The sequence below is a fragment of the Colossoma macropomum genome, unplaced genomic scaffold (assembly GCF_904425465.1).
Source record: "Colossoma macropomum unplaced genomic scaffold, Colossoma_macropomum, whole genome shotgun sequence".
In the NCBI taxonomy this organism is placed as follows: Eukaryota; Metazoa; Chordata; class Actinopteri; order Characiformes; family Serrasalmidae; genus Colossoma; species Colossoma macropomum.
In genome coordinates, this window is record NW_023494786.1 from 5,377,922 (window position 1) to 5,446,005 (window position 68,084).

At 38.2% G+C, this 68,084-nt stretch overlaps 2 protein-coding genes across 2 annotated transcripts; one reads left to right on the forward strand and one right to left on the reverse strand.

Annotated features, from left to right (window-relative positions):
- Positions 1 to 1,449: 1,449 nt before the first annotated feature.
- On the reverse strand, positions 1,450 to 12,420 carry rhbdd1 (rhomboid domain containing 1). Its single transcript, XM_036558513.1, has 8 exons — positions 12,149 to 12,420; positions 7,078 to 7,230; positions 6,474 to 6,753; positions 4,898 to 5,030; positions 4,388 to 4,476; positions 3,268 to 3,324; positions 2,931 to 3,137; positions 1,450 to 2,299 (listed from the first exon to the last, which is right to left on the reverse strand). The coding sequence occupies exons 2-8, from the start codon at positions 7,228 to 7,230 to the stop codon at positions 2,199 to 2,201; spliced, it is 1,020 nt and encodes a 339-aa protein (XP_036414406.1). The 5' UTR covers positions 12,149 to 12,420; the 3' UTR covers positions 1,450 to 2,198.
- Positions 12,421 to 23,464: 11,044 nt separating this feature from the next.
- On the forward strand, positions 23,465 to 45,228 carry irs1 (insulin receptor substrate 1). The gene is made up of 2 exons (XM_036558524.1): positions 23,465 to 27,482; positions 42,646 to 45,228. The coding sequence occupies exons 1-2, from the start codon at positions 24,188 to 24,190 to the stop codon at positions 42,648 to 42,650; spliced, it is 3,300 nt and encodes a 1,099-aa protein (XP_036414417.1). The 5' UTR covers positions 23,465 to 24,187; the 3' UTR covers positions 42,651 to 45,228.
- The last annotated feature ends 22,856 nt before the right edge of the window (positions 45,229 to 68,084 follow it).

The following is a 68,084-nucleotide window of genomic DNA, read 5'->3' on the forward strand; positions in this document are numbered from 1 at the left end:
AATAAATTATAAACCGCATGCTTCCAAAACCTAAAGTTAATGATATAAAAATTATTAAAAGATATAGAGGAAAAGGGATTCAGCTGTACAAGCAAGACCAGTGTGACCACTGTGATAAGACAACGCAGCACTATGGGTCTATGGGAAAGGATGTGTAGCTGTCAAGAAGCCCCCACTGAGAAAAGGAAATGAGCAAAATATGCAGATCAAACAAAGAAGCTTCTGGTGTTGGAAGACTCAACATATTCAGCCAGTAGTGCTGGTGTATCAACACATTCAGTGATGATGATGGACTCTGGGGTGGTGTTGAATGTGAGACCTCAACATGAAATGAAATAACATTTATTGTCACATCACATTTACACAGGTGCAAGGTGAGTGAAAATCTTAGGTGCGTAGCTCCTTGTAGAATTCAAATCCAAAATATATATATATATATATATATATGAAGAAAAAAGAAATATATAAACAGACTCTAAATATATACAGAATACACACTACTATTGCACTATTTCCAATGTTCAGTTGTACACAGTAAAAAGTTATGAAATAAAACTTATTGAATAAAACTGATATGTACTGTTGTACACATCTCTATGTGCAGTTAGTGAGTCTGAGGCAGATAATAAACGAGATGCACGGTACACAGGGGATAGGATATAGATGTAGACATCTTCACCACCCGTGTGGTGTGTTCTATCCATGTCAGATCCTCTGTGATGTGAACACCGAGGAACTTGAAGCTGCTGACCCTCTCTGCCGTGGCTCCATTGATGGTGAAGGGGGTGTGCACTTTCTTTTGCTTCCTGAAGTCCACTATGAGCTCCTTGGTCTTGTCAACATTGAGAGAGAGGTTGTTCTGGAACTAGTGCGTCAGGAAGCTGACCTCCTCTCTGTAGGCCTCCTTCGTCATTAAATGTGTTTGGGATTACTTCGATCATGAGAAGCAGAAAATGCAACCAACTTTTAAGACTAAACATATGGTATGTAAAATATCCTTGCAGATTCAGAAAAAACTAAAAGCAAGTCTCCTGAAAAGAACTGAAGCTGCAATGAAGGTAAAAGGTGGACACATTTAATACTGAAAAAATTACATTTAGTTGTTGAGGCTTTTGTGTAATTTTCTGTTAAATACAAACATTCTCCTTTTTTATCTTGTTGAAAAATGAACTTGTACTCACACAAATGTTAAACTGTAGAGCTTAATTTAGGCTTTCTGTAGCGTAAATTACCACAGATAATTTGGACATTTTTCCCTGTACTAAGAAAATGGAAGCCTGTTAAAACACAATTTTAATAGAAGGCATTTTTGTCCATGACAATGTAACACATGATATAGAGATCAGGTTGTTAAATGTTCAAGTTTTCCATTACAAAGAGTTCTTGCAGTTATGTGAGGACTAATCCTGGAAATTAAGCATGCAAAAAAACAACACTCACTCTCAACACTACAGAATGTATGATTTATTTTCTGTTTACAAAAATAAACTTTCATAATACCAAAAATAACTTAAGAGCGATGCTGTTTGTGAAATGCTAAGCAAAGTCACATTGACCCCTGCATCTCTCAGTGCAAACTGTTTAAGACCCCAAAAACTGCATAGTAAAAGTATTAAGTTTAAAAATATGCACATCATGGCATTACCAGAATAGCTTCACTTAAAATGGTTAAGTAAGCATAAGTTCATTACATTCGTTTACATTCATTTGACACCCCAATATACAAAAACTTAAATCTTAAATCCACAAATCAGCGAAGTGCACAGCATTAGAGACACTGAATACGTTTCCTGCATACAAAAGATCTTAAAAGTAGAATTCCCAGTGACAGGACAAGTTAGCCTAAGGCATTTTAAATAGTATTCCAGGAAAGGAAGTCTACATTCCAGGAAAGCTTGTTCAGAGTAATTTAACCTGCCATAATGATGTTACTTATGACTATATGACTAGTTAGCTGTAAATACCACTACATACATACATACAAATGCAATGTTGTTGATAAGTGGTCTAGCAAATGGTAGATGGATACTGTGAAGAGTTTTTCGTGAAGAGCGGCCAGTGATGACATCACAGTGTTGATGAATTCTTCTGCCACCTTGAGCCACAGAATCATCCTTTTATCCTTTGGATTGGTTGTTTCAAGCGCTCCTTTGTAACTTGTAAACATTTCAATATCATTCTCTTCATATTTTAAGACTTCAACTGTCAAACCTCTGAAGTCGGCGTCGGCGCATTTCTTCAATGGGTGGGTCAGAGTTGACATTAAATCCATATGATGGTCTGGTTTGAGTGGAGCCCCCTACAAAACACACATAAAACCTAGTCAGAAAAAACAGTGGTTTGACCAGAGCTCTGTAAGTGTCTGTAAGAAATTCTGCTGCTGGGCCTGTAGGTGACAGCAGAAACAAACTTCTAGCAATGTTCAAACACATAAATGGTGCTTAAAGAAAGAAATTATACATGAAACAGAGTTTTTATCCTAAACATGAATGAATGCATTATCTTTCCATTGAACCTTTTATTTTATTTTTATGGCCATTATTTACCTTTTTTCTATTTCCTTCTATTTTTTAAACTTACTGTTTAGTTGAAATGTACATTGAAGTACAGTACTGCTACAGAATTAAAAGTTATCTACAAATAAAGGTCTTCTTTTTTTTCCTCTTCTTCTTCTTCTTCTTCTTCTTCTTATTATTATTATTATTATTATTATTATCATACAAAATTAAGGTTATAGGACAGCTACCCATTGTTAACGTCTTTTGTGTTAAAAAACTTAGAATTGATGTTGAAAGTGCAAAACATTTTCAAAATAACAAATTCAGAATTTATACACTGTTCAGGTAGAATTAGCAAGTTATTAAAAATAGCAAATAATTTGGGTTTCCTGGCCGTTTCTGCTGCCTTTTACCCATAATCATCATTCCCACCTTGGTCACGAAGGCTGGCCCTAATGGCTGCCTCATACTGCTCTTCTTCTGATAGCCCAGCTGAGTATGGATGCTGAGGTGGTGCAGACGGCCCATTTGTGTTATACTGCTCGCTGTAGGAGGTGTTAGAGTTGTAGGAGCCATATGGGCCCTGTCCATAATATGACGAACTGTGTGGAGGGTCTGGCATTCCATATCCACTGTAACCTGTAGGAAATAAATAAATAAAACATTTCAAAGAGGACATGACGACAAAAGTCATACTGCAATATGCTACTAGAAATTATATGATCTCAACAGCTTTCTGTTATGCTGAGTATTTCTGGAGACTACTTACCTGAAGAATTATAGTATGTGTAAGGCCCGCCATAGTTTCCATTAGAGCTTACAAAACCTGAGGGACAAAAGAAGTGTTTGTTAATCGTTTACTGTTAATCCTTTAACTGTTTATTCTGGTGACAGTGATGTATAAATAATTCTGATATGTAAATATGCATGGAGGAACAAAAAAGAAAAACAGAAACAAACAGTATTTTGCCAGCAACTAAACAGCTTAAAACATAATCATCCTTAACTGTTCTGGAACAGAAGTGCTTATTTATCACAAACTCTCAAAATCACATCGTTTTACTCAAAGTATCATTTTACAAGATTTATGGGGCAGGTACATTTTGTGCTATGACTATATATTATATATTCGTAATCACTACCTATAAGTAGACTCTGAATGTCCCTTGTGCTTTTCCGAATACTCTCACACGACCTGTTGGTATTACATGTCATGATGTAAGAAATTAATGAGCCAGCTAGCATGTCTATGCATTGTAAGCATCTTAAGAACAGCAACACTACTGACAACGTACCACTGAACTTGAACTTCTGATCATAGCAAGCTACAGTAAATTTTTATGGCTATTTCATAGCTATATGTTGCTTACTGATTCCCATGTTAAATCTTTTTTTTTTAATCCATATCACAATATTCAAGTCACTTAATTTGGCTATATGGCCAATTATAAAACACCCACAGCTCAAAAACTCATCCATTCTGAACTTATATACTGTAGAAAAATGTTTAAACCATGATGACTATTCTGTATAGACTATATGGCAAAATGTATGTCAGTGATGTCGACTGTCACAACAAATCTGTATCATCATAAGGACAATAGTCATAATTAATGACACTATTATACATCGCAAAGTAAGAAGTATGAAGCTACACCAACATTGTAAATAGCGGTGTTATTTTTAAATTGTGTTACACTTTTACAATTTAATGCTCAATATTTTATCTGTCGTGGGGCCGGGTCTCTTTGCGGTAGGATTTTTTTGTAAATGGATCACGGCATCCATAATATGGACGAATTCATATCATGAGGCAATGTATTAATTTTTATACCGATAAGACCTTTTATGTCTAAAACTTACATGTTTACACCTGAACATCTACTCACCTGCAAACGTCTTCATGAGTGTCTTGAGTGGCCCAGTAGTGTAGAGAAGCCCAACCAGGATACCAGCCAGGTGGCCCACAAATGAGGTCCTGCAGAGAGAGAGAGAGAGAGAGAGATTAAGCATTGTACAGCAGGCCTACACACTCACCAGCCAATTAGTTAAGTATACCAGCCTTGTATCTATTTTTTATTCTATTTTTCATTTATTTTTATCTGGTGTATATATATACTAAACTACATAAAACTCCAGTAACACCCTGCTGTTTCTGATCAACTTGTATAAGTGCAGCACACACTAACTTGCTACTGCCATGTCAGTGTCACTGCAGTGAGAATGAACAACCATTGATAAACAGGGTAGATAAAGGCTAATAAATGTGTGTGTGTGTGTGTGTGTGTGTGTGTGTGTGTGTGTGTGTGTATATATATATATATATATATATATATATATATATAGATATAGATATATATATATATATATATATATATATATATCACCCTCAGTCTTACCCTGGGTTCATAATGTGAATGAGGATAAGCTCCACCCAGCAGGTATAGCGATTGGCCACAGGCACTCCCATGATGTATTTCATTCCACCCGGATTATAATGATTATTCACCACTTTTAACCCAAACAGTACACCTGCAATGGACAGTAATAAACAGTTTTCTCACAGAAACATTAAGTCTAACAGCTGGACTTGGACTAAAGCACAGTGTCACTGGAGGTGGCCCCTGAAATATGGACGAATATTCATATTAAAAGAACATCCATGTTAAAAAGAACAGTTTGGCCAAAAAACCAATTTACTGTTGGTTATCAGACACATTTCAGAGAAAAAAAAATTAATTAAGATATTATCCATACAATTAGCACTGTGCAAACTGCAGGCCTAAGTCATCATTCACTGGTCTCAAACCATTTCGAGTTGTTAAGTAATCTCAAATAAACTTGCTTATCGTTTCTGTCAGAACAAAACTTTTTTTTGTTTTCTATATGGAATGATTTTAACATGCCAGGACATGGACATGAGGACATGAGAAAACAACCAACAGAAATGGCTTTTCCTGTTACATTAATCTACCGTAAAATTTAAGAATGTTTTCTTCTTCTCCTGAAAGGTTACCATTTCAGACATACAAAGTTTTATTCCAACAGTGACGTTATGCAGTTTCTCACCCTGTACAACACGCTGTATTGCTAAAACAGTAGTAGCAGCAATCTTGAACCCAGAACTTCCTTTCTCAGCAAACAGTTTTGTTTTGATTTGATCTGCATATTTAATTTTACCACAATCTATTTGCTATGTGATGAAACTGAAGAAGTACAAATGGTATTACTTAGCAAAACAATGTCTTTAGAAGTGTGTAATGACTTAGCCATGCACGATACACAATGCTAAACTAGTGATGATAAGCTTCCTTTACTTAGCAACATCAGCCTTAAGTGCAAAAATAAAGATACAAACTTTGGACTATGGACACGTCTTGGCTGGTCAGCTACATTTAAGTAAGCGGAAAACTGTGTAAATTTCATATTTCACCAAACTGTTTCCTTACAAAAACAATGCCACAAACCAGAGACGTAGGAAGTGGGGAAGCTGAAGGGGCTAGAGATAGAGGCCAGTTCTGAATGCCAAGGCAGCCTAATACGGTTTTTAAGCTTAAATAAATCATCTAACATAATAATAACGTTTTATCAGTCATATATCTCCCGCTCAGTGTGAGTGTTAAACCACCATGAGACTGGGCACGACACAATCGATTACCATGCCACATAGCAGCAATCTGATTGGTCACCACTTAGTAAATTTGCATGAAGTTAATCCAGAATGAGAGAGCAGAGTAAGGATGTGTATCAGCTGTCTGAGGTGTCAGTTATATGTATTTATTACTGTCTCTCGCCTCATTAGAGTGCAGTATGACACATATTGTTTGATGTAAAGTATCAAAAATTCTAACGAAAAAAAGGCAAATAATTTAGAATGACGTCATCGTTCACATCACATATATGCTGCTTAAAATTTCAGCACCCCCAACTTAAAACACGTTCCCACATCCCTGCGACAAACAGACACTCATTTACCTGAAAAACCCACAGCACACTGCATGGTATAGGACGGATCCTCGGTTAGCTGTGCGAGTCCTGCCTCCAGGAGCAAGTAGACCAATCCAGTGAGCAGAGAGAAGACAGACAGCAAGTAAGCAAACCAGGCTCCGCCCAACCTGGTCTCCAGTTTAATTCCTTTCCACAGCAAGGACACCATGTTGAAATAGAGATGCCAGTCATCAACATGATGGAATGGGGACAAAAGGAGACGATACCAGTCTCCACTCCAATAAGCCTGCTGCACGCTCACACATGTCTGGAGATACACACACATACACATACGCCATGTCAGCAGAAGCCTACAAGTCCTTCCATATCACACCTGGTCACAAAATTAATGGCATCTTTCAACATGTAATTGACCTGTGCTCCACACACAAATGCTTTCTTTTACAGCTACAGTTGCAAGGTTGGACAAGCTTTACAGAATGTTGCAAAATACCATCCCATCTAAAAAGAAATTGTAGTGCACAGCTCAGACTCTGTAGAAACTGTCCAAGTGTGCAACAATTGCTACAAACATTCTCATGTGGGCAAAGCATGGGTAAACTGTGACTTAAAATAAATAACTTGTCATTACCTGAAGGAGGGGCTTAACGGGAAAAAGAAAGAGGTAGACATTGAGGCCCAGTGTTGCTAATGTGACAGGGGGAATGTTGTCTATGCCCAGCTGGAACACCTGAGAAGCCAGCAACAGAAGTCCAAGACTAACACCTCGCTGTCTGTTACGCATCTGTAAGACACATGAAAACACACATGCACAAACTGACATTACAACATAATTAACAAACAGATCTGAACACTGCTGTCCGTCACTATTTCAAAACACACACACACACACGTGCAAAAGTCAGAGACCTTCTTTTATTCATTTAATTTCTATTGAAAACAGCCATTAAGTATAAGTTTTTAATAGAAGCCTCAACACCTGAATATAATCCAAATCATCAATGTGAACTGTGTCCATGCTTTGCCTTTAATATGGCTTCCATACTTTTCTGGAGTCTTGCTTTCAGTTTCAGTCTTGTTTTCATTTTTCCACACCTCCAAAGTTCAGTCTTAGAAGTTGGTTGCATTTTCTGCTTCTCACATTCCATGCAATCTCAAACACATTCAAAGATGGGGTAGCCAGTCTACTGTTCTGACAATATCAGCAGTGTCCTTGTTAGTGTTGGGCTGTCTTCTCACAGTGGAAGGAAGGTCAAAAACACAACACAACAGATCTGAAACAGGTGTGGAGTTTTATTTTCTCCTCTGTGTCAAAATGAAAGCTTAAATAACTTTATCTGACAGTGACAGTTTTGGTGGTCTACAAGGTCTTGCATATGGGAGGTTTCTAAAGGCTTTATGGTGCATGACTGATAGTAATCTAATTTTATCTAGTTTGAAAACTCATGTTTTTCTTTCACATCCTTTAATTTTCTTCTTCCTTATGCAAGTGGATTTGATTATTTTACATCTAATTTCCTCAAAATCATCTCCTGAAAACTTAAGAACCTGTACTTAATGGCCATTCTGACTGGAAATTAAATTAATAAGAGGTGGTCTTTTGCACAGTACATTGTATGTTTACATGCAGACCAATAATTAGCCTGTCTAACACAATATCATGTAAACAGTAAAGTTAGATTATCACGGTCAACCCAAGCTTACCGTGACTAAAAGGTGACAAACCCCAACAGGGAGCGTTTTTTATGTCTCAGCTGATGTGGTATATAAGGAATATAAGTGGTATAAATGAACTAGTCTTTTATATGACAACGTGTTGGTCTGGACCAGTCTAAGGCCAAATGAAAACTTAGTTGGGCTTTTGTCTGCATGTAAACATTAATAACCAGAAAGAATCTGGAGGCTGTTGCTATGGGTTTCGCTATGTGCTTGACCAGCTGGCATGTGCCAAGCATCTTCCAACCCCTGCAGGTCACACACACAAACTATTCAGTCACAATACTCAAGCCCACAGGACAGGGGAAAAAAGTTGCAGAACAGAGATCACAGTACAGAGACACACACAGACACAGCTGGATATGAGGGTTTGAGAATGTGAAGAATGCACTGACAGTGCAACGCTCAAACCACAGAATGCTAAGTGGGTCTAAATGAGGGTCAGGCCTAATAACCTACTCACACATAGTACTGAGTGCTTGGGCCAGGACACCATATAACATTAGAATAAAAACAAATCAATATAAATACAGTTAAACGTAACAAGAATTTACTCGTTTCAAAAAGGAAGTTGACATTGAGCTAGTCAGAAGAACAAACATCTGGTTCCAGATCACTCCTTAACATCCCCAGCTATCGTATGTAAATTCTATCACCAGCAAACCTGATGTAATTTAATGAAGTGCTGATTAGCTATACCAGGTATTGGAGGCTAACTATTAGTACTGGACCTCCTTGAGGACAGGATTAGAGGGACAGATGGTTCTATGGCATCTAACCATTTAGAAGCATCATTAACATCACCATGTTCACTCCATGATCTAACAATTCAACTCTTTATCTAATTCTTGGCACAAAGGTTTTAAAAACATACTTAAAAATTAATAAAGGATTCAATAGATGTGTTCAGTCATATGTGTATACTGAACGTTTTCCCAATCAACCAATCAGATTTTAGGACCAGAATATGATTTTATAATCTAACTGTTACAATGGCAGTACAGCCTACTACAGGAGTCCAATCGTTTCTCTGGAGATTTAGGCTCCCCTTCTATTCCAATATTCTAATGTGATCTAATATAAGACCTTGTATATGCATGTTAGTTTGGGGTTAAAACTAAGCTCTGACCTACCTGCTCGCCTATAACCAAGTGATTTTATCTTTTATTTCAAAAACTGTGGAAAATCATCTTAGAATTGTAGAAGGTCAAAAGGGTCAAATGTCTTACACTACAGAAAGTCAAAAACAGGTCACTGCAAATCTTGTATCTCTGATATGGTAACTTTATAGGTCAAGAAGAAAGTTAACATAAATTAATTTATAATTGATTGATTTTAATATGATATAATAATTGATAATGGATTTTCCCCCTATTGGTCCATTCATTCACCAGATAAGAAAGGAAAGAATTTTCAAAATGCAAGGTTTTGTTATGACAGTGACGATATGCTACAGTTACTGTATGATTATGAAGACAAGAGCTTCATAGAACAAGTACAAGACACAAGATATTAGGTCAATATTGCTGCTGTTCCTGAAAAACCTTGAAGTTTACAGCACAGCACAGTTTAGACAAATCATTTTAAAGTATTAGAGCAAGATTAATATGTTTTTATAACAACAACTTACACATCTCTGCTACAAATAAAAAATGTTTACAGCATCTGCAATATATGAACAAATGGAAAGTGACACAAGTGCCAATGTTACTACGTACCCTAGGAGTTGGGAAAAAAAAGTGATACAGCATCTTATCGCAATATTTTGCATGGCAACATTGTATCGATACACAATGCCAAGTATCGATACAAAGACACTAAGTATAGATATTTTATTATATAAATTGCAAATACAAAAAATTCTTTTTTGGCACTAGAATAACAGAATCAATTGCTTTTTCAGTCCACTAGATGGTGCTGAGTTTATTCTGGTGAGGTCAGCAAAACTATACATAAACTATAACTATAAAATATGCAGAAAAAAAAAATTAATGGTAATTGGACTGGTTGAAACCAGAGTCTAATTTCACTGGACCGATGGCCGAGACTGAGACAAGTCCAAGTACAATTACTACCGAGTGTAAGTATGAGAAAAAAGTCCGAGACCAGACTCTAGTACCACTAGAATGACTAGTGGCATCTTTACATGACATCCATAGTATTTGGATATACAAATTTTTATAAAATTTCCAGAAAATGAACTGTACTGAACTGTATTCACTGGGAGGCTTAGCTGTGGGTTTCACCTAACCCTGCCTACAGAGGCCGCATTTTAGCCTGGCTTGCTCTCATTGTACATGCTCATTTACATACATCCAAACAGTCGCCAAAAGGGTGATTAGAATAATTCAGCTGTGAATTATTCTGTGATTTATACGGTAAGTCAGTAGGTCAGTAATCAAAAAACCCTTGCAGTGGCATGGTACAAAAAAACGGTCTTCAGTATAAATCTTGAGAAATATTTGTCCGATTGTTGTCAAATATCATTGATGATGGCACATACATACAAGAAAGCATGCTCTACATTAACCTGTTGAGGTACATTAAAAAATCTGCGTTATATTTTACCCCATGTTAGTTTGTCACTACTCAGGAGAACAGAAAAGAGCATTTGCATTTGACAGCATTGAATCTATTACTAATAAATGGAACTTTTTTTTTCAGACCATACAGGTTGTAAAGCCCCTGGATCAGATGCATCAAGGCCAACAGATGGCTACGTTTGGCCACAAATGTTTAGGATATATCACAATAGTACAATATTCAAAATGAATTTCATCATAGCGCTCGGTCCTAGCAACAGACCATGTACATGTTACTGACCATGGGCTGCCAATAGGGTTTCTCTCAACTGGTTGTAGCTTGGGGTCTTTCCAGGCCTTACCTGTTACCAGAATTACTAACTAAAGCTGATTTAATCTCCTAAACATGATGTTTCCAAGTGAGGTCTCAGTCCGAATTCAAGAACCACCAGCACCTTTAGAATGACATGACTTGGCAAGAAACACTAATCAAATCATGTTGTCCTTTCAGCAAGCTAGTAAGCTTCATTTAAGTCATTCAAAGAGGAATTCCACCAACTTTTTAAAATTATAAAATTATATAATTACTGAATAATTCAGTCCTTGAGATGTAAACAGATTCATTCACAGTGGATTGATGTGAAATGGTTCATTTGCAGACTCTGATTTCTTTACAGTGGTGATAGGAACCAGGGGTCACAAGGTCTACAATACAAACCTTGCCATTTTATTTAGTATCCAAAACTATACTTGTGTTAGTTTTTATATCTTGATAATGGAAAAATAGTCATAAATTTGAAAAAATATGTTTTCTTTGGGGACTACGGTGTCTTACAATTTCCTGCATGTAGCCCTCCACCATGAATGGATTAAAATAAATGGATTCAAATACATTTTAAGCCAAAACTTTATCACAAAACCATCATAAAACAGTGTCTTCGGCATCAGCCACCATAATCATAACAATTTATGCAAAAACTTTCTGTGAGGGAGCTTTTAGAGGTGGACGTCTGGTTCATGTCACCACCACTGTAACAATTCAGACTCAGTAAGTTTGAATGGCTTTGTTTACATCTTAAACATTTAATTATGCAGATATTTTGAAAAACTGGTGGAGTTCCCTTTAAGTTATCCTTTTACAAAGCTCTATAAAATTGAGTTACTTGAATTTGCCTAATCATTTTGACGAATAAAGCTCCAGAAATTTAACCGCACATGTATTATTTGTTTATTTACTTGGCTCTTTTTTACTATATTTACTTATTTCACTTACTCTACTTTTAAGTCAAGCTTGACTGATGTAGGAAGCTGACATGGGTCTTCTTTTCAGCTCTCGCAACCAGACAGTTACTAGCTAACCTAGTTGATTCATTACAGGCGCATAGTCAAGTCGAAATAACATTGTAGTACAATTTCTATCTGTCTTTCTTTCAAAAACACTACTGGGGAAGAGCAGAAACCCACCTCTGAGCGTAGCGAAAAGCCCTAATGAAGTTGCACCGCCTCGGCTGGCTGGCACTGTCCTTTTGTGCCTGGGTGTTGTGTTTTCCTGATGTAGCTGTTTAAATAATCGGCCTGAAGCTCTACTGTCTTTAGCCAAAACTCGCAATGACAAGAAACGTTTCCGACAGCACTGTCAGCCTCACAGAAAAGCCACGTCAGATTATTCAGATTACAAACTTACTTCGTTTTCACATGATTTCATCACCTACTTACAAGCCGGAAGAAAACAAAATGACGATGTGAGTCACATGACATTGAGCGGAAGTTCTCTTTTTCAACCTTTTGGGACTTTACTACTGTAAAAAATATATATATATATATATATATATATATATATATATATATATATATATATATATATATATATTTACAAACATGTATTTACAATATAATAGTACAGTTTCTTTAGAAAAAAAGTAAAAAAAAATGTGTGTTTAAAATACTGGAACTGAAGTAACTTTCTATAATAACTTGAAGGAGAATCTGACCTATTTTTCAAAATTTCTGCATAATTAAATGATTCATATGTAAACAAAGTCATTCAGACTGGTTTTGTGTGAAATGCTTCATTCTAGAGGAACTTACTGAGTCAGCATTGCTCACAGTGGCGGTGATAGGAATCAGACGTCCACCGCTAAACGCTCCCACACAGAAAATTACTATATGAAAAGTTTATGAATACTCCAGCTGGTGTTTTATGGTAGTTTTGTGATAAAGTTTTGGTCTAACACATGGCAGAGGGATACATGAAGGGTGCAGGGTGTACCATCTGTAAGATTTTCACTACAAATCATTTCACATCGAACCACTCTGAAACACTTTGTTTATATCTCAACCACTGAATTATGCAGACATTTTGAAAAATTGGTCAAATTCCCTTTTAAGGTCCCTGATCTCAACATGCATAAAACAGCTTTTAGTAGAAAATAATTGAAAATCTTCCAATAATTGATAGTTACATACATATACATATAATTTGAAATGTGAATATATGTGCCTGACCCTTTATAATATATGCATATATTGCCGTATATTAGACTTCTGTATTTTATTTCTGTATTTTTTTGCTGTTTAGATATATACTGAGGTTTCTTAGTGGAAGCAATCAATATCATCATGAAAAGTTTAAAAGTTTTGAGCTGTAGTTTTGACCGACCAATATTTTATTTGTTGGATGATATGTAAGCACCAGAACTATTCTTTCTGGGCTTCCCTTTTTTCAGTAAGGACAGCAAAGGTAATGGCATGTCATCTGTGATATGTTTGGGAAATCCAGTCATTAAAATGTTCACACATCTCTTTCCTATTAGATAGGAAGCTGTTTTCAATACAAATGTGTTGTAATTTCACTTAAATAGCAGTGAGTAACAGACATTTTGTCAGCTTCTCTGTTACTCTTGTATTAATCATTGAGCCTATTCTGCTGTATTCTTCAATTTGGTTTTTCTCTGTGTTAAAAGTGGTGAATATTAACAAATTTGCATGCGTCACTCATACTCATAAGCCTACACACACATAACCGGAGCAGACAATAATAAGGCTATTTTAAGAAGGGCTATTGTAATAATTCAATACCCTCAATCACCCACTACACTCATCTTTCACTCTACATCCATCTGGATGGAGATACAGAACACTTACCTTAAAAAGAAAAAAATCTGATTTGCCAAAGGACAGGGGAGGGGTGCCCCTGGTCAAATTACATGTTTTGTTGATTTTCTAAGTGAAAATATGTACACACACTTCTGCACATTTTAATACACAATCAAAGTCTATTTGCTGAACATTTTGGAAAAAACATAAAATGTGGCACTGTAAAATGGTTTATTAGTTCAACCTATAAACTAATATCTCATGTAGTAACAAGCAAATTAACTAGTTTTAGTCAGCTCAAGAAAACACTATGAATGAGACATGAGCCAGCCAGTTCAATTACTTTTTACCACATAAAATATTTTTGTAGGTTACTATTTTTACTTTTGTAACTTTAAACGTGGCACTGCCATAGGATGCCATTTTTACCACAAGTCAGGTTGTGAGCTTTCCACCCTGCTAGATCTGCCCTGGTCAACCGCAAGCGCTATTACTGTGAAATGGAAGCATCTAGTATAGTCAGGTGTCCACATATTTTTGTGTATTTCTGATGAGCAAACATGTATGCATGGCACAGACTGTGAAAACAAAACAAAATCAGAGGACGCTAAAGAATCTCATCTACCAGGTCTGTTAGATTGTTAGTAGTACCATTGTCTCTATATATTTTAATATTTTTAACTCTATTTTTGGAAACTCATGTTTTTTTATTTATTTTCCTTTGAGCTTGCTTACACAAGCTGATTATGAAACATCTGAAAATTAAATAATGAATTGAATACTTAATGGCTGTTTAAAGGAAGGGTGGTCCCCGACTTTTGCACAGTAGTGTACAGTATATTACAGTGCCCTGAAATTGTAATCCTGATAAATTTCTTAACATGAATGCATGTGTGGGTGTGTGTGAGAGAGAGAGAGTGGGAGGGAGTCTGAGTAAATGTTTGAGCAGACAGGGTAAAATAGAGGTTTAAGTAGAGCTTAGGGAGTAAAGTAGCACGTGAAAAATGGGGCACAAATGATGTAAGCAGACCAGGCAGTGTCTGTGTTGTGTTGCGTTGCCACGACAACCGTTGGGCCAGCAGAAGTGCAGATGATGTGGGAATGAGCATGCTCTGTGTGTGTGTGTGTGTGTGTGTGTGTGTGTGTGTGTGTACTGGAATGAAGGTGCTCCAAGTGCTACTGTGCAGACAGTCTGAACAGATTTGATTTAAAATCCTGTTGTGTCTGCATTCTGCCAACATTTGTAAATATGTCTCCGTATAGGATGGTCACATCTTTATGTGAGATAGAGGACGAGCAAGCACCAGAGTTTTTAAAGAAAAAAGAAACTGTATGTGTGTATGTTTGTGTGCGTGCACACGAGCCTGTACTCTGTGAACCCAGTTGTGCTATGATGTAAGATAGTCGCCTTTCTCTCTGTCTCTCTCTAGCTCCCTCTCTCTCTCTCTCTTTGTCAGACTGGATTACATCTGCAGCTGTCCCTAGAGAAAACTGTGACAGGGACAGAGGAGTGGAGGGGCCAGTGAGTGCACACTATGCAGGGATTTAAATCAAATCCCTCGACAGCAGTGAACGCTATTTTGCTGTATATTCCAGTTTGTGACATGAGTGACTAAAATGAACATCGTTTCTGGTATTATCAAAATATTGTTAAATATGTCAAAAAAGTAAACAGAAGTAAACCTCTCGAATCTCTTTCTAACACCAATAAAAATACACTAAGATTTAAAGGGCCAATATCATGGAAAACCTAATTTACCTTGCTCACTTCTGTGGAATAAAAGACTTTGATGTAGTATGTAAACTTTGTTAGTTTAAAAAAAAACAACAACCAATCACTCCCCAGTTCATACAGTCCATGTAGGGAAAATAAGCTAAAAAAACAGCCCATGTTAAAAATTTTTTGTGATGTGATAAAAAAACAGCACATTTACATATATCCACCCTTTAAGCCTACATCCGTTTAACCCTGCCCATTCATGCTGAAGTTATAAGAAGTATTTCAGGGTAGCCAATCAAAATAGACATTATTTACATATATTAATCTTAAAGGTGCAATAACAAAAACAGCGTGTTTCATTCTAAGGGATAGATAGAGAGAGAAAAATGGCCATGGAAAAACAAATTATGACTGTAATGATTGTTTTCGGTACATAAACAATATACACGTCATAAGTGGACCTCATGGATAACAGAACAATACAAGAAACTGAAGGATATGGGCCTTTTAAAGAAATTTAAAATTATTGGCATCTCGTAAGCAAACTTTTAGGGGCCCCTGGTCACATGACATGTTTTGTTGCTTTTTTAAGTGAAAATAAGTTTACACATCCTCTACAGAGAACGCACTTTTGTACATTTGACTGCATAATTATAAAATATAACAAAATAAAAACATGGCCTGTACAAAAGTTTTGACACATTTTCTATTTTGATTTTTTCCCCCAATACATTCACCTCAGCAAGTAAACAGAAATCAAAATTTGCAGAAAATTGTCATGTTGTGTTCCCTTTAGAGAATGAGTTAAATTATTTTCACTTATTAAATCAACAAAGCATTGACCTCAAACCTCTCCTGCATGAACTGACCCTCCTGATGATGCTGCTGCTGCACAGACACCAACTATTTTATCACAGACATTGCTTCAACCCCCTGCGATGGACTGGCGACCTGTCCAGGGTGTATCCTGCCTTCCGCCCCATGACAGCTGGGATAGGCTCCAGCACCCCACCACGACCCAGAAGGATAAGCGGTTTAGATGATGGATGGATGGATGGACATTGCTTCAACCCTTTTCTGTATTTTAATATTTTATACTATTGGTAAAACCTTATGCTCTGTATGCTCTTCTGTTATTGTTTTGCTATTGGTGTCGACCAGAGAAGGATGGGCTCTCTGTTTTGAGTTTTGAGTTTTCTTTCCTCTCAAGGTTTCTTCCTCTTGCTCTTAGGGAGTTTTTCCTTGCAATTGTTGCCATTGGCTTGCTCCTAGGGGTTTGGACCTGGAAGCTGCTATATAAATAAACTTTGACTTGACTTGGCTTGACCAAGGGTGTTCAAACAGTTATTTAAGATGAAATAGAGCTAATAGAACGGGATGCCCAAACTTTTCATCTTGGGGGACCAAAGTGCAAAGTTTGTGGTTGGCTGAGGGCCAAAAAGTCACAAATAAAGATAAAAATATGAGTAAAATTCTTAAATAAATAAGGTAGAAAGCTATTAAAATGTACTTTATAACACTGCTGTTGTTGAAAACTGTTCATATTTTTTATAACACTACAGTTGTTGAAAACTGTTCATATTTTCCCTTTGAAAATACAAAGGGAAAATATGAATTGAATAAGTTACATATAATATGAAAATTAGTTCGTTCTCTCATAGGGTGGAGGTGGGCTATAGGGGTTGTGGGTAACTTTCTGGCAGTCCAAATAAAACGTCCTCAAGGGCCAACTTTGGCCAGCAAGCCACACTTTGCAGTTTTTAGAGAGCTTAAAGAACTATTACATTACATTTCAACAATACAATACAATGTAACATATACATCACTTCTATAACAACAGCAGTCAAATATCAGAAACACTGACATTTTTACAAGTATGTCCTATTATATAAATATTTTGTCATTATTTTAAAATTCAATGTAGACATTACATTTTGTACATTTTCAAAATTTAATTCATCTTTATTAAAGACACATCAAAATATGCCATGACAGCATAGTATTTTTTATAATCTTTATAATTTCATATTTTGCTTTTATTTTAACTACACATTGTTTGATAACTTGTTTAGAAGAAATAAGATAACATTTTCTCTGGACATTTTAGCTCTAGTTAGTCATATTTGGTATATTATTATGCAAATACATAACCAAAACAGAATTATTTTATTAAAAGTGTATTCAAATAAAAAAACACCATATATAATATTTCTCCTGGTACACTCTATTTACAAACCGTGTCTCTGAAACTGTTCCCATATTTCTGTTGTTCTACAGAATCAACAATCAAGTGAGCAATAGTATCTTTCTCAAAATATTCTGGCTTTGTTTTTTAAAAACAGTCAGTAGTTTTTGCAAAACAAGACAGTAGTTTTTAAAAATCATTGCCTTTTTTATTACAATCACCAAACTGTATAAATATGATCAGTTATGTTCCTATAAAATGACTTATTTGACCGCATTGTCCAATTCATATTTGAAACTTTATACTTTTCTGAAAAATCAACAAATAAAAGCTTATAATGAGGAACATTTTTTTTTCTTTTAATATCTTGGTAACACTATAATAAGGGTACATGAACTGGCAATAAATAAGGCATTTACTAATGAATAACTAATCAGAAAGTAATGAGTCATTAATCAGGAACAAATGAATAAGTCATATATTAACAACCACAAGACTAAATTACTAACACATGTACTAATGAATGAAGATGAAGGTAATAAAGGCTTTATTCAGTGCCTGAATTTATTAGGAATTCATGTATTAATGTTCTCACAAGATCCCCTGAGACACAGTGCTCTGGAATATTATGCCTATTAAAGTCAACTGTTTTTTTTTTTTATAGCTCCATCCTCTCATCATCTAGTCATTCTTCTTCATCATGTTGTGTAAGCAGCCCTTGTATTTGCCTGTTTCTATCTGTCAGGTCTTGAGTTTATTGTTTTTGATTTCTTATGTTACCTCGTCTGTTTCTACCCACCTAGTGACTGTTTAGTAAAATTAAAAGCTTACACTACTAGTCCTCATTTGTGACAGTTGCCATAGTTTTAATTCATGTTTCATGTTAATAATATGACATGTTTTAACTCCTGTATTGATACACAGTGCCTCATGAGGGAAGTTTAGCCTACAGTTACCACTGAACTCAGAAATGAGTTAATTATTGGAGTATATTTCTCCTGGGGTCATAAGAATCCTTAACTCTATGCACATTTTTGTGCTTTCCCAGATCTAGTACACCTGATTGAACTCAACTGCTAATTTACAAGCTCCTGTTGTGCTGGTTGAGGTGTGTCAGAGTGAGAAAAATACAAAACTATACAGTCTCAATTCTCAATTAACTATAAAGAAAGCAGTGATTACTGATAACTCATGATGAATTCATAATGTTTGTGCCCCCTAAAGTAAAGTGATGAACCAGTCACACCTTATTACTCATTAAATACTGATTCTTCATAATGAATTCATGTTGGTGCCCCTGAAAGTGATGAGCGAATCACACTTCATTACTGATTATAAGTTATACTAATTCTTCATGATGAGTTCATGAGCTAATAAAATAGCAGGGGTTAATCATTTTACTTACCAAAATGTCATTCAGTCATTCTTTTGCCCTCTCAAGAACAGAGATGAAGGATAAGTAACTACAATATGGCTCATATGAAAACATGACATTGACGAAATTCACAGGAATAAAAAAACATATTTTATTATCATCTTATGACTTCTACACAATACACAGAACCAGAGCACGTGAATCTGTCACTGTATCACGGAAAATGAAGAGAAACCAATACATACTGGTTCTGTAGTTCCACAAACATCTGTAAAATGGACAGAACTGCTAGCTAATTAAAGTCACGGAGATATTCATACTGCAGCGGTGTTTCCAAATAACTCACACAAGCTGAAGATTGAGTCTGTGACTCAGCTTTACTGAAAAACTCTCGCTGTCTCGGCTCAGTCTGTTTACTACTAGGCCCTGTGAAGCACTGCCACCTCACACATAGCCCTTCACAATAAGAGTCGCTGTCAAAGGAGGAATAACAAACCAAGCAGCATACAATTATCATGTGATTTCAACCAGACAGAATAGACGCGCCTGACGCCACATATTACTACTACAATCACACGACGCTCATGAGAAATACAAACACCTTACTATCAAAACCAAAAAGGTTTGTTGCAAATAACTAAGCACCAAACCAAATATTTAAGCTACTTTATAACGAATTTAGAAACAATAGTTCCTGCAAATCCGTTCTGTTTCACCACAGATAACAGCTGCATGTTTTACACCTTAGTCTAAAAAGAGGTGACAACAATACACGTGTAAATATTATATCTGCGATGTAAATTACATATATAATACAGTATGCATATGCATAACTCATAACTAAAAGTAAGAAAAATGTGAAATATTGCAAAAAGGCAAAAAGAGAAATATTGATTTTTTTTATTATTTCAATTCTTTTCATTCACTTCTCTTAAACGTTGTACTAGAGATATTCACTCAAGACTCTATGGCCGCTTGACATTTAGCATTTAATGCAATTACTGCCATTTACTGGCGAAGAAATATAGCAGTAATTTCCAGTGTTGAAGTGTTACATTGCAAAATGCTGTTTCCATTAATAAAACATTTAGATATAGCAATTTTTTTAAAAAGAAAAATAGATGTATAATGGGAAATACATTTTCATTTTCTGAAGGTGGTATTTCTCAGAATAACTGTGGCATATATTAAGATAATTCACAGTTTTAAGTAAATCAAATGCCTATTTTCAGTAAATAAACTAGTTTACAGTTTATTAAACATACAACATTTTATGTTTCTGTTGTAACAGTATGACATTGCAGTATGACATAGGTAATCATAAATTACATGAATAGAATGAAACTAACAGAGCTTCTGGCAGTTCGCCAACGTGGACTAACATTCTTTTTGTATGCTTAATTAACACATGAATTCCTAATTAATTCAGGCACTGAATAAAGCCTTTATTACCTTCATCTTCATTCATTAGTACATGAGTTAGTAATTTAGTCTTGTGGTTGTTAATATATGACTTATTCATTTGTTACTGATTAATGACTCATTACTTTCTGATTAGTTATTCATTAGTAAATGCCTTAATTATTGCCAGTTCATGTACCCTTATTATAAAGTGTTACCAATATCTTAAATATTGCCAATCTATCCTGCTTTTCTATCCATACAAGCACTGACACATCTACAAAAACTTATTTTCAGTTTGCTCCCACTTTAAACAGCGCCGAGACCATCATTTCCCTTACTTCTATATAAATATTCTCCCCTAGTCAGCTCTCTATTATTTCCCCATATTGTTTTAACACAGTTTGTTCAGTCTCAATATTATAGCATCAGTTGGTGCAAAAACAATTGACAAAACCATTAGTTTAGATAAAACAAAGGTTTTGATAAGTTTCACTCTTGAATCATAACAAATATTCCAGTGAGTCCACTTCTCACACTCTTTCATTTTTTCTCCCAACTCTTTTTAACTGAACATTCATCACTGATATAAATACCAAGAACCTTTATTTCGTCTTTGACATCGATATTCATCACGTCCCTTTCATTTCGACCTCCAATCCAAAATGTTTATAAACTCTTTCTTATTCACTCTGATTTTTTAACACTTTTATATCATCTACATATGCAGCTACAACACATCTTTTCAAATCGTTATTAACCTTTAATCCAGTCAGCATCAGCAACAGAACACTGAACATATATGAACATTAAAAGTGCAGCACAACCATATGTAAACAAATCATATTAGAGGAACCATATTTAATAAAGCAAATAACGTTTATATAAGAATCTTAAAAACTTTATTTTGTTTTATTACTGTTATTGAACTTTACTACTTGTCTCTAAAGCACTTTGAGCTGCTACCAGTATGAACTGTTGTACAAAGAAAGTTATTATTTTTATTATTATTATTATTATTATTATTATTATTAATAAAGAGAACAAAAGCCTGGATCATGATGGATAGCTGAGCAGACTTGAATCTGTACTTTCAAATATATTTGTGAGGGGGTTAGTGGGCATGCATTCTAACAGCACATGCTTAAAAGGGAATTCCACCAATATTTCAAAATTTCTGAATAATTCGGTCCTTGTGATGTAAACAGTGTCATTCAGAGTAATTTGATGTGAAATGATTCATTTGCTGAGAAAGACTCTGATTTCTTTACAGTGGTGGTGATAGGTACCAGGGGTCACAATGTCTACAATACAAACATAGCAATTTTATTTACTCTTCAAAACCACCAGTGAACCTACATGTGAAGGTAGTGAATGGTAAAACAGCCATAAATCTGAAAATAGTGAGTTTTCTTTGGGGACTATTTTGCCTTGTAATGCCCTGCATGCACCCCTCCGCCATGAATGGAGTAAAATTAATAGATTAAAATGGATTTTAAGCCAAAACATTATCACACAACTGTTATGAAACAATATGTCAGACATCAGCCAGCATATATCTAACCATAACTTTCTGTAGGGAAGATTTCACCATTCACCTCTTCACATGTCTGGTTCCTATCACCAACACTATCACGATAATTCAGTTTCTCTAGAACGGAACATTTCACATCAAACCACTCTGCAAGGCTTTGTTTAAATTTCAATCATTTAATTATGTAGAAATGTGTAAAAATCGGTGGAGTTCCCCTTTAAATACGCGCACAAGACTGTAGGCGGCAGCGTTGGTCACAAAACTGAGGGTGTCAAAGTGATCCCACCCAGACCCCTCAATTCTGAATGAAGGACTGTGCTCAAGCAAACAAAATTAAAATTACCCTAAACAAAGCCACCATCTACTTATGACTTTATTACCGTATTACTTTTAATTTTAAAAGAGAAAAGAAACGCACAGGCTAAAAATCCCACCCAGCACAAGCTCGCTCTCTGTGCGCCTGTCTACTTTCCCATTTCGCTGAGAGATCATAGTGGCTCAGTGTATCGTCTGGTCTGTGATTTGTGAGGTGAGCGAGGTGAATCCGTCGCTTCTTGGAATTGGACTAGCAGTAATCTCTTCCCTTGATTACCTAAGAGAGAAGTGTAATCACTCTAGGAGAGGCACTGCACTTCTTGGCCACACCTCCAGAACCGAAACCGCTAAGACCTCCAGCCGTGCGATTACAAATAACACCCGCTGTTTTTCTATGTGAGAGACGAATGTTTTTTGCATGCATTTTTTTTTACTAAAGGGGGCTACAGAATCCACTGAACATTTATTTTTCTGTTGTATATTTTCTTACTCTTTTTGGGCTGATGTCTCTCTAGACTGGAAAAGAAAGACTGGTTAAAAAATTCCCCTTAAAAGCTTACTTTTTGATGATCATTAATTTAACCCTGACGAGCGCTGTATATACATCATTTGAAAAATGCCACACATATGACCTTTGTCCACACGGATCCATGTCATTGCACATCTACATATGTTAATTTACTGCCTGCAGCAAAACAAGAAATTTTGTAAATTGTGTTAAAGCTCTTCAGTTTTATTGAAATCCCAACTGGTACTGTTTTTTTTTTATTTGTTTTTTTTTTCTTCTTCTTTTCTTTTTTCGTTTGTTGTTATTTTACAAAGAAATTCGGTTTTATATGCTATATTGAGCTTTAATGTGTATTACTGCAATTCTGCTATTGTATGAATGGTTATAAGTAATTATTTATTATAAAAATAAATAAATAAAAGCCGCTTTTTTCTACGCTTATTTATTTATTAATTTTACTACGCCTACGGCTACGGCAAACTTCGAAAGTTTTTTTGTTTTTCTCTCCTTTGGACGTCCAGGATGATTGACGTGGCTTCTGTCCAATGAAAACGCGCAGAGGCCTTGCTCCGCGCTCGAATGGGTGGGTCTTTGGTTTGTAGTGTAACAGGCTAGGCTGCAGCTCCCCTTTGAACTGGCCACGCATCGAAACGTCACGTGTTCCGCAGCCTCCTCTGTGGAGCTGGACTCGGCTCGGGGAGATTGCTAACGCCTCCCCATACAAACACACACACGCGCGCTGTGTAGGGACCTCGGGTTTTGGTGTGTGTTGATTTGCTGAACGAAGTAAGGGAACTAACTTGAACTGTAACTGGGCTGAGACTTTTTGGTACAATTTGGACGCGTCGAACTCATGGAAGCCTTACTTTTAACGTTAATTCCGTTCCTCCGGTTTGCACTTTAGGATTTGCAGTGAGTGAATCGTACGTTGCTCGCTAGGCTAAATGGGGTCGTACGCTGACTGTGCTTGTTTTGATAGCGCATTTGGGACTCCGGACTGAAAAGGGGAGTTTTTTTCTTTTTCTCCACACCAGCTACCTTTCGGTACTGTTCAGTACTTAGCTTAGACATGTTAGAAAGTTATGTAATGGATTATTTAAAGTTATTTTGGATGAAAAATGCACCATGCTGCGAAAAACAGACCTGTAACATTACTAAGGTATCTATTGACTCCAACTGGTCTTGTTTTGGTATGGGCTGCTAGCTAGCTAGCTAATTGAAGAGCTTGCTTTAGCAAAAAATAACTAATAAAATAAAATAGCTGACGAGCGCAAGTACATTTTCTCAATGGAAAGAGTGTTATTTTTGTTAAACTAGTTCTTCTTTTTCGTTTTGGATAAAGTATTCGTGCTAAACCTTTATTTTTACAATGGCAAGTCCTTCTTCTGCGGAGCAGGGATGTTTTTCGGACGTGAGAAAGGTGGGTTATTTAAGGAAACCCAAAAGCATGCACAAAAGGTTTTTTGTCCTGCGGGCTGCGAGCGCTGCTGGACCTTCCAGGCTGGAGTACTACGAGAACGAGAAAAAATGGAGACACAAGTCTGGGGCTCCTAAAAGGTCAATTCCACTCGAGAGCTGCTTCAACATAAACAAAAGAGCGGATTCCAAAAACAAATACCTCGTCGCCCTTTACACCAAGGACGAGTACTTTGCAATTGCTGCAGACAACGAGCTGGAGCAGGACACATGGTATCAAGCCCTGGTAGACCTTCATAACAGAGGTAAGGTCCATGAAAACGCCGGGAGCAATGGAATTGGGGAGGACAATTATGGCGAAACTACACCGGGTCCTGCCTTCAAAGAGGTGTGGCAAGTTATACTGAAACCAAAGGGACTTGGGCAGACGAAAAACTTAACTGGGGTTTACAGGCTGTGTCTGACCAATAAGACTTTAGGCTTTGTGAAACTGAATTCTGATGCAGCAGCAGTAGTGTTGCAGTTAATGAATATTCGAAGATGTGGGCACTCTGAAAATTTCTTCTTCATAGAAGTTGGGAGGTCTGCAGTGACCGGGCCAGGTGAATTCTGGATGCAGGTGGATGATTCTGTTGTGGCTCAAAACATGCACGAAACAATTTTAGAAGCCATGAAAGCTATGAGTGAAGAGTTTCGACCCCGTAGCAAAAGCCAGTCCTCCTCCAACTGCTCCAACCCCATTTCAGTGCCAGTTAGGACAAGGCATCATCACAACAACCCTCCCCCAAGCCAGGTTGGGTTGGGAAGGCGCTCTAGGGCTGAAAGTGTGACAGCCACATCTCCTGCAGGCATGGGCAAACATAGCCATTCGTTCAGAGTGAGAGCATCCAGTGATGGGGAGGGAACCATGTCAAGGCCTGCATCTGTAGACGGGAGCCCTGGAAGCCCTAGCACTGTGCGACCTCAGTCTCAAAGGCACAGAGGAGGGTCCAGGCTGCATCCTCCGTTGAACCATAGCAGGTCCATCCCCATGCCCTCATCACGATGCTCCCCGTCAGCCATCAGCCCAGTCAGCCTCTCCTCCAGCAGCACCAGTGGACATGGATCTACGTCCGACTGCCTCTTCCCTCGACGCTCCAGTGCCTCAATCTCAGGTTCACCTAGTGATGGGGGCTTCATCTCCTCTGACGAATATGGATCTAGTCCATGTGATTTCCGGAGCTCTTTTCGCAGTGTAACCCCCGACTCACTTGGACATACACCTCCAGCCAAAGAGGAGGAGCTGAATAACTACATTTGCATGGCCAAACACGGCTCACTAACTAGTACCGGGAGCCAGTCACAGAGTCAGTCCAGAGGTACGCCATCTCGCCTGGATGAGCCAGAGTTGGAAAAATGTTTCAGGAAAAGAACTCATTCTTCTGGCACATCTCCCCCTACCTTGTGCCACCAGAAAACACCTTCGCAGTCACCTGCTGCTTCATTGGATGAATACACGGTCATGACACCAGCATTTTCTAATAGTCGATCAGCATCATCATCTTCATCTACGTATAGAAACTTGTTCATGCCCACCCGCTTGTATCCAGAAGAAGGTTTGGAAATGCCACCAGCAGAGGGCAGCAATAGGTCGAGTCACAAGGATGACGGCTACATGCCAATGTCGCCAGGTGTAGCTCCCTCTGTGGTAACAGGAAGGAGTGGTGATTACATGCCTATGAGCCCAAAAAGTGTCTCAGCCCCGCAACAGATTATCAACCCACGACAGCACTCAAGAGTAGACTCCAATGGCTACATGATGATGTCACCAAGTGGTAGCTGCTCACCAGATGTTTCGACAAACTATGGCAAGATTTGGACCAATGGCGTCAACCCGAAGCTTTCAGTTGAGAGCACAGAGGGGAAAGTATCATCATGTGGAGACTATATAAACATGTCTCCCGCTAGCTGCTCAACCACCGGAACTCCACCAGACTGCTACTTCAACCCTGTAGATGAGCCATCCAGGCCTGCATATGCGTACTTCTCCCTGCCCCGCTCTTTCAAACACGCCAACAGGAAGCAGGACCAGAGTCCTTTACGGATGTCACTGGGCACTAGTCGCCTGGTTTGCGCAGACTCATCCTCATCCTCAGCTAGCAGTGACAGCCTAGGTGGTCAGTGCAGCTCTCATCCACCTGCTGTCAGGCCCAAAAGATCAGAAGTCAGCTCTAGAGTGGCACGACCAACAAGGCTATCACTGGATGCTAACAAAGCCAGTACTCTTCCTCGAATGCGGGAAAGCCCATTCCCACCTGAGCCCAAAAGCCCTGGAGAGTATGTCAACATTGAGTTTAATGACAAGGCATTTTCAGCAAGCTTGGCTTCCCTGTTTTCACCTGTATTTACTGGCAATGGAGCTGATGTCCTGTCAGAACCGCCATCCTCCGACTACATGAACATGCAGCTGGGTTCACAAAGTTTGCTCTCAGATTCTCGAATACCGATGGCCTCTTCCTCTTCTGACTACGCAATCATTACTCCATCAGAGACCTCTGCCTCCTCCCACCTTCTGCCTTGTGAAAGCATTTGTGAACATGACTACATCAGCATGCAGTTAGGTGCCTCTTGTACAGCCTATCCTAATTCCCAAATGATGCTCATGAATGCGTCCTTACCAGACCCTGAAGCCCCTCCTTGCCCCGATTCACCCAATGATGACATTGCAACGCTGCGTGGTGGCCCAGGTAGGCCTGTTCTTATTGGTCCTCTGACGGGTCTCAGTGCATTCACCCGGGTGAATTCTACTCCTGTGCGAGACCAGGGTGCCAAAGTGATCCGGGCCGACCCTCAAGGCAGGAGACGGCATAGCTCTGAGACGTTCTCCTCCACGCCGACCAGAGGAGCTGTAGGCTCAGCAGCGGGCTTTCAATCGGAAGACGTCAAGCGCCACAGCTCTGCCTCCTTTGAGAATGTTTGGCTGAAGCCTGTTGAGGCTGCTGCTGCTTCTTCTCCAGCTGCCAGCACATCCATTGGACGGAGAGAAACACCGACAGCTGCCAGCTTGGCCCATCAGAACCAGAATGGGCTAAACTACATTGATCTGGATCTGGCGCGAAACCGAGAGCAGCCTGTTCCGGACTGGAGCTTGTTCCAGGCCCGGCAGGCGGAGCTGGAAGCAACAGGAGGGGCAGAGGAACTCAGCGCCTATGCTAGTATAAGCTTTCAAAAAGCTGATGAGACCAGAGGAAACCTCACTCATAGAGAAGGTAAGCTTCAGCTAGTGTCTGTTTGCTGTGTATGACTGTAGATGTCTTGTAATATCTTTTAAAATATTTTGTTTTTCATATGCACACATTTTGTGAGAGCATATGAAACCATTGTTGGGTAGTGAGTAAGTCAGCAGAGTGATGGGTAGTGAGTAAGTCAGCAGATCTTCTCACAGAATTCACTGAAGAACATGCATGTTATGTTATTGTTTATAAGTCAGCCCCAAGTCATGTGTGAAGTTTGAGCTTTCAGTGGAAAATCCCTGTTCTAAAGCTCCAGCAGAGAGCTGAGGGTAGGGTAGGGTAGGGTGGGGAAGGGGTTATTTTATGCAGCCCTCAGTCCCCTCACCCTGACACTACAGGCTGATAAATGAACATATATGTGAATGGGGTACAGTAGGGCTGGCGTGCCTACACTTGTTCATACCACAGCAAAGAATACAAGCACATTTAAGCACTTCTGAGTCACCAAGCAGCTCAAGTACAACTTGTTATTCTTTGTGCAGGACTTTTGCTCTTGAAAGGCATAGAGTGAGCGGTTTAGTTACTGAATGACTCAACCGTGAATGCTGACTTGGTTGTGTTTATACAGCAGTTGATTAATATCTGTGTTTTTTATGAATGAGTTGAGATGAGAGAGCGCTGTTGAAGTCAAGACCCTCATGTGTGATCTCTTCCTGGAAGTATTCTCACTAAGTAGCTGCACATCGCTTAATGTGTCATCAGCACTTTCATATACTAATTTCTCTCTTTGGATCTGTTTATGTAAGTTTGAATTGTCAGGGTTAGGGGTTTTCTACAGTGCACCATAGCCATGAATTTTAGCTCTTAATTTTAACACTGGTCCCAGAAAACCAGGGCACTAGGCAGTATAGTGTTTTCCTTTCTCTTATACATTTGTTTAATCTAGCAAAGAGCTAGATACTTACCCTGTTAGTCAAAGCAGATGTGCTGAACAGGGCTAATCCTTGGAAAAAGTCCAGTGCTGCTAATGTACAGTGAAGTCCTGCTTGTCCATTTATTAGGATGTGAAAAGTCTGAACTGATACTCTGTCATCATTCTTGCTGGTGGCTTTGATGTGTGTGTATATTTATATCAGTTCAGACTTTCCACATAGTACTGTTACCTTAGTGATACAAGTGGAATTATTAATAAAATTAGATACTAGATACTTACCCTCTTAGTCAAAGCTGATGATGAGATGATTTACAATATATTTCTTCCTGCTTCTTTAGCTGGAACCAAACAGTCAATGATTTATCACCTGCTTACTGGACCCAAACATTTGTCGTAACCATAACAAGAGAAATGGCAACACTTCTCAGATTAAGGGACCACTTCACTGACCTGGAAATGACCTTGCTGTTTACACAGAAAAGATTAACTTGATTAAATAGAAGTAATAGGCCAAAGGCAGAGTGAGTTATATTTAGCATGTTATTAATTAGTAATAGCTGTAATACAGGATATTTTTCCAGGTTTTTATTATTGCCTTGTATGTACACTAATCTGGAAGCATGTTCTTTGTTCATTGGAAGCACACTGTAGTTCAGATGCAGGCATGGCCCTGGCAGCTCCTGTTTTAGCTAGAGGAACCAGTAATCAAGAAGTCTTCTCTAATGTGTGTATTCATGTGTGCATACATTGACTTGTGTATTGGCATTGAACTTTAAGGAAAATGGGGGCACAAGGGCTTCAGTGTTGTGTAACCTAATTTTGTGCGTGTGTGTGTGTGTGTGTGTGTGTGCACGTGTGCGTGCGCGTGTGCGTGCACGCCTCTGAAGACCTCCCTCCCCTCATGAGGCTGTGAAGTGAAGAGCTGAGAGGTGTTTGTTACATGGATGCAGTGAACATTATGTGCTCCTCATACAGCTGACCTCTAACTAGCTTGTTATCTTTCCCTCATGTGTGCAAAGGCCTAGATGAGGTGAAAGAGTTTATTGGTGGGTGGGGTCAGAGTGTGACGAGACAAAACCCTCTCCATTTCAAGTGAAGAAGTTACAATATCAAGCATCATTTTTCCCTTCTCTCTCACATAGATACTCATATATGCCTCATATTTGTAAATGGCTTTCTTTGCATTATATTACATCCTGCAATGCAGTAACCATCAAATGCATAAAAATTAATTTTGAAAAGTCCTACAAAAATGTCCTAAAGGCAGCACCATGTCTTGTTCTAAGTGGTATAAGCAGTTGCTTTATGCCCTCAAGCTGTCAGGTGCCCCGCATATGTTGTTTTGTTTTTTGTTTGTTTTTCTCAATTTTTCTCATTGACGTTCGTGCCAACCATAATACAGCGTGTCTCAAAAAAATTGACATCATTTGAGATGTGAATATCTGAGTAACTATGTCCTAGGCAAACGAAATTAAATAGGCTTCATGTTGAACAATACAAGATTTATCAAAATTCGAACAAGAAATTCAGAGGGATGTAGATTTTATAACCGATTTCACAAAGCTTCACAAATGTAATATCTTCCGATACTGGTGGTCATCCAGATCCCTTTGCCCTGCACAGACAGCCTTCCTCTTTGAATTTTTTGTGCCATGTCCAAATCTGCTTTCCAGTTGGTGCATTTTTATTGAATTTTCCCAAAAATGCACGCTGCACACTCTTGTTTGACTGTGTTTGAGCATATTCTAACATACAAAATGCCTTTTCATTTCTAGTGAACGCCATTCTTCATCCTGAAAAAAAACATTAAAAATTAAACTTGAATAGTTTTTACACCTTTTCTTAAAATTTGATATCATTTGAGGGAGAATTGGCTATGTTATTAGACTACGAAATGATGTCATTTTTTTGGGACACCCTGTAGTAACAGAAAAATAATGTATGACAGCATCTCTAATGACTTTTTTACACAAATGTCAATAAAGCAGAAGTGATACACATGTTCCTTAAACGTAAATTGTTTTGTTCAATTAGATATTTTGACCATTTTGTTCTTTTCGCATCTGTGTGGAGTTGTAGTTCTATTGTGTTTACCTAAGCATTCATTAAACTTTTTTCCTGATTGCATTCAATAGTTTATTTATTTTTCATTTATTTTTATAAAATGACATGAATAGGAGCCCAAGATCAATAAACAGCCCTGCATGAAGGCATAGCTCTTATTAAATCCACTTTGCAAAATGATGAATTTCGTGACTGTCTGAAAGTTAAAATAACACTCATTATTGAGTAATACTCCTATTGAAACAAAAGCTTAGCCCAGCATTAACCTATAGACATGTGTAGGTGGTTTATTTTTAGCGTCTCTTTGCTCTGTGAGTACGGGTAATTGGATAATTAGGCTAATTCAGTTGTTTGTATACATCAATTCAGTATGCTTAAAGACTAGGCAGCAATAGTAGTTCTGTGTTGTGTTGACACACTAATCACACTATCTGTTGAAGTTTATTACTTTCTCTGTATGTGAGTGAGAATATTTTAAGTCTTTATCTGCAACAGGCTGTGCTTCCAGTTTCGTTGGCTGCCTTTGTATGTGTGTGTGTGTATGTGTGTGTATGTGTGTGTGTGTGTGTGTGTGTGTGTGTGTGTGTGTGTGTGTGTGTTCAGTTTAATTGCTGCAGGATGCAGTCCCCTGTGTTCAGTGTCATTGGCTGTGTTTGGCGCCTGGCCCGTGCATGGCATGCTCCCGTGTGGCCGGTTGCCTGCGCCGCCGGTCTCCATGGTTACCCTGTCGCCGCGGCGCTTTCTTCTCATGTCACAGTGGATTAAGGGGCCACGGTCTGAGGCGCCGGGAGCGACAGAGATCCGTACTCCGATTGGTTGGCTGTGGGGTGGGGCGGGGTGAGAGAGTTCTTTGGTGGGCCGTGTCAGTGTGAGACGACGGCTGGCCCTGCCCACTTTAGCCCACCGTGCTGGGGTCTCATTGTTGAGCGCGCTCCTCCTGTTTTCTCCTGTTTTTCTTTTCTTCTTCTCGCCATCTCCCTTTTAAGTCATGTGAAAGGAGTCAGAGTATTGAATAAGTGGACTGAAGTGAACTTTGTCTTAGCTAGAAATATAACAAGGTGAACGGTTTCATTGGTTTGAGACTTACAGGGGTTTGTTATAAGGGTGTAAAAATACATTGATCTGCATAAATTTTCAGATGAAAAGCTGAATTTTGTTTTTGTTTTTGTTTTGTTTTTTTTTCCCCCTTAATGGAATTCTTGGGCCATTTTCAAATGTAGATATCCAGAAAAATGGTTAAATCTGAGATTGCAGTGAATTGTTTCCTAGTACTATTTTGGTACTAGAGGCAAATTGTGGTGATTTGGTTCTTTTTATGTTTCCACAAGTGTGGGGTGCGCTTGAGTATATGTGTGCAGTAGGGCTGGATGATAACACGATAACGATAAGTATCGCGATATAACTTTTCCTCGATAGAGCGATAAGACATGTTCGATAAATGTTCGATATAATACACCATTCTCACACTTCCACGTTTTAGCGAAAGCCCTGGTGGCGCTTTCTACTGCAGGGAAAGCAACACTACTCTGCTGTCGCCAGGAGAGGGCGCACTTCCGAATCGTTCAACTTGATTAGAGAGGGAGGGGCCACGAGTAAAAAAAGGGTCGCCAAATACTTTAGCAACGGCTGAAACGGAGTTATACAGTCCCTGTCTGAGTGGATGTTATCGGCGATCTATTCTCCTGTGACCGAGTGTGAGTGACGAGGTCAGTGGTGTAACTGTACTGTCCTACGGCGAACTCACCTCTTTACTAACATCCTAACAACTTTAGCGGTGTTAAATCACGTCTGCAGCGCCGTGTTACAGCGCCAAACCGTCATATTTTAGTATTAGTGCATTCTCGAGCAACGAAAGTGAAAGAAAGAAGTGGATTCATGTTCGAAAGTAAACTGAGGAAGCTGTGAGGCATTGGAGAGTGGGAGAGCGCTATCTTTCCAGGCTAGCTGTTTTTAGCTGTTGGCTAACTTGAAGCAGCGCTTCGGCGCAACACAGTGAATTGATGATACGGTAGATCAAACAAGACGCAAAATCACCGCTTTCAGTTTAAACATACCTAAAAGGAGGACTCTGTGACTGGTGCGAGAGATTCACACTGCAGATAATGCTTTTACACAGTGAACGTCAGATACTGCGGTTCACCCCTTAAACTACTACGATAGCATAGAGAAACCCAGTCGTCGCTAGCTGGTGTCTGAATACTCTGATATGCTCTGACATGGATGTGGTAGGAGTGACAGCAGTGACCTACCGAACCGAGCTGACGATGTTGAGAAACTAAAGAGTTTAGCACTGTTGTTGGCCACTTGTTTAGCATTTGTAACGAGGTAGCCGAGCGCTCGTCACCAGACAGCTAAAATAATCTGTTTTCTTTCTTAAATCATGACTATTACAAAAATTGCAGCTGTGCTTTTCCAGCTGATAAAAACAGCTCAGAAACTTTGTCCCACTCTTCCATGACAGATTTGTGAAATGTTCCACTGTTTGCCGAGTGTTTGTCATGATCGGACCATAAGTGATAGTTTAAAACCAAAATCAACCACCCAGGAGCATAATCAGCCATCAAACATGAAAGAAATCATGATTTGACATTTATCGCGATATGTATCGATATCGAACGATATGAATTTTGTTTATCGTGATAATGTTTTTGGCCATATTGCCCAGCTCTAGTGTGCAGGTATATGAGATGGTGTGCATATTTGATTTCTCAGCATTAGGACTGAAGGCAAGTACCTCTGTTGAGTTCTTTCATGGTCTGGAATGTGTGTGAATCGAGAAGGCCAGGCATGTAACAGGTCTTTGTGCCTGTTTTACAGCAGCTTGTTAAAGCACAGGGAGTGACTGGTCAAATCTGTGCTCAGTTTGTACACAAACTTTACACTGTTGTGGGCTGTACTTTGCGAGTAGTTTTCTAAAATGGTCACGTTGTTGGGCTTGAGAGGACTTTGATATACTTCAGCAGAGATGGAGTAATAAAAGGGGTCTAATTAAGCATAACTACAAAGTACAGCAATTGTACGTTGCATCAAAGTCTTTAGATTAAAAGTAATTCAGTAATGGCTCCTCCTTTCTTCCCCTTCTTTATCACTTCAGATAGTTATGACTTCACCCAGGGGCTCATGCAGATTTGACCCACATTTCACTTTGGTAAGTTTTAAAGGCCCTGTATCATGGAAAAACTTTATTTTATTTATTTTTTTAATAATGAAGTTTGTCATTTGCTATAAGAACCAATACACTGACATGCTGTATGTCTGCCTATTCAGCCTACAGCAGTTTAGCGCCATGTGCATTAAAAAAAGCCTGTTTAATTGTAAATGATGGAGAGGTCAGAAAATTGACATGTAAAAGTGAATTACTTATATACATTGGGGTATGTGTGTGTGGTGTGTATGTGTGTGTGTATATCATTCTATTTTTCTCTGTATGTGTGTGTATATGTGTATATATATATATATATATATATATATATATATATATACACACAAGACATACAAAAATGCAAGATATGTGCACTGTAAAGTGGTTACAAGATCAACGTGAAAGAACACAAGCATTTCAGGAGTATTTGTTTAACAGAATGTTCTGGCACTATCAAGACATAACAGAAAGAAATTTAAGCGACAGTTGTTACAATACCACCACATGTGGTAGATCATGAAGGAGAGGTGGATGAGAGGCAGTAGAATATTTTGCAGTGTTGCTGAGTCAATTGGTGCACAGGTATGTGTCAATGCTCACTGAGAAAGGAACAGTGTGACAGGATAGAGTTATGAAAAGAGGAATGGAACATTTCTATCAATAGAGTTAGACAGCTGTTGTCTTCTGCCCTTGAAGGCAAATGATGTGGCCCCACTAACTAAAGATTGCTTTGGGAGGTTTTTTGTGAGTATATTGAGTGTTTCTGTGCAGATGTATTTGCTTTTGATCTCTGGGCACTTGGGTGTTTGTTTGATCTCTGTGCATTCGTTTGATTTGTGTGTGTCTGTGTGTGTGTGTGTGTCTAAAGAGCATGTTGTGTGTGTCTGTGTGTGTGAGAGAGAGAGAGAGAGAGCGCAGCACTGTGTTTCCACTCCGCCCTGCTCCGCTGGTCTGGATGAGTTCCTCACGGCCCACTTGGATCTCTCATCACTGTGTCCTCGTTTCACCCCTCTCTCTCTCTCTCTCTCTCTCTCTCTCTCTCTCTCTCTCTCTCTCTCTCTCTCTCTCTCTCTCTCCTCTCTCTCCCTCCCTCTCCCACTCTCTCTCTTTATTGCTCACTTTGTTTCTCTTGCTGACTTTCTCTCTCTCTCTCTCTCTCTCTCTCTCTCTCTCTCTCTCTCTCTCTCTCTCTCTCTCTCTCTCTTACTCACTCTCTCATGGAGAAGTTCCAGATGAAGCCACAGTAAACTAGCTTGGTGCTTTGCGAATGCCTTGTTTGCGTTTGTGTGTGTTTTCTTTTTAAACTGTAAATAGTATTCTAGACAGCCGCTTGCATCGATTTAAAATTTGTGTGACGGCAAGAAGCAATGAAAGAAGACGCCACAATGCTGTGTGTGTGCGTGTGTGCGCATGTGTGCCTTCATCACTGAGGTCACAGCAGCGGCAGTGGAAACTTTCTTTCGAGTGTGTCCGCTCAGGCATGTCTGCACCGTTTCTCTCTCTCCGTTTTCTCCCAGTAATTTGCAGCAGCGTGGCGCGTTGCGTTCCAGCACTTTGTCCTTTTGCGTTCTGTGTTAAAACATATATACACCTGTGAGAGCTTCATTGTGATCTTTCATGTCACTTTATGAAATCTGTCCAGCATGTGGCACAGCTTGGGCTAGAGCATCAGCAAGCATTATTGAGTTTTTACTATGGCTGAATGATACAAGGAGGAAGAGGTGACATTGCAATATTTGTGCAATAATATGCAATATTTAATATTGTAATCATGCATTTCCCTGGATAAACCGTCACCAAATTAAGTTGAGTATCACTCAAGCAATGCATTTAGAAGAGGATTTAAGAGAGAAATTATTGTGCAGTTAGGGCTGCACAATATGGAGAAAGTACCATATTGCAATTATATTGCTACATATTGCTGTTGCAGTATAACATTCTGTATTTAAAACACATTAGTGAACCTTTTATATTTCATTTAAGCCATAAAAAGTGACAAAAAGAGGGAGTGTGTTATCATAAATAATGAATGAGATGATTATAAATAGATGATAATTTATGTTGTGTTAGTTAGCTGTTTGCTGTAAAGATAGACATAAAACTGTCACAATGTCAGGTTCAGCTTATCTTTTTCAGTGCTTGCCAGATTAACCTGAATGTCAATGTGTTCCAGCCATTCTGTAAAGCATTTTGCATGCCATCTTATTTGCCCAACTGTATTCTGTTTTCTGAGTTTCTGGTTATCTCCAGTTTCAGTTTAGTTGTTCTGTTACAGCTACTGACCAAAAGGTTTGCTTAGGGTTTTGGAATTTGATATAGACCTGCTGTTACTTTCTTCTTCAGACTGGTACAAAAGGGCTGCAGGTCAAATATTCTAGAAGTTATCTAATGTATCAATTTTCTAATTTCATATATACTAAAGGAAAAACTTTCTAATAGTTAGCTGCAGTTTAAAGCAAATTTTTGCTAAGCAGCCAGTGCTGATAAGAATGCACTATTATCACAAACGGAACGCTTCTCCACCAATCAGGTTTTGCAATCGGAACAAATTGTTGTATAAGATTAAAAACTGACCAGCATTATTTATGACTAAAACTTTATGTTGGAATATGTGAATGCTTTGATTCGTCAAAAAAACAAAAGGACGTGTTGATTGGTTAGGATGCTCAGAACACAGGTTAATTTGCATGTTGTAAATATCTGTGTCACAATAGGTATTAAGGGAACAATATATTTTGTAGCCCTATTGTTGTGTTATTGTTTTTTGTCCACATGTACTGTGTACTGTATAAGAGGAGTGGCAGGGAGTGTCAAGTATACCAGCAGGCAGCAGAGTTTAGTCCTTTGAGGATGAGAGGAGCAAAGAGGGTTTTGTGTGTGTGGTGTGTGTGTGTGTCTCAACTTGCTGAAGTAGGCAAAACATCTGGTTGTGTGTGTGTATGTGTGTGTGTTTGGGGGGGTGGGGTAGAGGGAAGTTTTTCCTTTGCTAAAGGGAATGGTATTTGGCACACGTTGTCTCTCCCACATCACACACATACACTGCCTTCCCTGATACAGAGGCTTTGTTTTACACAAGCCCCCAGAAATGAACCTTCCTATTGTCAGCCTGATACAAATCCTTTTTTTGTGTGTTTTTTTTTATTAATTGAATTTGTTCTATTGGATCTGACCTGTTTGCCAGTTTTGTTAATGAAGCATCTATGGTTAATGTAAGTGTAACAGTAGACATTTTTCATTTTGACACTTTTTGGATCTTAGGTCAGGATCTGGTGAATTTTTCAGTGTGTTGCATTAATCTCTTGAGAGGTAATTATATACTACACGGATACACATATACAAATTTTATTTTGACACAAAGATTGCAAAATACCATGTCCCTGTGCAAAACAGTGTGATCTACACTCATAGATCAGTGGGAAAATGGACAGAATGCAACTAGCTTTCTTAGCTGTCTGCCAAGCAGTGCTGTGTTTCCTGAAAGTGTCACTGAGCAACCACCATGGTAACTGTGGAGAGTTGTGTGTGAGAGAGTGTTCGAAATGACAGGGACCATCATTTAACTATGGTAGTTGTTCAATGACGCTTTCAGGAAATGTACCCCGATCAGTCGACAGCTAGTTAAACAAGCACGTTCTTACACAGGATGTGTTTATTATGGTTTCAGATATTTTACTTTAAGTACATGCAGCTTGTGACCACAAACACAACTTACATGCATTTGTGCATTTTCTGTAGTTTAAGGCTGCTCTCAGTCAAAACTATTTTAAAAATAAGAAAATACAGAATTAATTTGATTTTGTTTTTACACGTTTGTCAGATACCCAAAGTAAGTTATATGAGTACTGAGATGAGTTCATATATACATATTCGATTAGCTACGTTTCTGTACATCTATAGTTGGTATGAAAGAACGCATTTGTGGGTGGAGCATGGATGGGTCAGTTCCTCATTAATACATTGTGTAATGTTTCTTGGAAACCTTGAGCCTTCATGCGCAAGCGGTGTTAAACTGAGTGTGAGAATGTAAAGCTCTCAGTATGAGGTGGTTGGGGTGGAAAGCAGCTACTGTAATCGTGACTTTTTGAGGTATTTGTGCATCTACTAAATGTGCATGTTTGTGTGTGAAGTAATGTCAAGTGGGAGATTGTTGACGAGCCTGTTTTACTTCAGAAATCTGTCCAGGATTCAAGTAATACAGTGTGTCTGTGCGTGTAGGTGTGTGTATGCATCTTTAAACTTTCCTAAGTGCCAAATGTTCCCTCTCTGTGAATATGACCTGTGTGTTGACGTCAGTAGGAGCACACACTGCGGTCACACATCTGTAACACTATCCCCCGCAGAGTGAGTGTGTATGTGTGATCAAGCTAAAAATGTCTTCGTACTCGCAGGTCCTGGTGTTGGTGTGTGTGTGTGTGTGTGTGTGTATGTGTGTGTGTGAGAGAGAGAGAGAGAGAAATACATAGAAACATGCGTGCCTAACTGAATGACATTAGTTCATTGAGCTGGTGGAAGATGAGTACCACTCCTCTCTCACGCCCTTATATGGAGTTACTCACTCTAATGAGCCTGTACCCACTACTGGACAGGAACTATTACTCCTGTGTGCATGTGCATGTGCATATGCACATGGAGGTATTTGTAGCTACTTCCCTGTGGTATTGGTCAGACCAATATAGCACTCTTATAACATATATAATATGTTGTTATTAAGCCTGATCTGCATGTATAGCCTGTGCAAGTGGGCATCAAGCATTACTACTTTATCGTCATTAACTGATATGAAAACATTCTACTAATCCTGTCACGCTTGCTCTAATCAACTTGGTTTTTAAAATATATTTGATTAAAATGTACTTTCTCAGTTAATAAGCACTGATTAGTTGGCAGGTTTGCATGATGATAATGCATAAAATCTCCTTTTTTTTTGCCTTTTTGTCCTGACTGCTTGATTAATTGTCAAATAATCAATATGTTGCATAAAGTTACAAAAATGATCTTTCTTTCATATTTTTATTAAAACAAGGAAGGAGTGCTATATCTGTCTGACCAGTGCCAGCGAGAAGTGATCCATTTTTCTAAAGAGACACTTCCCAGAATTCCGTACATCTGCTTTAGCACCTCCCACTTTGTGAGAATTTGGAGGCGGGGCAGTCTTTTGAGTGGCGTTTCCCTTTCTTTTCCCGCACGCCATGTTTGAACAGCCTGGCGGCTTTTAATTTCACCCTCTGCAATTTCCTCCAGCTCGCTGGTTTTCTAAGTAAAGAGGAGCGCGCCTCTAAAAATGGTGGGTCCTATAAAAGCGCATGCCGCATAGATGTAAGGAGGACTTTCATGTTTTTCAGCCCTGTGCTATGAGCTCTCTGCCTCCTTACACTGCTGTATTTATAGATGAGGTTTCACTCAAACCGCTGCTGCTTTGGCTCTGTGCTGAGGCCTATGCTTGTTCTTTTCTCCCTTCAGCTCCACAGTGGGGCCCAGTCTGTGCCTACTTGCACTGAGCTGGGGCTTACTTGAAGTTCAGCTCCATGCTGGGGCTCACTGCTTACCCGCCTCACTCCTCACCCGTTTTCTAATCTGTTACCTGCTCCAGTGTCACTTTTTACCCAGAACTACAAAGATTAAACTACATTTAATTTATTTATATACTTTTAGTTCTTCTTTGTGCTCTGTGTATCGAATGGGATGTTCATATGAATGTTAAATGTCATTAAACCTTGTTTTTGAGAATAAGGCCAAAATTTTTCTTATACACACATGCAGACATACAAATCTTTCACTAGTGACATACTCGCACTGTTACTGATTGGGTGATTTCACTTAAGCTGATACTTTTCAGCCAGTTTTACTGTATTTTTTAGCATTCCAACAGTTGTTCATTCAAAGTGTTTTAATACAACTTGTAATACAGTAGAGTGGGGGGGTGTGAAACAGAAGAAGTGAGCGAGAAAACTGTTTAGCTAGCTGAACATGACTTTCTTGTGAAAGTTTTTTTTGTCCAAAATATGTAATATTGACACAGTATTAAAGTTTTTGAATCCGAAACTAATAAAACCTAAAATCTGTTTTTTGCCAGGGGATTTGGAACTCAAATTTTTACCACAGTATATTCTTCTAACAATAACGATATGAAAACAATAAAACAATAATGATGGAAATAATGAAAAATGTGTCGTCATTGTTTTCTGTTATTTCATGAAATCCCTTCTAAGTTACTAATTATTAATTTAGAAGGGATTTGATGAAATAACAGAAAACAATGACAATACATTTTTCATTATTTCCATCATTAAAAATTTTATTTATATTGTTATTCTAGTAGCTTCTTCATATTTCATGTTTCCGCTGGTGTTTCTATCTTTAACTACATAGTGCAGTTGTTGCTCACTATTTTTGAGCTTATGATAATGTCACACTGGTATAACTTTTATATCAGTGTGCCATGTCACATGTGCTATCGAGTCAAAAGTCACAGTGGCCTATTTGTGCAGACTAGTTTCTATTCAAATGGGCCATCGCGACTTTTGACTCAAACTGAAAGAACACATCACATATAGTCCCATTGATAACTCTGGTTTCATGTTGAGGCCCATGTCTGTTCAGGGCCACAGTGAGGCTCCCTGAAGCAAGCATGTGTGGCTTCTTTTTATTCTTCTGCCCCAAGATGAGGCTGTTGGAGTGTAGCTCCATGGTGGGGCCCACTGCAGCTGTACTTGGACGAGAATAAACAAATATGTGCCTTCTCCTTTTAAGCCCTAATGATGCCTAATGATACCTCCGCCTTGGGCCCCACATCCTCCTACAGCCCTCGCTCTGCTATGAGTGCGACTGATTGTCACCACTGCTCTGTGGTTTTGCTCTCTCAGGTCATTTAGTGAAGTTTGTGATTCATTTTCAACATTTGCAGCTTTTGCAGGGTCTTGCATATCAAGCTCAAAAAACTGAAATTTAATGGAGTAGAATTGGGTCTTGTGTTGCTGTCCAACTCAGGGGACACTCAGTGCTTCAGTGGCTCTTGAGACTGGCTCACATCCAGATTTTAGCAGATTTAGGTGAATAAATGGCAGGCTTGTATTTCAAGTAAGGCTAATATCATTGAGTCTTGGCAGTAGGACAGTGCTATAGGGAAGTTTAAAAAACATGTATGAATACTAGTGATGCATCAAAATGAAAATCCTTGGTCAAAACCAAAATTCAAGACAAACTGGGGGAAAAACCAAAACCAGAAACAAACAAAAGCTTAAAAACTTATTACACTTTTGCACTTTTGCTTTTTCATTTGTAGTTTTTTTTTTGTTTTTTGTTTTTTTTCATTCATTAGAATGATTGTGGCTACAGATGGCATTGATATGCTAGTAAAGACTTTATTTTCTGCTTCTGTTGTTTTGCTGTATTATGCATTTCAAGCAGTTATGTTTTCAAATGGTGAAAAACTTGTAGTGGAGACGTTTTGGGTCGGTTCTACCCCACTCAGCATGAACACTGATTACAAATTTCTTGTGTAATATCCTTAGAAACCCTGAAATAGTTCCACAACTGGTCAACATGGTCACTGTCTATCTGCTGCCACTTAAACCGTTTGAATACATCTATGATGACCGGCACAAGAAAGTGGAGAAACAAAAAGTGTTCTCAATCACTTTCTCATTCAGTCTTCATTACCATTAACATGTTTTGTAAAGTCTCAGATTTTGCTACTTCATTGTAGTCCTATTTGAAGTGGTTTTCAAAATGTTGCCATTTTTGATTACTTTTGGCCAGAAAAAAAATGATGGCTAAAATTTCATAGCATCCCTAGTGATTTTCACTATGGGAAAGGTGACGTGTATCCAGTATTGGTAATTATTTTATCAATTTCTTAATTGATTAAAGGCTAAAGCTTTTGCACCTCGAAGCTCACACTCTCTCACAGTCACTTTCTCATTGACTTTTGCACTCTGAACACACCTGACGTGCATTCCAAAGAAAGCAGTCCGAAAAAATGTCCACTGAATACATAGTGTGCTAGCCAGCCTTGAGCAGCCATGGAAAGACATGCATAAATACACAAACAATCTGTCACTATTACTGGGGGCTTCTGCTTACCTGCATGCCAAGCTAAGACAGGGTGAGACTGAAGTGAGTATTTGGCGAAGCATTCAGACCAAATATTCTCTGTTTTTCATTTGTCATTATAAATAACGGCTGAGACTTGCCGTGTGTATTTCGGCTTTTCTCCGAATGTCCTTCTTCTAATGGTTGAATCACAGTCAGGGAACACTGTTACGTCATAAAAACACCAAGAGATTTCTATGTGTGCATGTGTGTTTTGTCTGTCTAAGTTGTTGTCCGTCTGAGTGGATTAACAGTTCAGAAAGCCATGAGAGGGAACAGCTCTTTGGGCTAGGACAGCAGACAGGTTTACGAATGGAGGATGAGGGGTTTGTTGACTTGAATGCAGCCAATGATGTCATCAACCTTGAGCTTCTCTCTGTGTCTGTTTTTGAGTGTGTTCTGGGACACGCCAAACACTCATGTAGCTCATCTGTTGGCTTGTTCAGCTTTACCTCATGGGATGGGAGGAGAGAGAAGAAACAGTAAAACAGTAAAGGGGGAATGCAGAAGTTTTATCTGTTTTTTTTTGGCAAGTATTCTCATGTAGAGAATTTAAAAATGCATCAGTCTGAAGGTAGTGATTCATGTGCATCAAATTTGGGCTGGTAGACTTGATTATAATTGATTCTAATAATATTTAATGAAGTATGCATGCATTTTTTGGCCAAAGTAAAATCCTCAGGTTATTTTCAATGGAAAAATATAATTGGTATATTACTTTTATTGACTATATTACTATGTTGACTACTGTATAAATAATTCCTCCTGTCAGATTTGAAGAATTCTGCTGAAATAGTCAACCCAAAACGGGGTGAAATTTGAGATTTCTTGATTTATTGACTTATTTTCTAAAGAATCATAAGCAAATTGAATTGTTGATGTAGTCCCCTAGTAAACTAGTATTCTGTTTTTGTATGCATCTCTGGATGTTTCATCTAACTTTTGTCTTTTTTTTTCTCCTCCACCAGAATGAGAAGCAGGAAGCCACATCTCTCTATCTTTCACATTTGTTCTCTTTCTTCTTGCCATTAACTGGACCCGCACGTTACACCAACCTCATCAACTCGCACCATGCAATAACCCGGAACCTCAGTTACAAGTTGTCTACAAACTGGACCTCTCTACACATACTTTGACCTCACACAACGCTGGACTTCACACACTGCAGTTCTCACAACAATCCAGAGCCCTCAGGACCTGGGAGTCGCATGAATAAACACCTCAGAGTGGAGGGACTGATCTAGGATCTGTTTTCACTATTAATCCTTGTTGCACAATGAATTGCATTTAAATTCAACTTACATTCTGTTGCGACAGATTTGTGTCTGTACTTCCGACTTTCATTTCCTTTGATGTCAAGATTGACAAAAATTCTGAGCAAAAGTCTGAAAGTATGAAGCGTAGAGGATGCTTTTTCATTACACAAAAGAAGACTGTACACACAGCACAAAAAAATTAAATCATATTTCTTCTTTTCCTTACCAGTACAGTCATGTATTTGTTATCGCCGGCGATAACTGAGACTTCTTAGGTTTAATATCTTAACTAATACAGTTGTGCACGTGACCAGGTGATCCTAGATTAGCACTTTCACTGAAAGAGACACTTTACACGTATGACCCCATGGCTTCACCGTGCAGACCTCATCCATCAGCAGGAGTTCTTATGCATCACTATTCAACATGACAACTGTGTGGACGGACTGCTACAAAACAGCAGGTTTCTGTAAGGTAAAACAATGGTACAAGATGATATTATGCTACCAGCGGTGCTGCCATACAGATGGCTATGATAGTATTTAATAATCAAACTGTATTTATGTTGCTGGTTGTAGTCAGAAAACATACATCAATGCTTCGGTACAGGGACGCTGTTTGAGTTTGTGTATTACAGTGTAATGCTTCTGCCGTTGTTTTGTTATTTGTTGTTGATGGTACCCATTCGGTCTGTGTTGATGCAATATATCCCAAATGCTACTGCACTTGAGCATATACACCAGTTCCTGACTTCAGAGGATAACTCACACGCACACATACACACACACATACACATTCTGTGTTGAAGCACTGTGAATGAACGACCTCACGCTGCCAAACACATGCATACACACACTGTGATCCCTGCCCCTTGTACATCTTCCATTTCATAATGGCTTGCTTATTTTATTTCAGAATTATCATAAATCTCACTCTTCATGGTGTACATATCTTGGTCTCCAGACTACTCAGCGGAGCCATTCTTTGGGTACTGAATCGTGTTAACATATCTCGATACTAGATACTGTTTCGTAGCTTACATATATTCAGTATAGATTTTTATGTAGCCATGTTTTGGCTGCCTTTTTGTGTCCCCTACAAGCATTGCAGTGAACAAAAGGCCTTACCTGATCAGAACAGAGTCATATAATTGCTAATAATATTAGCAAAAGAGGCAAACCATAATGGAATGCTTTACCAAAAAATGCAAATTGAATAAATGTAAGTTAGTGGTTAGCAGTAGCATGTAGCCAACTGAGCACTACCAGCTTTTGTTAGCAAGATGCAAATTATAGTTTGACCCAGTCAAACTCATTAAAGAAACAGTCCTGTCAAAGACGTTAGCAATAAATGAAAATGAACGCGCAAACAGCATTGTGCTGATTCATGGCGCTTAGCCTCCATTCACTGTTAGCTACGTTAGCATGTTTGGTGAAGCTCTTTCTTAGAGACTTGTGAAAGAACAAACGGTACTGTTAAAGTTCTGTGAAGCATGAGGAGTCAGTGAAGTGTTCAGCACAATTTTTTCTTGATACTAAATGGGTACATGAGTTTGACTGTAATTATTGGTCCAGCAGTCTTCAGCAATGCTTCAGTTTATTTATTTATGGCACAACATTGCTAACAAAACCAATATATGTCTGTTTTACAGGTGGCAATACCAGTCTATGATTTACAGTACATTGCTGTTAAACCTTGGAAGCCAGTAAAATTTGTTTGCAACTTTTATTTCTTTTTAGGTCTTATTTTAAATAATAAATTGATTTCATTTTATTTTATTTTTGCATAAAATATCTTTTCCTGTGGCATAATCGTTGGGTTCATGTCAACAGGAATGAAGAGAAAAATACAGAAAAAATGTCTCAAAGTGTAACATTTGCTGCTGATGGGGGAAAACATTGATGAACAATCTGTAAATTATTGAATATAGATATGCCATTCATGATTCATTTTTGCGTTAAGAACTATTTAACATTTCATGGTTTATGTTTTATGCATTTTTTTTGGCCTTGAGACTTCAGATACAGTTGACAGATATTTGAAACTGTCTTTTGTTCTTAAGCTTCTGTTTATTGATGCAAAGTAATTGCTTATATTAGTATGTATAATCCATTAATTTGGGTAAAGGGTTTGGTGTGTTTTAATTATCAAGACTAGGATGTCATTTACCTAACAAAAACCCTTTTCCCAGGGCAGGTGTAGCCTGATATGGGAACTTTGTACATTTGTGTTTTTTCCTACAACACAATAGGCTACAGCAGTGGTGTTCTGTAACCTGAGAGCCTGCTGCCAAAGTGTTTTAATAAATGGTGTCTCTTTAGAACCAGACTGAATGATCAGATTGCTCTGTCAAGCTGTAAATGGCCAAACAACTTGTCTTCCACTGTATATATTGTATTGTACAAAAAAATTAATAATAGACAGATTTAATGAATGGACCGTCTTAAAAGGGTGCATGGTGAAATGATCATTCAAAAGGATCAGATAATTGTATGATTGTTCTGAAGGAATGTATGTATGAACAAACATGAACAGTATACCAATGTAATTAAGCAACACAAATGGATTGTATGCATACGTAACTGAATGAATGAATGTGTTCTTAAAATAAGAAAGCACCAGCAATGAGGTGAGGGCTGTATATACCCTTCCTCTACCCCCTTTTATTTAGGAGAATGGTATTTTTTCTGCAGTCTTGTTCTGTAATAAAGTAGAAAACTATCTTTTTTGGAACATCTTGTGTCACGTGGCCTTATTGTAATTTTTTTTTCCTCTTTTCATCTCATGTCTGATGCTTCTGGTAAGAATGCTTGAATGAAGGAATACAGAACCAGAGTTGCTCAAATTAGCTATGAGATGTACATTTACATTTGGAATAATTCAAAAGCCTATTTGTTGCGATACTTAATCCTACCCTGAAAGTTAGGCCCTTTCAAATCATTGTAAACTGGATTTGGAACAACCATCTCCTATTTGTTTCTCTAAAGAACTTTTTGATCGATAATTCATTAAGAACCATTTTTGGAAATGAGATGGGTAATGTATTTTATACTGATTAAAAATTTTTCTGAACCTTATGCCCAACCATCTAGGATTTTTTAAGAGTGAATACCAGGACATATTTCAGTGCTCAAGCATACACTACGCAAAAAGTATGTGGCCACCTCTTCTGGTTAATGGGTTCTGCTATTTTAGCCACACCTAACACATGCATAAAATCAAGCATACAGCCATGCTGTTTCCATAGACACTGTCAGTAGAATGAGTTTTACTGAAGAGCTCATTGACTCAATGTGGCATTTTTATAGGATGCCACCTTTCCAACAAATCAGTTTGCCACATTTCTGTCCTAATTAGCTAATAAGTACTGGTATTGTGACTGCGCATCTGGCAGTCTGATGGACGGCACTGGGTTTGCCATATGGGAGAACTTTACTTGACTGAATGCATAGTGGTAAAGTTTGGTGGAGGAGGAATAATGGTCCGGAGCTGTAGTATCTGTAGCCTTTCATGTTTCAGTATGATGATGCCGCCGTGCGCAAAACTGTTTTCATAACAAAATGGTATACCAAATTTATTGTAGAAGACCTTGACAAGCCTGCACAGAGCCCTGACCTCGATCTCGTCCTATGTGAGGTCAACTTTAGGTTTTTATAGCAACAAAGCCAGGACCAAGTCTAAGTTAATGCTCGTGGTTTTGGATTTAGATGTTAAATAAGCTCATATTATGTACATATATTGCTGAAGATGTGTCTTAGGGCGACACGGTGGCGCTGTCGCCTCACAGCAAGAAGGGCCTGGGTTCGATTCCCGGCCGGGCGACCAGGGTCCTTTCTGTGTGGAGTTTGCCTGTTCTCCCCATGTCTGCGTGGGTTTCCTCTGGGTACTCCGGTTTCCTCCCACAGTCCAAAGACGTGCAATCAGGCCAATTGGACATGCTGAATTGCCCCTAGGTGTGAATGTGTATGTCTGTCTGTCTGGCCTGCGATGGACTGGTGACCTGTATCCTGCCTTCTGCCCAATGACAGCTGGGATAAGCTCCAGCGCCCCACCGCAACCCAGAAGGATAAGCGGTTTAGATGATGTGTGTGTGTGTCTGTGTCTTTACGTAAGTGGTAATAAAAGCTAATCTTCCAAAAATTATCTTCCTGCATAAATCAGCACACACATTTGCCACCATGTTTTCTCAAATGGACTTGCTTACGTGGTTTCTCATGACCGTATCTACGGAAAACTGTGTACATTTAACATCTTACCAAAGCTTTTCTTTAACTGAATTATTTTAAACTAATTTCGGGAAGGAGTGGAATTTTAATACAGGTCTGTACAAATTCACTGATCTTTCGATCATTGTTTCCCATTTAAATTCCTCATGTCTCACGTGTACACATGCTTTGGGATCTGCACAGTATTTCTTTTCATGAGACACATCCAAATATTTTTCTTTCCTTGTGTTCAAACCATCATCGTTAAAGAATCAATAGGAACCTCCAGAAGGTATTTGAATTGTGATATGTTGGCTAGCTCTCTGGACCAAGAGCATATGGAAATTCTCAGGGAAAAAAATGCCAGAAGGAAAAAATGATATGCGCTATACCTCAGCATCAATAAAGCTCCTTTAGGCGTTATTTCATACAGAACATCTCATTGAATTCCCTTTCCTTGAAGAAACACAGAGTGTTACAGATGCAAAACACTCCTGCATAGCAATTGGTCACTTCCATAGTTCAAGGAAGGTTTGAAGGTTGAAGGTTTTAATTCACTGTTTTCAACCTGTTTGGTTACAGGTAAATGGATTTAATGATGATAATATAATGCTAGTGCTAGTTTAATAGGTTTCAAACAATTACTATCATAAAGAAATTTTAGATGTGTCCAGAATGATGAACATGTCTCTGAATAATTCTAAAATAATTGAGAAAAATTTATAACGTTATTAAAGAAAGTTACAATAAAGTTATATATCATATTTGATTAGATATTGAGGCAGATACAGTCAACAAACTCAAACTGCTTGGCAAATAGTTTGTTAGCATTGTGTATTATTGTATTATTCAACTCTTATTAGCGCCAAAGCAATAAATAATGCACAATATTGTTATGCAAATTATTTAGCATGAATCAAGTTCACATCTCATGTTAGTGTATAATTGGCAATATTTGATTCCAGATAGCATCAGCTGACTTCTGGAGTTGTGCTATTAAGTTTAGTAAACTTAGTAAAACTTGAAGATGTGTTCCATATTCTAAAGCATACATGTTCTTAATCATCAGTAAGTACAGACTTAAAAGTGCTAAATAAGTTTTTAGTAAGTCAATTTGCATTCCGTAATCTGAAGAAAAAATTTCATTTCATAGCTTTTCTGGAAGCCAAAAAACATGCAGGCTCAGAATATTTTTATTTCAAAAAAAATATCGTACTGAACTTGTGATAAACTTGTTCGGCACTTTTTAGACTCTAAACTTGTCACCTGATGCTACCTGGAATGTAGGAATGAAATGTTGCCAATTATATGCTACTAAAAAGTAAATTAAGGTGATTAATCAATGCTTAATAATTGCATACAGCCATGTCTTAAAGTTTTTAAGGTGCATTATTACAATTAATGATGCATTTTATGTGATTTTTACATAACAGGCCAACTATGTACTGATACATGCGATAATTAATAGTAATGCAAGTTAATGCATAGCGGATTAAAAAAATTCAAATGTCTAATTTTGGCTTTATTGAATAAAGAATAAAACCTTAATAAACCCCCAGTACGTGTTCCAGTGTTCCCAGGCCCATCTGCTTCGCACACTTATGTGTGTCAGTGAGTGGGGGTGGGGTGGGGTGGGTGGTTGCAAGTGGGAGAGCAAAGCTGTGTGAAACAGGCCTTACACTACTATGTGGATATATGGCCCCTGTGTAGGACCTATCCTTATATCCTGAAGTACACCTGGACATGTAGTCTGCATGAGTCCTGCTGATTGGCTGAAGTCCCTCTACAGCTGCACTTAATGACCCAAACACCCAGACCCTTCTAGCCTAGAACAGAAGGCCTTCATGGGGGTGCTCACACATCATTCGGATCTATAGATCGCTGCCTGTGTCTTTGATTCACAGTTTGTAAAGTGTTAATAGTAAAGTGCACAACTACGCCAGCTAATTGGTTCCACTGTGAGTCATATGCAATCTTGTAATAATAAGGAATTGAAAGAGCAGACTCTACAGACTCCGGAAATGTTTGACCTGTATTTCTGCACTTTATTATCACAAAAATAGAGAAAGATATATAGAAACATTGAATTTGATGCACAGACCAGTTTGTGGACCCCAGAAGGTTAAGCAGTTACTACACATTAACTATGCTTTCACAAAAAAGAAAATTTATTAGATATCTGAAATCAGATGCACTCAAACATGCACAAAACATTTCACTTGCGGTCTATCCTTTGATCCTTTGACTCAAGTAGGTCCATTGTTCCAAACCTGTCAGGTAAAAGTAACAGAACAATTGAGATTGAATAACATCATGGCTGTGATGATCTACCGCGACCAAGCCATAACTGTGATGCCTTTCTTGATAAGAAACTCCTGTGAAAATTTGATTGCTTTTGTGATGTATTTCCAAATGAAACATAGGTGGGTCTCTGAGCTGGTCCCATCCACTGGTGCATGGTAACGTGGTGGAAAAAGTCTTTACTTTGGATGAACGATTATAGGAAAACAAGAAGTTTTTCCTTTAAATGATATGATAAACTGTCTTTAATATGGCCAGACATATAAACTAACAAGGTTAAAAAATGACAAATTTGATTCTGGGTTGACTTTAAAAGGACCAGGTCCTACATTTTTATGGTATTTTGTGCTTCCCTTATGGTACCTGTGTGGCCTTATGCACCAGAAACAAAAAGTCATAATTAATTTTTATATTTTCAATTCTCTTTTATCCCTTAGAATTAAATTAGCTGTTTATGCCAATAAGAATGACTGCTCTGATTGCCTCCCCTGAGCCTCAAGAAGCATTTAAGGCTGAAACACTCCTTGTAACTTCAGCATGAATGGGCGGGGCCAAACTGCTGTAGGTTGAATAGTGTTTAGGTTGAATAGATATTTGTAAATGCATTTGGCATCACACTAACAAGGATTAAAACTTTTTAAAACATTTCTTTGTTAAAATCAAGTTTCATTCATAGAGATGCCCTCTTTGGAGTCAACCCCCTCTTACACACACACACACACACATACACACACCTGTTTACAGAATGTTTACAGGTAACCAGGTAGATGAGTGACAGGAATGTCAGGCATGTGGCCCTAGTCTCTCATTAGAAGTCCGGGGGGTTGTTTTTAAAGACAAAGAGGAGGTTTGGGAAGGACAATGTGCGCCAAATGTTCAAGATGGCTTTTCCAGAGCCTCCAGGAAGACACCCACACACACACTCGGAAACAGACATCCTGCAAAGTCTGATACAGACAGAAGAGATGAAGTGAAGAGGTTCAAATCATATTTCTATATCTCCATCATTGACTATTTATGAAGAACATGAATGAATGAAATCTAACAGGGATGAGTTGCTTAATTCAAAGCTGAAGCATCAGCCCATTGGCTTCCATTGTAAGTGTGTTTCGAGTTAGCAGGTTTTCTGTTCGTTTATAAGTACAGGGGAATTTTTCTCCATGGTAACTGACTCTATGCTATAAGATAAATTAAACATTATAAGACTATTCCTTTAATTATCTCTACCAGTTCCCTATGGCATATACCCCATGAACACCTTTTCTTATATTTTGCTACTAATTAAAACAAGCAGAGAAATTTTGTTGATCCATAACACATTTTAGTTTGTACATGGAAGGGGGACGCATTGTAATTTGAATTATTAATATGTGAATTATAACTTTGTATATTCTTTGTATATTTTGTTTTGTTTTGCAGCGAGGAAAAGCATTCATTACATTTTGCCATTTTTTGTCGCTACTTGAAACACTCAAGGAGCATACAGACACAAATCTTTTGCTATAGAATGTAAATCAAATGTAAATTTAATTCTTTATGAATTTAATATGTAATTATGCATCAGTATGTCAGTATGTCAACACTAGATATCTAATGTTAATTAAGAGGGCAAATGAAGGGTTAATTAAGAGCTTACTGATGTTAATCAAGATTAGGAACCAGACGTCTGAAGCATTTAGCACAGGAGTGTCCAAACTTTTTTCAAAGAGGGCCAGATTGTACTTGAGGGCCGACATATTATTCACAAATGATTCAAAATATTAAAAATATCAATGCATAGAATCTGAGCTTTCTGTGAGCTACTGTGTTTCCTATCACTGTATAAAAGATGCACAAAGCTTCTTTTATTGTTGGATTGTTCATTCAGAGTAGATTGGATCAATAAGCGCTAATAATAAATAATTAAATTGTAACAATACAACATGTCTAATGTATTAATCATATTCCTATTCAAGTGTTTACTTGTTGAAAAATTTGTCAGACAAATTAAACAAAAGTCTATAAATTTATGGTTTTATTATGTAAGGTTAGGTGTAAGTTCCTTTACATATCAAATAAACACAGTGTAGCCATGTTTTTGTTCGACCTTAAAGGGTTAATATTTACTGAACTACTGAATTTGCTCTAATAAGAAGTAAACAACTCGCTAAAATCAGCAGTTTTCAGTGTTTAGTTTGAGCTTTATGTCTGTAGTCTTGACTAAATGTCATTTATTAAATGAAGCTGAAGGTCTGGTCAGCTGCCACCATCAGGTGAAAGAAAGAAATGCAACGTACTGGCTGGCGGGCCACTTATAATACACAATAAAACAGAAGCCGAGGGGCGATTAAAACCTGTCCGTGGGCCGCATTTGGCCATGGGGCCAGATTTTGGACACCCTCTTAAAGGTCCCTCATAGAAAGTTATTACATGAAATCACTATGAATACCCTGCTTTATGTCTAAGACACTGTTTTACCAATAGTTCTGAGATTAAGTTTTGTCCTAAAATGTTTTTTTTTTTATCTGTACATGGCGGAGATGTACATGTAGGGTGTTAAAAGGTAAAATAGTCCTCAAAAAGCCTTATTTTTTCACACTGGCCACTATTTTACCATCATCAACAACATTACATATAAAACTCAGATGACTTGTAAGTTCACTGGTGGTTTTGAATAGAAAATAAAATGGCTATATATTTGAAATTTACATCACAACCCCTGGTTCCTGTCATCACCCGTAAAAAGAAATCCAAGTCAGTGCATTTCTCTACACTGCACTATTTCACATCAAACCACTTAAAATTACTTTGTTTATATTCAACAACTGGATTATGTTGAATTTTTGAAAAAATGGGTGGCAATCCCCTTTAAGGCAACAGTAAATGCAAACTAACAAGGAGCATTTTCCTCTTAATTAAACTAATTATGGCTAACAACGACTGAAAACTGGGGAAGCTTACCCTAGCTTCATTTTATTTGCATCGTTCTACCTGCCCCCCATTAGCTTTTCATCCTTTATTCTAGCATCTTTCAAAAACCATAGAGGCAGGGTAAGGAGAAGGGAGGGGAGGAAATGAGAGATCAGAGGAGAAGAAAAGGAGGGAAGAGTACAATGAGGAGTGTTTGAGGAGAGTTTGAAAGGCAAGAAGAAACCATGAGGGGGAGGGCAATCAAGGAGGAGCCTTACCACAACAGAGTGAATAAGAAAGAAGAGACGGACTAAAAAAAAAAAAGAATGAACATTGAGATAGATGGGGAAAAAACGGAAGGGAGAAGCCACGGCGGGGAGGAAAAAAGAGAGGGATCATTAAGGGAGAAGTGGAAGAGGAGAGGGAGAGAGTGAGAGAGAGAGAGAGAGAGAGAGAGAGAGTGTGTATGTTATGGGGTGAGGTATGAAGGGGCCCTATAACAGTCTGGGGGATAATGCTGTGCAGATGTGTCCTCATCTGACTCTGAAACGAATAGACGGCAAGGGAGGAGGGAAAGTGAGCCCCGTTTACATAGGATGCATACAATAATCTGAAATATCTGAACTGCAACCTGCTCTGCATTTCAACACTGTTTACAACTTGCTGACATTGCCTTGCCTAAGTGCACATCACCTACATTGCACAAGTGGCCACTTGCTGGACTACAGTGGAAAAAAAGACCACAAAGAGTGGAATCTTTAATAGGCTTGACTAGCCTCACTGAGCTAATTAGCTATCTAAGCATATTTTGTAAATCAACCATTTTTGGAAAGTCTGAGCATGACACATGTAAATGTTTGGCTTAAGGTCTGGCTTAAGCTTAAAGTAGGGCTAGAAAAAAGCAAAACAGACCAGTATAGCTGGTCACCAGCAAGCCAGCATGTTGTGCTTTGGATGCTGGTATGCTGGTCGACGAGCATGATCATGCTGGGTAACCAGCTAAACCACCACCAAACCAGCACTAGACCAGCATAAACCAGCTTAAACCAGAGAAGAATTGTGATCTGTGATTTTTTTTTTCCAGCAGGGTAAAGAACGAAAACCGAGGTGCACTGCTCATGTTTTTTGCTCTTGCTAACTAGTTAGCAAGCTAGCAGGAGAACTTTGTCAGTTACATCAGCAGTTATGTACAATGGAAGCCTAGTTTAAACACACCAAATTAAATGTTATTGAATTATTATTTCAAAATACTACTTTATGGTAGCATTTTCTGGACTTTACTCAAACGCAAATCTGAAAACTGAAATGCAAAATTGGAAATGCTATTTCAATTGCATATGTACAATTGCATTTTCAATGTGAGTGTGCTTTATTAAAGACATAATTCAAATTAAAATGCAAAATATGTATTTGCATTTGCATGTCTGGGTATCATGGCTGGAAAACGTTAACATTAAAAAAAACAAAGCGGTTTTGACATTTCATTTTCTTTGTCTTATTGGTCTAACTTTGACATATAAAAAAAGAAATAACAATTGCCCATTTGCCATTGCATTTCCTCATTTTTGTGGACGGGATATCAGGAGGGACTTTTTAGTGCTGGGCATGTTTTAAAAGGAAGTGACAAAAAAGTCTAAACTTTAGCATTACAGGAGCATTAGCAACCGCTGCTAGTGACATTTTAACACTCGCTAACCTGGCTGAGGATAACTCTGTCCAAAATTATGTTTGTGTGGAAGTGATTTTTGATTGACTACAAACACCAATATTAGTGACACTGTGACCAGCTTTGGGAAGAGGCTTGCAGAACTGTCAGAGAAACAGTGGTCCTTGATTAACACTGCCTTGCACATTTCAGTGCTTCCTCTGCTTTAACACTTCCATTACAATTAGTCAGGAGCTGTTAATGAGCTGGGCAGCTCAGTTTTCCAAGATCATCTTATTGTTAAGCTCCTCTAGGAGCAGGGTTGGGAAACACTGTGTTAGCTCATAGTGGCTCTATGTCACCTTAATAAGAATATCCATCATTGGCCATCTAGGTTCTCTGACAGTCCTGCAAGCCTCTGTATGAAAATATCCTACATAGTTTTATGTATGGCGCTACATATAAATATGTGCTATGGTAGACGAGGCTGAACTCAGCTTCTTATTCAAATTTCTTCTTATTCATAGCCTGTGGTGCCAGAATGTAAGTGCTGCACCATTTAAGGTGGAACAGGAAAATTAAAACAAGAAGATAATAAAGATGTGCATTTTATACCACATTTTTTCACCATGACATGTCAGAGATAAAGTCTCTCTTGGCCAGTTCATTACAGTAGAATTGTAACTGCTGTAACATTTAAGGTGGAATAGGAAAATATAAGAAGTTCTTCAGATTTGTCTGTAGTAGGACAATTCAACAAAATAACACAATTCAGAACACCAGGTCACTATGTCACTAACATTGGTGCTTGTGCAGCCACAAGCTCTCTTAGTCAGTCAATATTCACTTCCACATGAAAATCACTTTAGACAGAATTATCCTCAGCCTGGTTAGCAAGTGTTAAAAAGTCATTCAGTGGTTACTGTTGCTAGCTCTGTATTTTATTAATTAAGGACCTAGCTGAACCACCAAAGATTAGACTTTTTCACTTCCTCTTAAAACACACCTTGCACATATAAGTCCCTCACAACGTCCCACCCACAGCGATAAATTGGCAGGAGTGCCTCACTGACAGCGAACATGCAGTTGCAAATAGGATTACGCATTTTCATTTTGGCAGAGCTTAAGTGTAACGATGAGGAAATGCAATTGCAAATGGATGATTGTTATTCCTTTTTCAATATGTCAGAGTCAGACTATTAAGACAATGAAAATAAAATGTCAAAAGCACTTTTTCATATGAACTTTAACAGCCATTATACCCAGAAATACAATTGCAAATACACATTTTGCAGTTTAATTTGAATTACAGTATGTCTTTAATAGTGCACACTTACATTGGAAATACTAATTCAATTGTAAACACACAATTTCAAATTTGCATTTAAATGTGAATAAAGTCTAGAATATGCTGCCATAGTATGTCATTGCTATGGACAGATCTGTCCAGCTTTCCTTTGCAAAGGAAATTAGTTCAGATTGGGGGATTTCTGGGCGAGTTCTACTGCTTAAGTCTACATTTATGCAGTATTATGTATTAGCTCAAACTTCATTTGAGCTAATACATTAATAGAACAGCCTTAAGATGGCTCTGGGGATTCCCCCAAGGCGAAATGCTAAGAACAAGTTGATGAGTTCATATTTGAAACTGTATGAAATACAGAAATACTGAAATGTGAAGCTAGGCTATGATACAAGAGCTGAAAGTCTCTAAACTAAAGGCAAGCCCTCATTCTGACCTTAAAATAAATCTCTGTGCTATTCTGTTGTACTAGCAGAGACCTTACAATGGATAAGAGCCAAACATTACTTAAGAAAAATTTACCCTTAGGGTGTCTTACAGGAAGAGCTCTACTAAAAAGATAGCTGTGGTATAGAAAATTCATTTTGTAAGATAGCACTGCACTGAGCTGAATAAAGACACTTCATATTGAACCCATTAGCCCCTTCCAAGTACGCCCACTGGGCATTTTCACATGCCATTCTCAACAACAACAAACAGTAAGAATGTGGGGTCAATAGCAAAAAATCTCCCTGTGACTTAAGATAAGCCCTATGGTTAGACTTTGCCTTGTACATCTCAACAAAGAAAAATACTTGATCTAGCGATCTGTTACAACAAAGGTCAAGAGAATGGTTCACGGCTCCCAATAACCATTGAACCTCCGGTGAACTTAAAGACCACTTCACTATACTTATACTATACAGTCAGGTCCATATGTATTTGAAAAGTGACACAATCCACTATTTTAAACACGTTACATGGTCAAAGTGTTTAGCAAGACAAGGTTTTTGTAGAAAGATGAGCAAAGCGTTTAGTGTACAAAACCATTTATCAAACTCCTACAAAAATAAAATGCCTCCGCAATGCCTATATTGTGCACTGCATAGGTCACTATGAGCATGTTGACATACTTGTTGTGTCCAGATCGCATCTAGCTAAACTTTGACCACTGTCCTTGGACACTTTAATCAACCAAAGAGTGCAAGATGGACCTATATTTGGGAGTAAATTCAGCAAGAAAAAGTCTATGAAAGTCTATGCATCATTTGTTATTGATCAGTGAAGTCCATTGTCAAAATAGTTGGCAGATAATTTATTCTGGATTACTAATATAATCGGAAATGACAGCCCTAATTTCCAAAACAGGATCAGTAGCCTAACCCCTGCCCACTGGTCTCTGATAGCATCTCCCGCTTCGTTCCTTTTGCTGCCAAATTTAGCTGGAGCCAGCGGAAGGGAACAGTGGCTGCTCTTTTCCAGGAGCTTTGGAGTGCCCGTCGCCGCACAAACAGTCCAAAAATACCGGTGCGGTCATGCGGTGCCCATCAGCAGCAGGGTTAACATCGGGGCTAATTCACTTTGAGCGGGTGTGACTCGGATTAGCGAGAGGATACAGCGTAGAATGCGCACATTGAGCTGGGTCTGTAAACACGGGATTAGTGTGGAGTGTGGAGCCGAGGTGCTGTTTACTGTGCTCTGCAGAGAGCTGTGTTGTGGTGGAACACGGTGTTCAAATGTTTTCATTAAAAAGGTCACCTTATAGAATAGTCGCCTTGTCTGACCTGCAGGACACAACATCAAGGATTGACTCTTTTTACTAATGCTAATGCCCTAGTGCGTAGTAGGATGGAAGCATGTAGCATTTAGTCCAGGTGACTTCAAACAGGGATGCATGGATACAAGCTGTGTGTGATGGTTGCAGTCTGTCCAAAGTAAGTCCAAAAAGGGATACATAGTTGCATGGTCTGTTCAGCAAAAAGAACTGGACTGTGCCTGACCACAGGCTCTGTCTTTATCAGAGTACTTAAGTTTTATTTTATGTGCATTCGAAATCCTTTGATGTGGTGTTGTAGTACTCGAGTTCAGTCTCCGAGACCACAAACTAGCAGTCTCAGTCTCATCTCGGTCGACCTCTTCGGGACTTAGTCTTGTCCCAGTCTCGGGGTGGAAATTCTTTTCGACATCAGCCAAGTCCTATACCTCTGTCTCAGATGACTGAAAGCTGAATTATTACTGAATATTAACAAAACCAGAATTAATAGTATAAACCAGTCCTTTCCCTGCATCAGGGGTTTCTCAAACCTCTGAAACTCATGGCCCACACAAACAACCACAAAAGCTTCCACGGATTTAAGTCATCAGATCATCTTTTTCTGACTCACCTAGCAGCTACCAAGTGCTGGATGTCAGGCTGAAGAGAAGAAAGCAGTAAACAGAGTTCTAGGTCAGTTCAACAGGTTTAGATACATATACACTATATTTAGTTCCAGCTGATGGTGGATTATTGGCATTTGAAGCTTTATTTGAAAAGACCCCCGAGCAAACAGCACAGTGCTGTAGTTACTCGTTTTCAGTCCCCATATTCCCATATTATAAATATGGTTTAATTTTGCAAACAATCAACAATATTTGTCATATTTAAAATTAGATTTTGTCGAATGTGTATTGTAACACATTTTTGAGTGAAAAAAACAGGAACACAGTACCCACTAGAGGGCTGCAGCCCACAGGTTGAAAATCACTGTTGTATAAGTTCAAATAAAAGGTGGTGGTTTAAGTTCCATGATGGCTTAATTGAATATTATTTGTTTGTTGATGTTCACTGGTTCCAAAATTCCAAGTATCCCCCGAGAGCAGAGAGAAGAATTTCAGGGTTTTTATATATATTTATATATTTATATCATGATGACTGCTGGTCTTGGCCTTCTCTCGGACATGACCACAAAAACTCTTGGTCTTGACTAGGACATAATGCATTCCAGTCTTGGTCTTGACTACAACATTACAACAGTGCTGAGCTAGATCTCAACCTTTATTTAATTTGTAGTCAACTCCACATCATAGATGGCCAGTGTTCTCAGTAACTCATAGTGCTGAGTTGTCTTCTTACAGTGGAAGGATGAACAGAAACACCTGTGAGTTTGTTCAGATCTGAAGCAGCTTGATTTTCTCCTCTCTCTCAAAGATGAAAGCTTTAAGTCCTGGTTATTTGATGGGGACAGTTTTGGTGGTCTGCCAGATCTGGTTGTTCGAAATCCCATTTTCTCTGTAGCTTTAAATGTATTTTTTTTTTTTGCAACAAAAGTTTTGGAAACTCCTGTTTTTTCACCTATTTTACTTTGACTCTGCCCTTTCTTTTTCAAGTCTTATATCTAATCTTTTCAGAACTATCTGTTTTATCCATTTTAGATGCACATTAGAAAGAAATTTCCAAGGCAGCTAAGGTGTGTTTGGATAGCTAGTGTTGGAGGCTTTTGTGTAACGTTTCCTGCTTTTTGTCTGACACTGAAGAATAAATAACTTGTTCTTGACCGTTTGATCTCTTGGTCTCTGATTTTTTCACTGTACTGTAAGTAAAATGAAAACATGACGTACGAATAGTATTAAACATAGCTACTTATGAATAAAAAAATTGTAGATACTTAGGCAGACACTAAAAGAGTTATGCAGAAACCTGTTTCACAGACACACACACACACATCATAAAAATGACCATATGTAACATCTTGCCTTGTCCTGCCTTGCCTGTTTGTCTGTTTTTCCCTCCTGTTTACCTTCTTTCATGTCTCTGGCCATGTGCTTCTGTTTTTGTTTTCCTGTTTCTCTGCTCCTTTGCCATGCCCCTCACCTGTGTTTGATCTGTTGCCCCACCCTGCAATTGATCCTAGTTGTTTTTTGTCCGTTTCAGAGAGTATTTATACCCTTTGTGTTTATTCTGTTCTTTGCTTGCGGTTATTTGTTATAATGTTTTCCCAGATTCAGATTTTGTGGGTTTATTTGTAGTGTTTTGTACTCTGTTATGTTTCACTGTACTTCATGTTGTAGTTCTTTTAGGTTTAGTTAGTTTTCTTGTCTAGTTTTTTCTCTGTTTCTGGTTTTCCTTGCTGCCCTCATTATGACCTCCCATTTTACACTTGCATCCTGCTATGCTGTCTCCTTTGTCTCCCACCACATTACACTATAATGTATATATACATTAATCCAATGAATGGTTATGACCCTCCCCCAGAAAAAGTCCTGTGGATTCATTTGCGTGTGTATGTGTGTGAATTTACTGTTGCGCAGCTGCGCACTAGACTATTTTATTGCTGTGACCTAATGACATTAGAGTGCTTCAAAGGCACTGTTGTGTCTACAGATTCCTGTGTGTAAGTATGTATTACAGACGCTCAACCAGCGTCTGCCCTTGGTGGTGTCATTTTAGGACAATAGGTGCAATAAATACATGCACTAAATCAAGAAGTGTGTGTACATGTGTGCGCTAATATAAATGCTTGTGAATTCCTCAGCAAATGAGTCACATCCCAGATTCAAAGTTCAGACTAGGTCAGGCCAACTAAGGATATCCCATCAAAAGAAAAGTAGGGGAGATTGTGAGGTATACTGATGATATTTGTTGTCAGTCTTTCTCACCCTGTTCGTTCACTTTCTGACCCATCTTCTGTCAGAAGATCTAATCAATGAGGCCGTATTTTCAATGGCTTTTCTCTAAAACAATCAGTAGCAGCTACTCTCACATAAAATATTAAGAAATGAGCAAAGTTTGAGAGGAGGACAGTGCCCAAAGTTCCCCCTTCTTTCAACCTAACGTCCTATCTAGCCTACTTACCATTTCCTCTGATGATGTTTTTGCACCCCTTCACCACCGCCCCATCTCCTCAGTCCTACCTCTGTTCAGTGTTAAAGGCCAGGTAGAAGCTGCCCAGAACTTTAGTCAGAAGTTCTCAGAGTTATCACATTACAACCAAGGCATGATCTGAATGTGCAAAAACAGTGCTGTATCAAAAGTTCTGTTTTTTTCAATATTACAGTTCAAATTTCTAACACTTTCAGTTCTTCACTATGTTGTTATGCTGACTGCTCATGCTAATTTAACTCAGATGAGCAGAGCCAAGCTCATTAGCATATCTACCACAAACAGGTAGAAAAACATATTCCTAGGAGTATAAGGTTACATAAGGTAAGGGTTAAGGCATAACCCATTTTCTCTTTTGTATTTCCCTTCAAGATGTTAGGCTATAACATTTGAATGCTTTTCTGTTTTCACAAGATTACAAGTGTTTTTTGTCTTTTGCCATAACATCATTTTAGCATTGAGTATTGTGATGCTACACTTTTGGCACCAAAGTGGGTTTGGCACTACAGTGGATTTTCACATGATGACAAGTGTTTTTAGTCTTTTGCTACACCTTTGGCGCTAAAGTAAAAATTCTGGTAAAATGACCATCCTACACCACAACTAGTTACACGTTGTTCTGAACTCTTACTAGACCCTGGTCATAGTTTGTAGCACCGTATAAAAGACGCAGGTATACAACATAAAATGTGTCATTGTGAGAGGGCTGATATACATTAAACCCAAGTTAAATTTACTCTCTGCTCATATCTATTCAATCAATAAAACATTTAACATCATTTAGTAAATGTATCATGTTTTGTTTCAGCTAACCAACTCTTTATTAACATAGGTAAAAAAGGTAAGAAGTGACAAAGAAGGTGGCACTTAAGCAGTGCTAGTAGTTGCTGAGTGTCAAATTGTGTCAACAGCAAATGTCTCAGCAGTGCGTGCACCTTCATTACAAATAAACATTCTGAATTATTTAGATGTTTCACATCTGGTATGCGGTGGCCTTTAAGCATCTGCCATTCATATCTTTGCTTTGTATTATAGACATTATATTGAAAATTTAAAAGATTATATAGGTTATAATATAGATTGCAAGACAACTTTGTCAGTTTCATTGGACCAAGCCACAGTCATCCAAATGGTTGCAGCCACAAAGTCCTGTCCTGCATCTCAAATTGAGTTCTTTTATAATGCACTAGCCACTTTTAGTGTAAGTGTGTTCACGATGGGAATTGAAATGGCATGTAGTGTACTGTTAATACCTGGATAATGCACTGGAACCACTGGATGCTGTACTAGAACTGCCATCGGACACTGTTTGCATTCAGAAGCCAGATGGTACCATAAGTAGCAGAAGGGGTGGAGCCATTAGATGCCACTGCAGATTCAAATTTCAAATGTCTTAGATGTCTGACCTTCAAAAAATATTATTTCTATGCAATGCTATTTGTGTTAGCCTATTTGTAATATGCAGACTTTAAAATATTAAAAAGAGACAGAGATTATTGTTATACAATCCCATTTCCAAAAAGGTTGGGAAGCTGTGCAAAATGTAAATAAAAACTAAATGCAATAATGTGCAGTTTATTTAAACTCTATATTTCATTGAAAATAGTACAAAAACAACAAAAAATATGTTGAAAGTGAGAGATTTTATTATTTTTGAAAAAATATATGGCCATTTTGAATTTGATGCCAACAACACGTTCTGAAAAAGTTGGGATGGGGGCAACAAAAGGCTGATAAAGTTGTGTAATGATAAAAAAAAATACCTGGTGGTTGATTGGCAACAGGTCAGTAACATGATTGGGTATAAAGGATCATCCCAGAGAGGCAGAGTCTTTCAGAAGTAAAGATGAGGAGGGGTTCACCACTTTGTGAAAGACTGTGCGAGCAAATAGTGCAACAATTCCAGGCTGATGTTTCTAAACATAAAATAGCAAAGAACTTTTGCTTTTCATCATCTGTGGTACATATCATTAAAAGATTCAGAGAATCTGGAGAAATCTCTGTATGTAAGGGACAAGGCCAAAAACCAGTATTTGCTTGCCATGATCTTTGGGCCCTGCACCGCATTAAAAACAGACATGATTTTGTAGAGGAAATCACTGCATGGGCTCGTCACTGCATCCACAAATGCAAGTTAAAACTCTAAAATGCAAAGAAAAAACCATATATGAACAGGATCCAGAAACTCTGACACCTTCTCTGGGCCCGAGCACATTTAAAATGGAGAGGAAGTGGAAAAGTGTCCTGTGGTCCGACAATTCAAGATTTGAAATTCTTTGTGGAAATCATGACACTGTGTCCTCCGGGCTAAAGACTACTCAGCTTGTTATCAGTACACAGTTTAAAAGCCAGTATTCATGATGGTATAAGGGTGCATTAGTGCACATGGTATGGGTGATACGTACATCTGTGAAGACATCATTAACGCTGAATGATATATACATGTTTTGGCAACATATACTGCCATCTAGACCACGTCTTTTTCAGGGAAGGCCTTGCTGATTTCAGCAAACAACGTAAAACCACATTCTGCATGTATTACAACAGCATTGCTCCGTATTAAAAGAGTCCGGGTGCTAAACTGCCCTGCATGCAGTCAAGACCTGTAACCCACGGATAACATTTAGCACATTATGAAATGAAAACATTTCACTTTTAAAACTACAGCAATTGGTCTCCTCAGTTCCCGAACGCTTACAGAGTGTTGTTAAAAGAAGATGAAACACAGTGGTAAATATGCCCCCGTCCCAACTTTTTTGGAATGTTTTGTTGGCATCAAATTCAAAATGGGCATATATTTTTCAGAAAGACAATAAAAATTCTCAGTTTCAACATTTGATTTGTTGTTTTTGTAGTATTTTCCTTTAAAAATATGGTTTACATGACTTGCATATTATTGCATCCTATTTTTATTCACATTCTGCACAGCGTTCAAACTTTTTTGGAAATTGCCAATATCCATGAGTTTTCCAAGGTCATAACAGCTCATTATTGTATATTTTGATATTGATTGGACAAATAATTCCTTGTTGAAATTTAAAACTGAGCTCAAGCTAAAAAACACAGTTCAAATGATAAAAATATTCATATTTGTTTTTATTTACCTTTAACTGCTGTCAGTCTCTGATTAAATACTTACCTACACTCCTAGAAAAGATCATGTGTTAGCATGTGCTAGTCATACTTAGCATTTGACCCGCACTCAACAAATATAGAAAGACAGATGAAATGCCCCTAGTTGTATACTTCTAAAAAAGAAGGTTCTCCAAGGGTTCCTTAGTAAAGAAAATGGTTCCATGTAGAACCATAAACATTCAAAGAACCCTTTGCATGACTAAAGGGTTCTTTGCACCATGAAATGGTTCTTCAGATTGATGGAGAATGTGTTAAAATGTGTTATAGAAGCATTCTTCTATTGTAACAATGTCAAGGTTGTAACAATAGAAGAATCCTTTTGGGAGCTACATAGAACCCTTTTCAAAAAGGTTCTACATAGAACCATCTACAGCATATTCTCCATCCATCTGAAGAACAAAACAAATATCTAAATTTACACAGAATCAAGTGTTTATCTGGATGAATAAAGGGTTCGCTAAATTGTCATTGGGTTCAGCTGCAAGTGCTACCAAAGACAGAGTATTATGATTATTATTATTATTTTTGTTGTTGCTGTTGTTGTTGATCTTGTTGTTGTTGTGATCAATACTACCTATACCAGCTCTACCTGCTTTTGAAAAAGTTAGAAAATGGAAAAAACACACGTGAAATTCATTACATACTGGAGTACGTGACATCACAACCTGAAACATCACAAGATTTTATCCTGACTAGATGCAAGTTATCCACCTGCAAGTAAAGTCAGCCATTATGTGTGCAAACATTCTGATTTGGTCTTTGTGTTTGAACCTTAATATGCACATTAAGAGATTCGTGAGTTGGACGCTGGACTCACTAATGACTCCTTGGACCCACCTCTTAGGTACATATTGCATGACAGTAAATGAGCAGAACAAAGATGGAGAAAAAGTAAACAGTGTTCACTTTTTTGAAGTGTCATCTGTAGAAATGTAATTGGAGAAGCTGTGGATTTTAGAATATCCCACATGACCCATACGCACTTTTAAAGTTAGCTAGTGGTTTTGCCACACTCAGTAGAGACTGAATGCTATTACAATGAAGATGCATCAGCAAAAAAGTTCCTGAAATATTCAAATCGATCAATTAATGAAATTCTGGCAGCAATAAGTTCAGTCTTCTAGCTATGCACCACCTGATAAAGAGTGAAAAGGAGTAGCTTAGCTAATATTAGCTGTTGTCATACAGAACTAGATTTTTGCAAATGCTTAGCCAACTTCTCTAGCTACAAAAGTCCAAAGTACGATCGATTTCTTAACAATAATTATTTATTTAAATTATAATAACTATTAGGAATATTTTTTTATGTATAATACCTTTATGTTTTTTATGTGTGTTGTTTGTGGGGAGGGCTCCGACTTCATAGAACCTCCTGCCCCCTACCTCTGAAACCAAAGCCGTTTTGGTTGCAGATACGCTGTTTGGTGCATCAGATGTATCTATTGTAAGTAACGATATGTACCAGGTATATGTGTGTGCGTATGACGTTTCACAAACACGTTGTTGGAATAATATTCAGCTTGTGATGCCCCTCCTGCCATTCTCCCTAAAATAATACAAGACATCTAACACACACGTTTAGGAAACATTCTTAGATGTGGTTAGGTCATGAGATCATTTCCAATTATTTACTGTTCTCTCTGTCTCTCTGTCTGCATTTCATTTTCTCTCTGTCTGTCTATCTCTCTCTCTCCCTCTCTCTCTCTCTCTCACAGGTCATGGGGTTCATGTTGAGGCACTGTAAGTCATCTGACTGCCCGTCATACGGACCCTCACTGTTTAATATCAACTGCCTGTGAACACACACATAACACCCACAAACATTCACACACATACACACACACAGGCCGCTCCTGAAAGAGTGCGTGATCCCGTATGCTAGTGTACGTGAGTGTGCTGGAATGTGTGTGTGTGTGTGTGTGTGTGTTGTGGAGTAGTGTGAACTGTTTGATCTTAGCTCAAACTACATTCCGCACTACAATGAGAGAGCTTCACCTCTCTTCCATCTATCAGAGTGTGTGTGTGTGTGTGTGTGTGTGAGTGTGTGTGTGTGTGTGTGTGTGTGTGTGCGTGCGCACTCTGTTTTACTCTCTTCATGAAGATCAAGCATCCCGACAGTGACAGGACGACAAGCCACTCCCGAAAAAAAAAAAGGTTTTGTTTAAAATATGATGCAGGCTGGTAATGCTAAAGAAGCAAAAATATTTGCTACTTGTTACTGATATTAAACCGACAGTTCAACAAAAAATCATTTTTCACAGTTTTCACATCAGATGTAGTCAACCAAGACATGTTTGATGTCTGAAGTTTGCTTCTTTAGTTATGCACTCTGTAGAGGATGTATATTATTTTCACTTAGAAAATCAACAAAACATGTAATTTGACTAGGGGAGCTCAAACTTTTGCATACAATTGTAACATCTTTTGCCAAACTACTATGCTAAGGCTAGGGTCAGGTTAGATTATAATATAGAAAATAGAAACACAAAAATAGTGAGTGTGTGTGTTTGTGGAATACAATAGTGTAGCTGTGTGTATATGCACACTTACAAACAGTGGGAAATACATCAGTATCTGTATTTTAGGCTTGATTATAATTTGACTGCAGAAAGCAAAGACTTCAAGCTTGACTTATCATGAGTTATACAACCAGCATCCTCCTCTATTTTCTTTTTCTGATGTTCCTTTTTCTATTGTCCTCTACAGTCACTGATAATTCTCAATAATATAATACTTGCTAGCTAGCTTCTAGCCATTGCAGTAGTGTGGAAAATAAGTGAAAACATGAAAGCATGTCATTTGAAATTATGAAAAAGATGGATGTGACAAATATACTAACACCAGCATGTTAGTATATTTGTCATGTTTCAATCCAATCAGTCAGTTCTGAGATTATATAATTATATTCCCTCATTCTTTGACTCTTTGAAATTTCACACTAGATACATGGATGTATGTATCTTTAGAAGGCACAGTATGCCCATCTATTAAGATACCACTTCACCACTGTTGGATTGTATTGTACAAAAGTGAATATGAACAAATTTCTTTTCTGCATGGATGAATTAGCTGTATCGGTACACTGAGATAATCAAGGTGGCTAGCTAGTGATAGAATGAAAACTGGCAAAAGCTTTTATCTTAAATGTGCCATAATCGTGACAGTGAATATGCTACGAATTAAAGCTAACTAAGTTGAGGTCACCTTTTCTCACTGCCCACCTGCTCGGATATGTCTTCATCTTTTTGAAGTACCTTTTTCATTCTTGTCTTCTCAGTTCCAGCCACTGCTGTCCATCTTTACATGATTCACATATGAAAATTGCTACATTGGTAAAGTAAAAAAGAGTACTAGAGCACTGCCTCTTGTGTCAGCCAGTAGCAGATTCACAACATTGCACTGCATTTGATATGCTAATCTCTCCAGGCTAATGTTAGCTTCTTATTCAAATTCCCATTCCACCTCAAGTAATGCAGCAGTTACACAATAGCGAGTGCACAGGCATCTGAATGTAACTGCATCATTTAAGGTGGAATGGGAAATGAGAATAAGCATTCTTGTGTAGGAGTTTATACAATAACTCACAATAATCAGCCCAAAACACTACCGACCCAGCGGAATTCTCCTGATTCTCCTAATTACCCACTCTGGCATTGGCTGGTATTCTTAAAGTATCTAGCCCAACATTGGATATATGGTTGATTGGATATATATGTGTGTGAATGTACATGTGTTTCTTATAGCATTCTGTGGATGCATATTGTGGATGGCCTAGAGTGGTGCGTCTTGTGAGCTACCCTATATGTCCAAAAAGAACCAGACACCTATTCTAACTGGTGAATTTATCTAATTTCAGGTGCACCCGTTGCTGCTACAAACTGGCAATCATGCACACATGTTGTATAAGCTCATATCTATTAAACTGAGTTACCTCTGTTGCAGAAACTGAAGTTGTGTATCATTATTCATACTACCACTATTTATGTACACACACTGAGGCCAGGGTATATAGCTATAGGCCTTTGAGTAAAAGCATGTTTGAGAGTAAGATTACTCTTCCCATGGAGGAGGTGCTAGGAGACTTTTAGAAAAGTTCTCACTTACAATGAGCAAGAAGGTGGGGCTAACAGCTATTCTGACAGCTACCTGCCTATTTTTGGTGCTTCATATAGACTTGCTCTGAGGTAACTGTAGTTAATATGATTGTGATGTAGTAGACAATTAAGACAATTGCTGAAACTGAATTTGTGCACATAACATCAGCCTGTAGGGTCTGTATATATATATCTATCTATCTATATATATATATATATATATATATGTATATATATAGGCATATAACCAGATCCAACCCTGCCTAGCTTCTCAGACCAGACCTGCCATTCTCAGAGTTGTATGGCCATAAGCAATGTTAGTTCCTAAACAAATTTCACAGTAAAGAATCACACATTATGGATTTGATGAAGGGGATCAAGCAGGTAGGGAAGCACTCTTTCTATGTCAGTGGCATGACAGACAGAGGCATTCATGGCAAGAGTTGTTTTCCTGGTGTGATGTGGAAACAAATATCCTTGCTAATATTTTTTGCTTTTCTTTCCTGTAATTTAGATTTTAGATGTGTCAGTGGGCTGTTTTAGGCATATTATATATATATATATATATATATATATATATATATATATATATATGTGTGTGTGTGTATGTGTACCTTTGTGCGTGAGGCCTTCAGGGTGGTGGGACAGTTTCCAGGGCGACCGCCAGGCATGTGTTACCCCTGGCTTGTGCCTCTCTCTCACTAAGACACACACACACGGAAAAGCCCCTACGCTGAGTGCG

Bases quoted from the DNA above. Each gene is read 5' to 3' on its own strand.
- rhbdd1 (XM_036558513.1), bottom strand. From the start codon at position 7,230: ATGCGTAACAGACAGCGAGGTGTTAGTCTTGGACTTCTGTTGCTGGCT. The intron at 3,325-4,387 runs GTGAGTAGATGT...TTTGTCCCTCAG, and splicing joins ACTCATGAAGACGTTTGCAG to GTTTTGTAAGCTCTAATGGA. The intron at 3,138-3,267 runs GTAAGTAGTCTC...TATTTCCTACAG, and splicing joins CACATACTATAATTCTTCAG to GTTACAGTGGATATGGAATG.
- irs1 (XM_036558524.1), top strand. From the start codon at position 24,188: ATGGCAAGTCCTTCTTCTGCGGAGCAGGGATGTTTTTCGGACGTGAGA.